At 43.0% G+C, this 72,089-nt stretch overlaps 1 protein-coding gene, 1 long non-coding RNA gene and 1 other non-coding gene across 4 annotated transcripts; 2 read left to right on the top strand and 1 right to left on the bottom strand.

Moving 5' to 3' along the window:
* The first annotated feature begins 5,225 nt into the window (after positions 1-5,225).
* TRNAQ-UUG lies at positions 5,226-5,310 on the top strand. Its single transcript has one exon. It is a non-coding gene; the product is annotated as a tRNA-Gln (tRNA).
* Positions 5,311-22,336: 17,026 nt separating this feature from the next.
* On the bottom strand, positions 22,337-36,452 carry LOC123594770. Its single transcript, XR_006710871.1, has 3 exons — positions 36,443-36,452; positions 22,707-22,711; positions 22,337-22,436 (listed from the first exon to the last, which is right to left on the bottom strand). It is a non-coding gene; the product is annotated as an uncharacterized LOC123594770 (long non-coding RNA).
* LOC123594769 lies at positions 31,172-40,771 on the top strand. Of its 2 annotated transcripts, XR_006710870.1 has the most exons (5): positions 31,172-31,525; positions 31,610-31,670; positions 31,779-32,011; positions 32,396-32,632; positions 40,760-40,771. XR_006710870.1 is itself a non-coding variant. In XM_045471734.1 (4 exons), the coding sequence occupies exon 4, from the start codon at positions 32,454-32,456 to the stop codon at positions 34,032-34,034; it is 1,581 nt and encodes a 526-aa protein (XP_045327690.1). In that variant the 5' UTR covers positions 31,173-31,525; positions 31,610-31,670; positions 31,779-32,011; positions 32,396-32,453; the 3' UTR covers positions 34,035-34,209. The 2 variants fall into 2 exon arrangements, 1 of the variants encoding a protein (XP_045327690.1); XM_045471734.1 differs by lacking the exon at positions 40,760-40,771 and having other exon boundaries at positions 31,173-31,525; positions 32,396-34,209.
* Positions 40,772-72,089: the final 31,318 nt, after the last annotated feature.

Raw genomic sequence — 72,089 nt, forward strand, 5'->3', positions numbered from 1 at the left:
CTTAGGAGCCCAAGCTATAGTGCCAGGTGTCCCCAACCCATATTTCCAATCCTGTGGCCTTGAAACATTTGCTATTACTTCCTTTGTAGTCTCATTATGTCTATATTCATAGGGAATAGGAAAACTGGTAAGAAGCAAAGGAGAGTACTAGGTATCTCCAATGGAAACTAAATATTGTTTAGAGTTCTCTTTGAGTTATCTGATTTTGGTCTTTCATTTTCTTCGAGCTATTTAAAACCTCTGCACGTTGTAGATAACTGGTACCCATGAAAAACAATTCTTGTCTATAGACACGAAAATAAATTTTGTCTGAGGGAAGTTCAATTTACTTCCCTTTTCCTGCTTCCATGGAAAAAGCCAGTTTCTCATCTTTTTTTTTTAATGTTTATGTATTTATTTTGAGATACAGAGTATGTGCAAGGGGGGAACAGAGAGAGAGGGAGAGACAAAATCCTAAGCAGGGTCCTCGCCATCAGCACAGAGCCTGATGAGGGGCTCAAATTCATGAACCACGAGATCATGACCTGAGCCGAAATCAAGAGTCAGATGCTTAACTGACTGAGCCACCCAGGTGCCCCTCCCATCTCTTTTTAAATTCAACATTTCTTGGGGCGCCTGGGTGGCGCAGTCGGTTAAGCGTCCGACTTCAGCCAGGTCACGATCTCGCGGTCCGTGAGTTCGAGCCCCGCGTCGGGCTCTGGGCTGATGGCTCAGAGCCTGGAGCCTGTTTCCGATTCTGTGTCTCCCCCTCTCTCTGCCCCTCCCCCGTTCATGCTCTGTCTCTCTCTGTCCCAAAAATAAATAAACGTTGAAAAAAAAATAAAAAAAAAATAAATTCAACATTTCTTAAATCCATACAGATGCGTGCATGTTTGACCACTCCTTTGAACTAGTTGGAACATCTGACCAGTTTGTCTCATTCATTGATAATGAGTTAAGTAAAATCTTTAACACGTGTTCATCTTATATCTATATGAGAGTCACGATGAACAGGTGTAAACTCCCTGCACCAGAGGATCTGCTGGAAGTGGAGGAGTAAGTGGTAAGTTCATTCCACCTACTGGCTCTAGACCTTGGGCAACTTGTGTACCACTCTGTGCATTAGGTTATATGTATGTGCTGGAATAAGAATGTCTTCTCTGTCTCCCCTAAGGGCCTGCCACAAAGACAAAATGAGTCTACATATGGGAAAGAAGTAAAGAAACGAGAGTGTTAAATATAGAGTCTTCACCTTTTCCCCTTCTGTCAGAGTAAATGCTACCCACACTTTATGATTTAGCATGATTCTTTTTTTTAATGATTATTTATTTTTGAGAGAGAGAGAGAGAGAGGAGAGAGACAGAGCATAAGCGGGGGAGGAGCAGAGAGAGAGGGAGACACAGAATCCAAAACAGGCTCCAGGCTCCGAGCTGTCAACAGAGAGCTCAACTCGGGGATGAATCTCACGAGCTGTGAGATCATGACCTGAGCCGAAGTCAAACTCAACAAACTGAGCCACCGAGAAGCCCCAAGAATAGTGAATTTTAGTTTAACTGCTACTATGTGCTGGGCACTTACTGCAAACCCTGTACATATATTGACCCACTTGAGACTCACAACAACCCTATTAGATAGGTACTGTTATTATCCTTCATTTTACAAATGAGGAAATGAAGACAAAGGGATTAAGGGGTGCCTAGGTGGCTCAGTTGGTTGGGCGTCCAACTTTGACTCAGGTCATGCTCTCACGTTTCATGGGTTTGAGCCCCACGTCGGGCTCTGTGCTGACAGCTCAGAACCTGGAGCCTGCTTCAGATTGTCTCTCCTTCTCTCTCTGCCCCTCCCCCACTCGTGCTCTGTCTCTCTCAATAAATAAATAAATGTTTTTTTTAATGTTTTTAAAGAGAGAGATTAATTAAATAACTTGCCCACCACATTCACCCAGCTAGTGAGTAAAGACTGGCTCCAGAGTCTAGGCTATTCATCACTATACCAAGAAGGAGAAAGGTGAAATACAAAAGAGCTTTCTCAGGCAGTGAGTTTTGCATTATTTTTATCTATTTATTATTTTTTCATTATTAGCCTTTTTGATTGTCAGAACAAGGACTTACAACAAGAAGGCAGAAATAAGGAGTAAAGGAGGATGTTAGCAAAGAAGAAAGGACAGTAGTGATCATTGTCAGAACAGCTTGAGAGTATGTGACCTTGGATGGGCAAGTCATTTGACTTCTTAGTAAGATTACTGTAGGTACAACGTGAGATAATTTATATCAAGTGCGTAGAGCAGTGCCCAGCACATTGTAAACCCTCAATAAGCGGTGTTGTTATTAGTTTCTAATTAATATTATCTATTACTATTAGCAACCACAGCAGATAGAGACAGCTTATCTTATTAGTGTCAGGTCTGGGATTTTCGGCTACTTGCAGGCTAACAAATCAGCTTTTGGATGCTGGCAGGCTCGTGCATGCTGGCAGAAGACATGAGACTATAGATTCGGGGATAAAGAGCTTTTACTCGCAGCACAGCTAGCAACGTGAGCCTCTGCATGTTTGCATTGGTCCCCTTTGCCTCATCTCTCAGGGTTGTGTGCTGAAAACACAACCCTGAGAAATGGCCCAGGTAGTGAGCGGTGAGGGCTGTGCGGTATTGGCCTATCCAGCGAGAGCATGCAGGATCGCTCGGGGACTATGGCAGCTTGCTTCTTCTTCTTTTTTTCTTTAATATAATTTATTGTCAAGTTGGGTCACATACACTGTGTACAGTGTGCTCTTGGTTTTGGGGGTAGATTCCCGTGATTCATCACTTCCATACAACACCCAGTGCGCATCCCAACAGGTGCCTCCTCAATGCCCATCACCCATTTCCCCTCTCCCCCACCCCCCACATCCACTCTCAGTTTGTTCTCTGTATTTAAGAGTCTCTTATGGTTTGCCCCCCTCCCTTTCTGTTTGTAACTATTTTTCGCCTTCCCCTCCCCCATGGTCTTCTGTTAAGTTTCTCAAGTTCCACATAGGAGTGAAAACATATGGTAGTTGTCTTTCTCTGGCTGACTTATTTCATTCAGCATAATCCCCTCCAGTTCCATCCACATTGCTGCAAATGGCAGGATTTCCTTCTTTCTCATATGGCAGGTTGCTTCTCGCAATAATCATCTCCATCATTTGCTTCCTTATCATCATTTGTTTGTTGCCAAAAATGTTTTCTTAGTTTATAAAATAATTTCTCCAACAAGGCATTACTCTTAGTTTGGTAACACTTCTAACAATATCCTTTCATTTGTGAAGACTTTCACAGAGATTCTTGCCCACTGAGCTTTGTTGATGAATACATAATTAAATGCTGAAATACTTGGGGCTACTTTTTGTCAAGGTTAAAACACACATTGCCAACCAGCTATATAGTGCATCTTTTTGCTTCCTTGTCATCGTTAATTCCTATTATGAATCAGGGTGAAGGAAGATAACTCTTGTATTTATTCCCCTGGTTACATCTGCACGCATTCCATCTTATACCTTCTTATTCTGAACCCTGAATTGGGTCTTTTTTGACGGAATACACAATGACTCAAATAAAAAGGAGTCTGTTCTTCTCTTAGCACTTCCAATTTCCTTTCCATGACTGCAGACTTAGGCTCTTACCACTCTTGTTTCCTAGTTTACTTCATGTGAGTCGTTTACTTTCCTTCCTTCCCCTGCATTAAGCCATTTCAGAAGGCAGCTATGCTCACCACTATATCACCAACACCCGCTTAAGGTATTCTGAAAAAGCACTGATTTTTGCCTCTGGAACCCGCATGTTATCTTCCAGCATAACATCTCAGTCTGGAAACACCGCTTTCTCCACGTGGATATGAACAAAGTATCCCTTTATAGGCAAGATGTGGCTTTCTCCAAAATGAGCTTTGGAAAGTGATGATCAATGTATATTTCACTGAGCTACCTGGAACAGCCAATCTGCATTTCAGTAGATACCAAACATGCCTATAATATCCACGAGAAATACTTTTCTAAATCAGAATTTAAGAAGTGCTGGTAGGGACAGAGCACTCCGATGTTGTGCCGGAAAAGTAACATAAACTAGATGGCTGAAAACAATGGGAAATTATTCTCTCATACTCCAAAGCCCGTAGGAGAGGATTCTTCTGGTCTTTTCCAGTTTTGGATAGCCTCAGGGATTCCTTGGCTTGCAGGTTCATAACTGTAATCTCTGCGTACACAGAGGAGTTCCCCCCCGTGTTTCTTTCTTCTCTTTTTATAAAGGCATCACTCGTGTTGAATTAAAGGTCCACTATATTTCAGTATGACCTCGGATTAACCAATTACATCTTCAATGATCTTATTTTTATATAAGGCCACATTCTCTGTTCCTGGTAGTTAGGATTTCAGCCTCAAAAAGTTGAGGCAAACAATACAAACCGTAACACTGACTAATCTAATTCTGTTATTTTATAGATAATAAAACTGAGGCATAAGAAAGCTGTGAGGTACCCATGGCCACTGCTCTTCAAATTCCATGTCTTTCTGGATTGGGGACCCTTCTTAAATCTTCTCCTTTAAGAACTGCAAGGTCACAGTGTACCTGGCTGGCTCACTCGTTAGAGCACTTGACTCTTGATCTTGGGGTTGTGAGTTCAAGCCCCACACTGGACATAGAGCTTACTTAAAAACAACAACAAAAACAACAACTGTGGGGTCCCTCACACTTTGCTTAACATCTTGGACTTCTAACCCATTCTCTGCATTGAACTTTAATATCTGATTCCTCACCTTCTGGAATCCCATTCTGTTGAATGACCCTTGCCCTGATGCCACCCATGTACCAAAGTGTAGGCCATGGGAAGCAGTCTTCATGTTTCTGAATACCCCAGGGTGAATCCACAATAAGCATTGGAGGGCGTGTGTGATTTTGCTTTGGAAAAATGAGTCAAAATGAACCTCTTGAAGAACATGTAGGCCAGTAGAAAATGAACATAGGTGGTATTCATGTGTGAGAGAGTTTACTATTAGAAATCTTCTTGGAATGGTAGACAAATCATAACCATTTAATTTAAGATAATACAAGACGAAACTAACGCATCTGACAAAGGTCTGTTTATGACCGAGTGAAACCTTTGTACCATTCTCATCTCAAAGCCTTTTCCTGGCTGTAGGGATTTGCTCATGTTCCTCTGGGACTGTAATATGCGCAAGTCATTCAGAGCTTCTGTCACTGGATTAAAGGCTCAGAAGTCAAACCCTATAGGGGTGCCTGGGTGGCTCAGTTGGTTAAGCATCTGACTTTGGCTCAGGTCGTGATCTCACGGCTCGTGGGTTTGAGCCCCACATCGGGCTCTGTGCTGACAGCTCAGAGCCTGGAACCTGCTTCGGATTCTGTGTCTCCCTCTCTTTGCCCCTCCTTGCTTGCACTCTGTCTTGCTCTCAAAAATAAATAAATATTTTTTTAAAAATAAATGAAAATAAATAAATGAAAAGAAGTCAAACCCTATAGACAGGCAAACTTTCCCTCAATTTGCTTGGGATTCTCTTCTTTCCTTAATATGAAAGGCACTTCTGTATTAATTCAGGGATATTTATCTTCTCATTTTATTTCAACAGTAAAACACCTATAAAAGGCTATCTTAGTTTATACTGATGCCTGAATGGAGTTAACGGTATCATTTTATATCATTGAAATGTATTTAACACCTTAAAACCTCTCTTGTTGCCTTTATATTCTGAAAATATGAAGGGCATGAAGAGAGGAGGAAAGACCTAGGGTTGATAATTAGCTGAGTTGTAACAATTTAGAGAAAAAAATCATGGTGCTTTCAAGATTCAAGGGAACATTTAAAAAAAGTGGACTTCCACATCATTTGTTTTTGCTTCTAAAGCTCATCAAATTTCAAAACCGGCCATTTTCAAATGGGGCAAATGGGAGGGTTACTTGGGTCATTCCTGACTGTTGGAGTAGAATTGGTAGAGTTGATCCCTGGCTCTACCATAACTCTATCATTTGGGGTTAAAAAGAAAAACAGGGTGTAGCTTTCCTTTAATATCCAGATTGAGGGGTGCCTGGGTGGCTCAGTTGGTTATGCATCTGACTCTTGATTTCTGCTCAGATCATGATCTCAGGGTCGTGGGACTGAGCCCTGCATCAGGCTCCATGCTGTCGGCACTTGGGATTCTCTCTCTCTGCTCTTCCCCCACTGGTGCTCACTCACGCTCTCAAAATAAATCAATTAAAAAATAAAATAAATCCAGATTGAGCCTGTTATATAAGCAGAGGCCAACCCCATCCAAAAGTAGATACATTACTCAGGACGCTTCAGTGGCTCAGTCAGTTAAGCATCCAACTCTTGGTTTTAGCTCAGGTCATGATCTCACGATTTGTGGGTTTGAGCCCCGCATCAGGCTCAGCACTGACAGTGGGGAGCCCACCTGGGATTCTCTCTCTCTTCCTCTGTCTGAGCTTCCTCCCAAGCTCTCTTTCTCTCAAAATAAATAAATAAACTTAAAAAAATAAAAGGTTCTTTTAAAACAGTAGATATGTTACTAATGGTGGTTGCCAGGGGCTGGAGGGAGGCAGGAAAAAGGGAGTTGCTATTTAATGACTCTATAGTTGCAGTTTTGCAAGATGAAAAAGTTGTGGACATCCATTGTATAATGATGTGAATATACTTACCACTATTTTAAAAAAAATTTTTAATGTTTATTTATTTTTGAGAGAGAGAGAGAGAGAGAGAGAGAGCGTGAGCAAGGGAGGAGAAGAGAGAGAGGGAGAGACAGGATCTGAAGCAGGTTCCAGGTTCTGAGCTGTCAGCACAGAGCCCGATGTGGGGCTTGAACTCACGGACAGCGAGATCATGACCTGAGCCAAAGTCAGATGCTCAACCAACTGAGCCACCCAGGTGCCCCATATACTTAGCACTATTAAAGCATACACTTAAAAACAGTTAAGTCAGTAAATTTTGTCATGGGTTCTTTTACCACATTTAAAAATACAAACAATTAATTTAACACATACATAGGCTAATGTGATTGAATGGGGAGCCCCAGGGTCTCAGACACCAGAAGCCCCTCCATAATGGCCTATTTTCTTACTTAACAATCCCCCTACCCAACTAGAGTGCCTCTTTCAGGTAAAACTATTTTCTAGATAAGATCACCATGTAAAGTGCATACAGATTTTCAGGGGGCAAAGGGATGGTCAGATAACTATTAACATGAATTCGCTTATGAAAAATATATAAGTGAGAAATTAGGACAGAACACTAGATAATATTTGTGGGAGAGGAGGGATCTAGAAAAATTGGAAACATGAGATAACCAAAGAGTACAGACACAGGAAGGGTAAATGAAGTGGGAGTCCCTGAAATAGGAGGCAAGGTCATCAGTACGAATGCTGAAAGAACAGAGGAGCACCCTCACCGTGCAATTTGCTTACTGTACAACCAAAGCCTTGTTGGCCCTGTACTGAGACTACGAACATGGAAGCTGACAATATCAAAGACCAGGACAAATTTCTTGGACTGGAAAACATAAGCCAATTCTAGGTGTTCAAGAAAGCTAGACACACAAATAGGTCATATCTGGTGAAGATCCCAAGAGTAGATGGTTATGGCAAAATTGAATGTCTAAAGCCAGGTCAAGATACCATAGGTCTGCAGAGCCAGATGGTGGCCAAAATGAGATACTCAGAGAAGAGTGAAGGTTTAGGAAAGTATACAGTTAGAATAGAGAGCAGTTCTGGAACACCACTGGCCAGAATGGACTTGGAACTCAGGCAAAGATATGCTACAAGTGATAGAAACCAAATTAAAAGTTTGGGTGTCAAATACTAGAACCGAGGCAAGAAGTCCTGGAAACAGATACAAGGGATGAATGAGGGCTTGATGTGGATCAAGTTTGTCTGAGATGTGTAAATTAATATCATTCCTATTAAGGCAAGAACGATGCAACAAGGCCCTACAGGTGAGAGTTGCTGTTTGGGTCTCCATCGTTTTTGGCAGGAAGATTCTAGCCCTTTGGTGCAGAAAGAGCTTGGAAAGGAAGCTGATTCTGAAAGCATAGGCTTTTAATGATTTACCTTTCACCCATGCTTAGACCAAGATGCTGTTCACTTGGTGCTCTTTGTAAACAAGCAGCCCTCCATTTTTGCTGTCCTTCGTCCATTCATTAAGCATTTCCCACCGGTGTCTGGATATTCCAAGACAAGAGCCTATACGCAATCTTACGTCTATCTTGGGCATTCCATGAGAAATGGTCTTTTTTTTTTTTTAATTTGAGAGAGAGAGAGTATGAGAAATGTTCTTACAACACTGCATTAATAAACTGATTATTGTTGTATATAGCTTTTCTATTCAGTGTAGAGTCCTGTCAAAAATGTGCAAGGGGAACCTGGGTGGCTCAGTCAGTAAGTGTCCAGCTCTTGGTTTTGGTTTGAGTCATGATCTCATTTTGTGGGATCAAACCCTGCATTAGGCTCTGCGCTGATGGTGCAGAGCCTGCTTGGGATTCTCGCTCTCCCTCTTTCTCTGCCTCTCTACTGCTCAGCGCATGCGCTCTCTCTCTCTCTCTCAAAAATAAATAAATACACATTTAAAAAATGTGCAAGAGTGATTTAACAACAATTATTACTTCCAAGTAGTATTTATTTAAGTTTAAATTTTATTTATTTTTTAATGTTAATTTATCTTTGAGAGAGAGAGAGTACGTGTGAGTGTGGGAGGGGCAGGGAGAGAGGGACACAGAGGATCCAAAGCAGGCTCTGTGCTGACAACAGACAGCCTGACTCAGGGCTCGAACCCACAAACTGTGAGATCATGACCTGAGCTGAAGTCGGAGGCTTAACTGACTGAGCCACCCAGGTGCCCCTTCATTTTGTATTGAGCTTTAAAGATAGTAGGAGGCAGGGGGGCGCCTGGGTGGCTCAGTCAGTTAAGCGTCTGACTTCAGCTCAAGTCATAATCTCACAGTTCATGAGTTTGAGCCCCACGTTGGGCCCTGTGCTGAGAGCTCAGAGCCTGAAGCTGCTTCGGATTCTGTGTCTCCCTCTCCCTCTGCCCTTCCTCACCACTTGCACTCTCTCTCTCTCTCTCTCTCTGTCTCTCTCTCTCTCAAAAATAAATAAACAGTAAAAAAATTTTTTTTAAAAGATAGGAGGCAAGTGAGATGACCTGCCTGACTGGCTTACTTAGACTCCAACTGCAAACACAGCCCCCTCGTGTGATATGAAAAGCCCGAGAGCACAGCCAGGCACTCTTGGCATCCTGGAAGGTGCCACGAACCAAAGGCAGGGCAGTGTGTATAGCTACAGAGGCAACATTCTAGTTAGTTCAATATAGTATGAGCACTTAAGTCTGGAACCAAACTAAAGGCAAAACAAAACAAAATAAATGCAAACAATAAACTAAGAAGGAAAGGATAGCTGAGTAAACTGAGTCAAACATGAAAAGAAATCCTCAAGACAGAGTGAGTGCAGAGGCCTCCCAAACGCAGCACAAGTTTGAGTGGGTTGGTATATAAGGTTTACATAACGTGGCTCGAGTAGAAGGAAACGTCTAACTTCCTTGAACTCAGATTCTGATAACTAAACTCTTGCCTTCTTTTAATTTTTTTAAAATTTGCATTTATTTATTTATTTATTTATTTATTTAAGAGAGTGAGCACAATTTGGGGGGCAGAGGCGAGGGAGAAGGAGAGAGAGAATCTTAAGCAGGCTCCACACTCAGCACAGAGCCTGATGTGGGGCTTGATCCCACAACCCTGGGATCATGACCTGAGCCAAAATCAAGAGGTGATCACTCGTCCGATTGAGACACCCAAGTGCCCCATCACACTGTTTCTTTTAACTTGGGCTTCATCTTGTTCCCTTATTTCTGCATACCTGATTTAGTCATCTCAGAATCCTAACACCTCTAGACCTGTGCTCCTGTCATCTCTGTCTCTGTGTTATCTCTGGTTGAACTTCAATCTCCTCTGTTTCCTGATACTCATATTCATTCCAGTGTTTTGATTATCGCCAAATGCTTCTATCAGTGAGCTCTTCGAGGCTACCTGGGGACACACCTACCATCCCTCCAAGTGAGATCCCTCTGATGCCAATGACCTGTTTACTTAGTGCCTGTTGTTAGACTTGGCCAGTGTTTTACACTGGTCCAGATGTCCCCTCGTTGCATGATAAGTGCTTATTGAATTTAACTTCCTGGACACTTCCCAGATTACCTGCCCTGCTCCAGTGGGTCTGACTCTCCCTCATAAGGTTCTGAGGTTGCCAGGTTCTGGTTTTGACAGTCTTCCATTTGAGCTTGTTGACTGGTACAAAATACCAGATATAGGGCTATCTTTTTTTTCCAGTTAAATAAATTGTATCATTATGTTACAGCAGAACTTTTATACATACCAACAGTGAAATCTAATACAAGGTAGAAATTCTTATGGTTGCACATTATACATTATGTTCTTTCAAAATTAGGGCCTCCGAGGCTTATTCACTGTGTTTAGTATTCTTGCAGACACCATTTGGCTACCCTATCTAGGTTATTCTTTCTCCAACCACAACTTATGACAGAATATAAAGGAGGTATATTACTCAGATTGCACTTAAAAAATAAGTTTAATGATAGGAACACCATTAACATCAACAAAGATGTATTGAACATCTGCTTTTAATGATTTGAGCACACCTTTAAAGTAACTGCAATGATGGCTTATATCTCTACTTCCTAAAGGGCAGGGAAAAAAACTCTAGCTGTAGCTTCATTAGATGGCTTTCTTTAGAGATATAGATACATGATGATGATGATGATGATGATGATGATAGATGATAGATAGATGATAGATAGATACATAGATAGATAGATAGATATCAAAATAAGCACAGACTGAGGTACTGGCCTGGCTCAGTCAATCAAGCATGTGACTCTTGCTCTTGAGGTTGTGAGTTCAAGCCTTGTGTTGGGTGTATAAATTACTCAAAATAAAATCTTTCAAAAAATAAACAGAGGGGCACCTGGATGGCTCAGTCAGTTACGTGTCCTATTCTTGGTTTCAGCTCAGGTCATGATCTCACAGTTCGTGAATTCGAGCCCCCCATTGGGTTCTGCACTGGCAGTGAGGAGCCTTCGAGCCTTCTTGGGATTCTCTCTCTCTCTCTCTCTCTCTCTGTCTCTCTCTCCCTGCCCTTCCCCTCCTTACTTGCTAGCTCCCTCTCTCTCTCAAAATAAATAAATACCCTAAAAAAATAAATAAAGGAGCCAACATTTTTTTAAAAACGCATAGACGTGGCAACCAAAATAAAATAGGAGACTTCTGTTTCTTGGAAGATGGAATAGACATACTTCTCCCAATTTCGCCTGCTCAATACAAATAAACACCCTAGATATTACATATCAGGCAAACATCAAAATACAATGAAAGGTCCAGAGAAGAAAAGACACCAGCTAGGGTCTTCAGGCCCCAAGGGATGACACAATGGTGATATTCCTGGATATTTCTTTCGCTTCATATATTCCAGCCTTGGAGCTAAAGAAGTTGACAACCCATAAACAGCAACCAGTACAGAAACAAATGTCCAAGCAGTTAACTCTGCTCTCTTTAGCCAAAAGACCAGGCAAGGGGCAGCCTGGAAAGTCAGAAAACTTGTAGACAATACCACTCTATTCCAGCCCAACACCATGGGAAAAAAACGTGACCCTCGTCCCCAGTCATGCCAACAGAGGTTGACTAGTAGACCTAGACTTACCAGGCTGTAATGAGGCCTCAACATCGCAAACTAGGTGGTGTCAGAGAAGGCCAAGTAAGAAGTCCAGACTTTCATCATAGCTGGCCAGCGATGGTCCCTCCTCCAATCCCCATTATGTCAGTGGAGACTAGTGTGGGGACCCACAGCTTCCACCCTTATGTGGCAGTAACAAGGCGCTCCCAGCTTAGGTGTAAACAGAAGTCAAATGGAGAACCTGGACATCTACTGCCACCTGAAAGTAATGAAGGAGCCATACCACTTGCTCCTCTACACAGGTCAGAGAAAGCCGGCAAAAACAGAAGGTTTAATGAAAGTGTTACAGGCACCTGGCTGGCTCAGTTGGTGGAGCATGCGGCTCTTGATCTCAGGGTTGTGAGTTTGAGCCCCACGTTGGGTGTAGAGATTGCTTAAATAAATAAAGTTTAAAAAAATATTTAACGAAGTATAGCATCTCATAAAATAATATGAAAATGCCCAGACATTGACTGAAAATCACTCATCATATCAAGTACCAGGATGGGGCATCTGGGTGGCTCAGTTGGTTGAGTGTCCGTTGCTTGATTTCAGCTCAGGTCTTGATCTCAGGGTCGTGAGTTCAAGTCCTGCATTGGGCTTTGCGCTGGGCATGAAGCCTACTTAAAACAAAACAAAACAAAACAAAACACAGCCAGGATGATCTCAAACTAAATGAGAAAAGACGATCAATAATTGCAACACTGAGATTAAAAAGATGTTAGAGAGGTGCCTGGATGGCTCAGTTGGTTAAGAGTCTGAATTCGGCTCAGGTCATGATCTCACAGATTGTGAGTTCAAGCCCCTTGTCGGTCTCTGTGCTGACAGCTCAGAGACTGGAGCTTGTTTCTGATTCTGTGTCTCCCCCTCTCTCTGCCCCTCCCCCCACTCTCATTCTGTCTCTCTCTCAAAATAAAAATAACCATTAACAATTTTTTAAAAAGATATTAGAAATACCTGACAAAGATTTGAGAGCACCTATGACATACAGCTTCAGCAAGCAATTACAAACATATTTGAAACAAATGAAGAAAGAGAAAATCTCAGAAAAAAATGAGACATAAAGAATTAAATAAACAAACAGAAATTTTAGAACTTAACATATAATAATCAAGATTAAGGGGCACCTGGGTGGCTCAGTTGGTTGAGTGTCTGACTCTTGACTTTTCATCTCAGGTCATGATATTGTGGTTTGTGAGATCGAGCCCTATGTCAGGCTTCACACTGACAGCACGGAGCCTGTGTGGAATTCTCTCTACTCCTCTCCCTCTGCCTCTTCTCTGCTTGTGCTGTCTCTCTCTCTCTTTCTCAAAAATAAATAAATAAACTTAAAAAAAAAACTTCAGTGGATGGGTTCAACAGCAGAATGGCAAGGACAGAGAAAAGAATCCATGAACTGGAAGATAGAACAACAGAAATTATCCAATCTGGACAACAGACAGAAAATAGACTGAGAAGAAAAAGAAGAGGTGTTCAAATACCTGTATACCTATAACATCCATGTCATCAGAGCCACAGAAAGAAAAAAAAGTGGGAAAAACTGAAAAAGTACTCCAAAAAACCTGAAAGTGTCCCAAATTTGGCCAGAGACACAAACCTACAAATCAGATTCAAGAATCATACTCAGACTCCAAACAAAACAAACTGAAATGAAGCCCACACAAAGACACATAATTGTTAAATTGATGAAAAACAAAAAGAAAGGAAACATCTTGAAAGCAGCTGAAGAGAAACAAAACCTTGCCTTTGGGGAAAAAAAACAATTTGAATAACAGCTTATTTCTCATCAGAAACCATGGGGGCCAGAAGGAAGTAGCACGATGTTTTACATGTTTTGAAAAAAAGAATTGTCAACCCAGAATCCTATATCCAGCAAAAAAATCTTTGGGGAATGAAGGAGAATCAAGACATTCTCTCATGTGGGAAATCTAAGAGAATTTGTTGCTAGCAGACCTGCCCTACAGAATGGCTAATGGGGGGCACCTGGCTGGCTCAGTCGGTGGAACATGCGACTCTTGATCTTGGGGTTGTAAACTCAAGCCCCACATTGCGTGTAGAGATGGCTTAAACGATAAAACCTTTTTTTAGAGACAGAGAGAGAAAGAGAAAGAGGGCATGGGGGAGGGCCAGAGGGAGAAGGAGAGAGAAGAATCTCAAGCAGGCTCCATGCCCAGAGCAGAGCCCACATGGGGCTTGGTCTCACAACCAAGAGATCATGACCTGAGCCAAAATCAAGAGTTGACCCTTAACCAACTGAGCCACCCAGGTGCCCCAAAATTAAAATCTTAAAAAAAAAAAAAGAATGAGTAATGGATGTTCTCTAAACAGAAATGTAATGATAGAAAGGAATTTTGGAATATCAGAAAGGAAGAACACAGTACACACAAATAATATGGCTAAATACAATAGGCTTTATTTCTCCTCTTGAGTTTTCTGAATTATACTTAATAGTTAAAACAAATTATCACATTGTCTGTTGTAATTCTAAATGTATATAGAGGAAGTCTTTAAGACAATTATAAATGGGGGAAGATAAAGAGACATAAAAGGAGTAAAGTTTCTATGCTACCCTCAGACTGGTAAAGTAACAACCCTAGTAGCCCGTGATACGTTATGTATATGTAATGTAAGACTTAGGATGCCTGCTAAAATGTATATACAAAGATATACACCACAAAACACTACAGATAATCAACATGGAATTCTAATAAATGTCCAAGTAACCCACAAGAAGACAGGAAAAGAAAACAGAAAGTTGAAAAACAAAGAAGAAAAACAAAAAACAAACAAAATAAAATGGCATATTTAAGTCCTAATGCATCAACAATTAAATGTAGAGTCTGAATACACCAATTAAGACATAGATTATCAGAATGAGTGAAAAATATGGAAATATGCTACCTAAAAGAAACATAACTCAAATATTATGATATGGGCAGATTGAAAGTAAAAGGATGGAAAAAATATAGTATGCAAACATTAATCAACAGAAAGTAAGGATTACTATATTAATATCAGATGAAGTAGACTTTATTTTTTATTTAAAGATTTTATTTTATTTTTAAGTTTATTTATTTTGAGACACAGAAAGAGAGAGAGAGAGAGATTTGGGGAGGGGGAGAGAAAGAAAGAAAGAGAGAGAGAGAATCCCAAGCAGGCTCTGCACTGCCAGCACAGAGCCCAATGTGGGGCTCAAATTCACAAACCATGAGATCATGACCTGAGCCAGTCAGACACTTTACGGACCGTGCCACTCAGGTGCCCCTTAAAGATTTCATTTTTAAGTAATCTCTATACCCAATGTGGGGCTCAAACTTACAACCCCAAGACCAAGAGTTGCATGCTTTACTGACTGAACTAGCCAGGTACCCCAGGTAAAGTAGACTTTGGAGCAAAAAAAAATGATCAGAGATATAGAGGGATGTTATATAATGATAATAGGGTCAGACACCAAGAATAACAATCGTAAATGTTCATGCACTAAAGATACCTCCAGAATATGTGAAGGAAAAACTGAAAGAACTTAAAGGAGAAATAAACAAAGGCATAATTATAGTTTGAGACTTCCACACTCGTACCTCAACAATTGATAGAACAACTAGCCAGAAAATCAGCAAGCATATAGAAGAATTCAACACCATTAACCATCAGGATCGAGTTGACATTTATAGAACACTGCACACAACAACAGCAGAATACACATTCTTTTTCAAGCACCCACAGAACACATAACAAGATATATATATATATATATATATATATATATACACACACACACACACACACACACAAACATATCCTGAGCCATAAAACAAGCATCAACAAATCTAAAACTACAGCATATGAAATACAGTTAATAATATTGTAATAACTTTGTATGGTGACAGATGGTAACTACATTTGTGGTGGTAAGCATTTTGTAATATATAGAATTGTCAAATCACTACGTGGTACACCCGAAACTAATATGATGTTGTATGTCAACTATACTTTTAAAAAATTGAAATCGTACAGAAAGTGTTCTCTAATCACAGTGAAACAAAATAGAAATCAATAATGGAAAATTTTCAAGCACTTGGAAACAAAACACACATCTAAACAATTTATTGGTCAAAGAGGAAGTCTCAAAGGAAATTTTAAAATACATGAAACTGAATGAAAATGAAAATACAATATATCAAAATCTATAGAATATAGGCTAAGCAGTCCTGAGACAGTTATTTATAGCACTAAATGCTCACATTTTAAAAGAAGCAAAGTCTCAAATCAATAATCTGAGCTCCCACCTTAAGAATCTAGAAAAAGAAATCAAGCGCCTGAGTGGCTCAGTCGGTTAAGCATCCAACTTCAGCTTGGGTCACGATCTCACAGTTAATGAGTTCAAGCCCCGAGTCAGGCTCTGTGCTTACACCTCAGGGCCTGGAGCCTGCTTCCAGTTCTGTGTCTCCTTCCCTTGCTCTGCCCCTCCCCTGCTCATGCTCATGCTCTGTCTCTCTCTCAAGAATAAATAAACATTAAAAATTTTTAAAAAAAGAATCTAGAAAAATAAAAGCAACATAAACACTAAGCAACAAGAAAGAAGGAAACTATAAAGGTAAGAGCAAAAGTCAGTGGGATTAAAAACAGGAAAACAATCAAGAAAATCAATGAAACAAAGACCTGGTTCTTCGAAAAGATCAATGAAATTGACAAACTTCTAGGAAGACTGACAAAGCAAAACGAGAAAATACAAAAATGACCAATATCAGGAATGAAACAGGATATCACCACACACCTTGCAGACATCAAGGGATAATAAGGGAATACAACAAACAAGTCTACACACATAAATTTGGCAACTTAGATGAAATGACCAATCCTTCAAAAAACATGTACTCCTAGATATTAGAAACGAAGAAATCCAGCTGCTAATATATGTAGATGGAATGAACGTCTATGTAGAAAACGCCAAGGAATCTACAAAAAAAAATTCTAGAAGTGATAAATGAGTTCAGCAAAGTCACAGTATACAAGATGAACATCCAAAATTCAGTTGTATTTCTATATACTAGCAATGAACACATGGACAACAAAATTAAAAGTACAATACCAATTATAATTGCTCACAAAGAAAAGAAAATTTAAGTGTGAATCTGACAAAATACATACAGGACACATATGCCAAAAACTATACATTGCTGATAAAGGAAATTTTTTTTAATCTAAATAAATGGAGAGACATACTGTATTCCTAGGTTGGAAGTTTCAAAATTGTAATGATACCACTTCTCCCCAAATTGATATACAGGTTTAATGAAATGCTTATCAAAATCCCAGGGAGATTGGTTTTTAGATACAGACAAGATTAATCGAAAACTTAACCTAAAATTTATGTGGAAAATCAAAGGAACTAGAATAGGTAAAACAATTTTGAAAGCCAAGAATAAAATGGGAAGAATCAGTCTATTAAAATTTTAAGATTTATTGTTGTATTAGTGTCCCACTGCTACTGGAACAAATTACCATACTTTAGTGGTTTTAAACAACGCAAATATATCATTATAATTATTATTAAAAGATTTTATTTTTTATTTTTTAAAAAGGCATTAAGCTTTATTTTATTTTTAACCTAATTTTAATTAATAATTAATTAACTAATTATTTTTTAGAGAGAGAGGGTGTTGTGCGAGTAGGGGAGAGGTGCAGAGGGGGAGAGAGAGAGAGAGAGAGAGAGAATCTCAAGCAGGCTCCACACTGAGCATGGAGCCCAACTCAGGGCTCAACCCCATGATTCCAGGAACATGACCTGAGCCAAAATCAAGAGTCAGATGCCCAACTGACTGAGCCACCCAGGCACCCCAAAAGATTTTATTTTTAAGTAATTACTACACCCATCGTGGGGCTTGAACTTACAATCCCGAGATCAAGAGTTGCACACTTCACCAACTGAGCCAGCCAGGCACCCCATGAATTTATTATTTTATAGTTCTCAAAGTCAGAAGTAATAAATCAACTCATGGGGTTAAAGTCAAGGCGTCAGCAAGGCTGTGTTCCTTTAGGGGGCTCTTCGGAAAGAATCCATTGTCTGGCCTTTTCAGCTTCCAGAGGCCACCTATATTCATTGGCTTGTGACTTCTTCCTCCCAATAGCATTTACTCTCATCTCTGTCTCTATCATCAAATCTCCTCACTCTGTGACTCTCCTGCCTCCTTTGTAATTATGTTGGGCCTACCTGGATAATCCAGGATAATCTCCCCATCTCAATATCCTTATTTTTTAAATTTTTTAATGTTTACTTATTCATTTGTGAGAGACAGACAGACACACACACACACACACACACACACACACAGAATAAGCGGAGGAGAGACAGAGAGAGAGAGGGAGACACAGAATCCGAAGCAAGCTCCATGCTCTGAGCTGTCAGCACAGAGCCCCCACACGGGGTGCAAACTCACAGACTATGGGATCATGACCTGAACTGAAGTTGGATGCTTAACTGACTGGAGTCATCCAGGTGCCCCTCAAGATCCTTAATTTAATCACACCTACAAAGTCCTTTTACCATGCAAGGTAACATAGTACAGGTTAGGATATGGACATCTGTGAAGGGCCATTATTTAGCCTCCAGACTACAGTAATAAAGACTATATGGCATTTGCAGAAGGATAGGTACATACATCAATGGAACAGAACAGAGGAACCAAAAATATGCCCAATTGATTTTTGACAATGGTGCAAAAGCAATTCAATGGAGGAAAGATGGCCTTTTCAATAAGTGGTGCTAGAGTGGCGCCTGGGTGGTTCAGTCGATTAAGTATCCGACTCTTGATTTCCCCTTAGGTCATGATCTCACAGTTTGTGAGATCGAGCCCCGTGCCGGGCTCTGCACTGACAACACAGAGCCTGCTTAGGATTTTCTGTCTCCCTCTCTCTCTCTGTCCCTCCTCTGCTCATTCCTTCTCTCTCTCAAAATAAATAAACTCTTGGGGCACCTGGGTGGCTCAGTTGGTTAGGCGTCTGACTTCAGCTCAGGTCATGATCTCAAGGTTCATGAGTTTGAGCCCCACGTCGGATTCTGTGCTGACAGCTTGGAGCCTGGAGCCTGCCTTGAATTCTGTGTCTCCCTCTCTCTCTCTATCCCTCCCCTGCTCATGCTCTGTCTCTCTCTGTCTTTCAAAAATAAATAAGCATTTAAAACAATTTAAAATAAATAAATGCATAAATACATAAACTTAAAATAAAAATAAATGATGCTGGAGCAACTGGACATCCAAAAACAGAAAAAGAAAAATGAACCTTAACTAAGTCTCACACCTTATACAAAAGTTAACTCAAAAAGGATTGCAAAGAAAAATGCGGGGGGGGGGGAGGGGGAAGGATCACAGACTTAAATTTAGAATATAAACTTAGGGAAAAAATAGGAAAACACCTTTGCGGTCTAGGGCTAGGCAAAGAGTTCTTGGACTTGACACCAAAAGCATGATCCATAGAAAGAAACATTGTTAAATTGGGCATCATGAAAACAAAACTTTTGCTTTGCACAAGGCCCTGTGAAGAGGATGAAAAAGTAGTTACAGGTAGGAGAAAATATACACAAAGCACCTATCTGACAAGGACCTAGTATCTAGGATATATAAAGAACTCTCAACACTGAACCCTAAGAAACTAACAATTCCATTCAAAAATGGGCAAAAGTCATGGACACGTCACCAAAGAGGATATACAGATGATAGACCAGCACATGAAAAGATGTTTAACATCATTAGCCATTAAAGAAATGCAAATTAAAATCAGAACACAATACCACTACGCCCCTATCAGAATAGTTAAAATAAGAAAAATAATGCCAACATCAAATGCTGGTGAGGAAGTAGAAACACTGGATCACTCATACGTTGCTGGTGGGAATGTCAAGTGGCAAAACCACTCTGGAAAACAGTTTGGCACTTTTTTTTTTTAATAAAACCAAATATGTAACTACCACGTGACCTAGTGGTTGCACTCTTGAGCATTTATTCCAGATAAACAAAGACTTATGTTCATACAAAAATGTGTCGATGAATGTTTAGGGCAGCTTATAATAAATAAGCCAGAACTAGAAACAACACATTTGCCCTTCAACTGGGGAATTTTTAAACAGTTTGTGGTACATGCACATCATCGAACTCTACTCGGAAATAACAAGGAACAATCAACACATACGAAAACCCAGGGGAATCTCTAGAAGACTTACACTGAATGACGAGAGCTAATCCCAAAGGTTATATACTGTATGATTTCACTTCTATAACATTCTTTTTTTAATGTTTATTTATTTTTGAAAGAGAGAGACAGAGACAGAGTGTGTGTGGGGGGGGGGGGGAGGGGCAGAGAGACAGAGGGAGAGAAAGAATCTGAAACAGGCTCCAGGCTCTGAGCTATCAGCACAGAACCAGAAGCAGAATTCGAACCCATGAACCATGAGATCATGACCTGAGCTGAAGTCAGACCCTTAATTGACTGAGCCACCCAGGCGCCCCTCTATAACATTCTTGAAATGATCAAAACTGTAGAACAGGAGAACAGATTAGTGGTTGCCAGAAGAGTAGGTTAGATGCAAGAAGGAAGTGAGTATAGCTATTAAATGGCAACATGAGGCTAACAGAAATGTTCTGATGTTTAAGGTATCAATGTTAATATCTTTGCTGTGATAGTGTGTTACAGTTTTGCAAGATGTTACCATTGGGGGGAATTGGGTAAAGGGTGCAAGAGATCTTTCTGTATTATTTCTTACAACTACATGTAAATCTAAAATTAGTGAGCCACCTGGGTGGCTCAGTTGGCTGAGGGTCTGACTCTTGATTTCAGCTCAGGTCATGATCCCAGGGTCATGCGATCAAGCCCCATGTTTGGTTCTATGCTGAGTGTGGAGCCTGCTTAAGATTCTCTCTCTCTCTCTCTCTCTCTCTCTCTCTCTCTCTCTCTCTCTCTCCCCCCCTCTCACGCCTCTCTCCCTTGCTCGTTACTCTCTCTCTAAAATAAAAAATAAACAAATAAAAATAAATGATAAGAGATTAGGTAAGCAATTAGAACCCAGGGGTAAAATAGGAATCCCTGAGTCTGTACTGATATAAACAAACAAATGTAAAAAAAAAAAAAATAGTACTCCATTGAAAGCACACATTCCCTTCCAGCATGGCCAGCGTTACTATGTCCTTGGGGAAGTTGAGCAATGTTTCTTCACCTCAGTTTTCTCTGCTGTAAAACGGGCTTTCTCTTTTCTCATATCTTAGACTGAAAAGAATGAATAAAGTGATCTCTAACTCAGTGAAATAAATAAATAAATAAATACTCAAAGATGTAAAATGAAAAGTGGAAATCTCTTTCCCTTGCTCATCCTCCAGTCACTGTTCTCAGGGACAAACCCTCTCAATACTTTTAACTGGGCTCTTCTAATATTTTCCTACACATTTCTATACGTAATCCATAAGCTTATACTGCTATTTCTTTACCAGGTATTTGTATTATCTAGTGTTTCTTTTTTTTTAATTATTTATTTATGTAAACAATCTCTACCTGCAATATGAGGCAAAACTCACAACCCCAAGATCAAGAGTTGCATGCTCTTCAGGGTGCCGGGGTGACACAATCAATTAAGCATCTGCTCTTGGTTTCGGCTCAGGTCATGATCTCACAGATTCGTGAGATCAAGCCCCAAGTGGGGCTCTGCCCTGGCAGGGAAGAGCCTCCTTGGGATTCTGCTCTCCTTCTCTCTTTGCCCCTCCCTCCCTCACTCTCTGTCTCTCTCTTTCTCTGTCAAAAATAAAAATAAACATTAAAAAATTAAAAAAAATAAGATGGAAAGGTTGAAAAACTCATCTCATGAATCTGTTACAGTCCTGACACTGAAACCAAGAAAAATTATAGACCAAACACCTGAATATGTCAAAAATACAAAATAGAATTTTGGCAAGTCTATTTCAGCAGAGTTAGTAACAAAAAATCATGAGCAAGTAGGGTTCATTCCAAGAATGTAAGGATATTTTAACATTAAAAAAGTCTGGCAGCTTAATCACCACATGAACAGTTAAAGGAGAAATATGTAATTATTTCAGTAGATACAGAAAAAAATATTTAATAAAATACAATGTCTATTCATAATTTTTTTAAAAAACACCTTTTTTAGCAAACTAGAAACGACCTTTCATTTAACTTGACACAGGATATCAATGGAAAACTGAAAGAAAATATCATACTTAATGGTGAAACTTTAGAGGTCTTCTCTTTAAAATAAAAAACAGGGGGCGCCTGGCTGGTTCCGTCCGTAGAGCACACGACCCTTGATCTTGGGGTTGTAAGTTCAAGCCCCATGTTGGGTGTAGAGATGACTTAAAAATAAAATCTTTTATTTTTTAATTTTTTTTTTAATTTTATTTTTTTAAATAAAGGCGGACTGCCACGTGCAGCGCCTCATTTGGATGTGTCTGGAGTCTTGGAAGCTTGACTACCCTACGTTCTCCTACAAACGAACTTTGAGAGCTTGTTTGGAGGTTCTAGCAGGGGAGCGCAGCTACTCCTATACCCTTGACCAAAGAACGGTCCTCCTCTATCGGGGAAGGTCGTCCTCTTCGACTGAGCACGCAGCTTCGGGAGGGACGCACATGGAGCGGTGAGGGAGGAAGGGGACACCCGCCTAGCCAGCCAGGTCAGCCAAATCAACCCTGGCGATCAATGGGGTGACAAATGTCGCAGCCAGATCGCCCTCACATCCAAAAATAAAATCTTTTTTTTAAAAAAAAGTAAAAATAAGACAAGGATACCCACTAGGATTGCTTCTATTCCGCATGGTGTTGAAAGTTCAGATGACTACAATTAAGACAAGCAGGGGTGTCTGGCTGGCTCAGTGAGTGGAACATGTGGCTCTTGACCTCAGGGTTGGTTGTAAGTTCAAGCCACCCCTTAGGTGTAGCAAGTACTTAAAAACAAAATGTTTTAGAGGCACCTGGGTGGCTCAGTTGGTTGAGTATCCAACTTCGGCTCACGTCATGATCTGACAATTCGTGAGTTTGAGCCCCACATTGGGCTCACTTGCTATCACCCTGTCAGCGCAGAGCCCACTTCAGATCCTCTGTTCCCCTCTCTCTGCCCCTCCAGCTTTTGCTCTCTCTCAAAAACAAATAATAAAACATAAAAAAAAAATTTAATAAAATATTTTTAAAAAGACAAAAAAAGTACATGAATTAGAAGGGTTGATACCCTCTTATTAGGAGATATATAACTGGCCACATAGACAATCTAAGACATCTAGAGACAAACAAAAGAGAGATTGGATATAAGCTCAACATACCAAAATTAGAAATGAAACAATGATAAATTAGAAATTATAAGAAGAAAAGATATGTAGGATCTTTATGGAGAAAATGACAAAACAAGTAAAGTAAATAAAGGAAGACCTAAAAAATGGAAAAGTATACCTGTGTCTATGGAAGAAAAGGCTTAGTATTATAAAGATGTCAATTTCCCCCAAAATGAGTCAACAAATTCAGTGCAGTTATAATAATAATCCCAATGTGGGATGATAAAAGAGGCAGAAATAATCATAACTTGTACAATATACACGACAAATTTTATTTTTATTCCAGTAAACAGTGTTATATTAGTTCCAAGTGGACAATATAGTGATTCAACAATTCTGTCCATTACCCAGTGCTCATCATGATAAGTGTACTCTTAATCCCCTTCATCTGTTTCACCCATCCTCCCACCCACCTCCCTTCTGGGAACCATCAGGTTGCAAAACAAACTTTAGATGGATTAAAGAACTACGTATGAAAAGCAAAACTTTGAGGGGCTCCGAGGGGCGCCCGGGGTGGCTCAGTCAGTTAAGTGTCTGACTCTTGTTTTTGGCTCAGGTCATGATCTCACGGCTTTGGCTTTGTGAGTTCAAGCCTGCTTGTGATCCTCTCTCTTCCTCTCTCTCTGTCCCTCTTCCACTTTTTCTGTCTCTGTCTCTCTCAAAATAAATAAATAAAAACTTAAAAAAAGAAACTTTGAAACTTTTAGTAGAATGTAAAGGAAGGTACATTTATGATCTCAAGGTAAGGAAGGCCTTCTTAAACCAAACACAAAAATCCCAAACCAAAAAGAAATTTCTGATACATTTTAATTAATTATATTTTAAAACCAATATACAACAAAATGCATCGGAATACAAAAAGACAATTCACAAACTGGAAGGAGATAACTGTAATGCATATAACTAAGAAAGGGTTAGTAGCCAGAATATATAATAAGCATAAAAGAAATAAGTGAGAAAGAAAAACAACTCCAATCGGTGGGGGGGGGGGGGGGAGTGAGGGGGGCGGTGGGGGGGCTGTGGAGGAAAGACACAAAAACAGGTGATTCACACAACTGGAAAGCTAAGTAGGCAATAAGCATGTGAAAAGATGCTCATCTTCATTAGTCACCAAGGAAATGCAAGGTAAAGCAACAAGATACCATTTAACACCTATCAAATGGGCTGAAACTTTTAAAAACTCACAATGCCAAGTGTCAGTGGAGATATGGGGAAACGGAACTTCATATTTTGCTGATGGCAGTGAAACTTTGTAAAACTACTTTGAAGCAGAGTTTAGTGATATCTAGTAAAGTTGAAAATGTGCATCAACGAAGAGCTTGCAATTCTACTTCCTCATCTGTCATGCCATGTGGGAGAGATGGTCTCAAAGTGATATACCATGAAAATGGGTCAGATATAAGTATATAAGTATATTTGTATCCCAGCTTCTCAAGCTTCCATGTGCACACAAACCACCCATGGGTCTTGTTAAAATGTGAGTTCTGATTCAGCAGGGCTGAGGTGGGGCCCATAATTCTGCATTTCTAAGAAGCTCCTGGGTGGGGTGGGGGAGCCCAAGCTGCTGATAGGAAACTTTATTTTGAGTAACAGAGAGATAAAGCCTAGGTTTCCCGAAAAGGCCAGGCAGGTAATATGGGTGTGAAGCTGATTTGGTGGGGACTACAGTGAATTTCAGAGCGCGTACCCTGAATAAAGAGGGCAGCTGCTATCCAGCTCAGGCTGCGCGATGCAGATTCAGAGGTTCCAATTTCTCAAGAAAGCCTGGAAATCAGGTTTTACATGAGATCTTCCAATTTTGTAATATTAACCAGTGTTTAGAGGGGAATGGAAAAACACTCTGTGAGCTCTACACAGCGCATCTTTGGGCAAAATATGACCTTCTGGCCTTCAGTGTGCAATCTCTGATCTAGAGTTAAGGTGGTACCCAACAGGAAACCTGACATCAACCGGTTAGGAGGTCGCCCCTGGTATGGGGGCCTGGGATGGGGAGGGGAAGAGCAGGAGATTGGCTTCTCATCATGACATCTTGTGTATCGTTTGGTCTGTTATCACATGGGCATAGCTTTGATTTTTTTTAATTTTTTTTTTTTTTTTACCTAGAAACAGGATTAAATTTCTAGTTGTTCCATATTTGCTTTGCCCATTTGAACTACAATTAAGTTCAAGCTTAATCAGGAACATATCATTTAATTATGGTGTTGCTCTTAGAAGAATCCATTGACCTACTTTCCAATGATCCTTCTATGATGTGAGTTCTAGGAATACAACATGGTGAGAACTAAAGATGACCTGATGTGAGGGCATAAAATTAATTCAATTGCATCAACAGCCTTCTCAAGGGTCTTATAATTAGCCAGTATTTCAGGAAACATAAAGAATCTAGGATCCCAGGTCTGGGTGGTCGCAGAGATTAGGTTGTGTTGTCCAATATTCTACCAGTACCACTTGGACCTGGTTTTTCTTTAGCTATATTGTTCTATGTTCCTGACTTCTCCTTTCATATCACGTAAGGTGTAGAACACAGGTCCAGGTCTTAAAAATTTTTTTTTAATGTTTGTTTATTTTTGAGGAGGGGAGGGGCAGAGAGAGAAGGAGACAGAGGATCTGAAGTGGGCTATATGCTGACAGCAGAGAGCACGATGTGGGGCTCGAACTCACAAACTGTGAGATCATGACCTGATCCAAAGTCAGATGCTTAACCAACTGAGCCACCCAGGTTCCCCAAGGTCTTAAAATATTTTTGATTAACAATAACAACGCTAGTAGTAGAAATAATAACAAATATGGTGCCTAACACTTTTTGTACACTTACACTATGCCAGGCATTATTCCCAATACTTGAGGTTTATCATCTCATTTGATCCTAGGAAAACCAATTGATAGCTCCCTATAAGTGACTAGTTACTTACAAAGGGAAGATAGCAATGTCACAGTGGAGAAACCTGACAGACATCACCTTAATCATGGGATCAAAAGTAATAATATTGGAAAAATCTGGCATAATGTGCCTGCTGAGATAATGTGCTGAGGACATAACATAATTTCAATAGTATCTTTACCCCAAATACACACTCTTTATTTAATGAGGATGGAACAACAGACATTTTTGGAAATAACTAACCAGCATTTTTCAAATATGTCCATGTCATAAAACACAAATTAAGACTACAAACTATTATAGATCAGAAATTAACAAAACATGACAACTAAATTCGATGTATAATCTTGTTTTGGGTTCTGAACTGGGAAAAATAGCTACAAAGGACAATAATCATAAAAATGATAAATTCGAATATGTACTATAGATTATAGTATTGTATCAATTTTAAATTTCTTGATCTAAATAAATGTACTACAATTATATAAGAGAATGTCCTTATTCTTAGAAAATATACACTGAAGTATTTAGGGATAAAAGGGCATGATATCTCCAATCTTGCTCCCAAATGGTTCAGGAAAAAAATACACACACACGCGCGCATGTGCGCGCACACACACACACAGGCAGAATGATAAAATAAATGAAGTAAATTGGGTAAAATATAAGCAATTGTAAGCTTGAATCAATATCAAAACAAAATTTACCAAAAATCAGATAGATACTACTATTACCCTATACTATAGATGAAGAAAATCAGGATCAGAAAGCTGAATCTGGATTCAAACCCAGAGTTGCTGATTCCAAAGTCCATGCTCTTAACTATCAGGGTATATGGGGGCTCTTGGGGGGCTCAGTCGGTTGGGCGTCCTACTTTAGCTCAGGTCATGATCTCATGGTTCATGGGTTGGAGCCCCGTGTCCCTTTGGAAATGCTATCTAAGGTCAGTTTGTTAGTCACGTACTTAAGATTTCACCTTGATTTTTCACCTATATTCCTCATATCTCAATGTTACTCTCAGAATGACTACTTTGAAGGGAATGCATGAAGTATGTCATATGTTTTCAAAGTTGTCACATGACTTTATAGATATCTTTATTGGATCTTTTCCAGCCTTTTAAATACATCAAGAACAGTAGTTGCTTTAAAAGCTGATGTGGTTTGCAAATATCTTCTCCCATTCTGTAGGCTGCCTTTTGGTTTTGTTGCTTGTTTCCTTCACTGTGCAGAAGCTTTTTATCTTTATTTTCTAATGTTTATTTTTGAGAGAGAGAAAAAGAAGAGGAACGGGGGGGGGGCGGGAACAGAGGATCCCCAGCAGGCTCCGTGCTCACAGCAGAGAGACCGATTCTGGGCTCGAACTCAGGAACAGTGAGATCACGACCTGAGCTGAAGTCCGACGCTTAACTGACTGAGCCACCCAGGCTCCCCGGAAGCTTTTTATCTTGATGAATTCCCAATAGTTCATGATGAGCACTGGGTGTTGTATGTAAGTGATGAATCACTGAATTCTACTCATGAAACCAGTATTACCCTGTATGCTAACCAACTAAAACTTTTTTAAAAGGCTGATGTGGAGTGACAAGATAATGTGATGCGGAAAGAATAGTTTTTTTGATTGATGGTTCTGGGACAATGGAGTATCCACATGCAAAAAAATGAAATTTGACCTGTTACCTCATACATATACAACAATCCACTCAAAATGGATCAAAGACCTAAATGTAAGAGCTAAGACTATAAAACTCTTAGAAGAAAACAGGGAAAAAAATCTTCTTGGCCTTGGATTAGTCAATTAGTCCTTAGAACAGCCAACGTACAAACAGAAGTTAGACAACGGGGACTTCATCAAAGCTAAAAAATATTTATGCTTCAAAAGACAATGTAAAAAAAGGGAAAGCACAACCCACAGAATGGAAGAAAAATATTTTCAAGCCACATATCTAATAAATGACTTAGATCCAGAATACAAAACAAGCACTTACAACTCAATAACAAAAAGACAAATAACTCAATTTAACAATTGGCAAAGGGCTTGAGTAGACATTTCTCTTAAGAAATTATGGAAATGGCCCATAAACACATGAAAAGAGGCTTAACACCATTAGGCGTCAGGGAAATGCAAATCAAATCCACAGTGAGATACCACTTTACACCCACAAAGATGGCATTAATCAGAAAGACAGTACCAATTATGGGGAGAGCTATGGAGAAGGTGGAATCCTTGTGCACTGCTGGTGGGAATGTAAAATGATGGCTCCCCTGTAGAAAACTGTCTGGCAGTTAATCAAATGGCTAAGCATGAAATTACTACATAATCGAGTGATTCCACTCCTAAGTATATACCCAAGAGAACTGGAAACATAAGCCCGCCCCAAAACCTGCACATGAATGTTTGTAGCATCATTATTCATAAGAGTCAAGAGGTGAAATAACCCAAATATCTGTCCACTGATGAATGGATAAGCAAAATCTGATATCTCCATATCATGTATTAATTGGCCACAAAAGAGAGTGGAGTACTGATGGATGCTACAACATGGATGAACCTTAGAAACAGTATGCTGTGTGAAGGAAGCCATATATAAAGGGCCACACATGATATGATTGCATGTGATTATACGATTCCATTTATAGGAAATGTCCAGGATAGGCAAGTCTATAAAAACAGGGAAGAGATTAGTGGTTGCCAGAGGTGGAGGGGAGAGGACACGTTAAAGAATGATTGCTAGCAGACATGGGATTTTTGGGGGGGTGATGAAAATGTTCTGGTGTTAGATTTCAGTGATCAAATGCACAACTCTGTCAATATAGAAAAAAACCACTTGACAGGGTGGATTTTATGGTATGTGAATTATATCTCAATATAGCTCTCTTTTTTTTTTAAGTAGGCTCCAGGCCCAGCATGGAGCCCAACACGGGGCCTGAACTCAAGACTCTGAGATCAAGACCTGGACTGAGGTCAAGAGTCAGACGCCCAACTGATTGAGCCACCCAAGTGCCCCTAATAAAGCTATTTTTTTTTTTTTTGAGAAAGAGAGGGTGCAAGTGAGTAAGCTCAGAGAGAGAGAAAGAGAGGGGCAGAGACAGAGAGGGAAAGAGAGAGAAATGGGGCTCACCTGAAGCAGGGCCTTTGCTCACCCAAAGCAGGGCTTGAACTCACAAACCACACGAGATTATGACCTGAGCTGAAGTCAGATGCTTAACCAAATGAGCCATCTAGGTCCCCCAATAAAGCTATTTTTTAAAAAAAGGCAACATCTAAGCTTCAACTCAGAAATTGCTTTAGGCTTTTTACACTTCCCCATGCCTCACTACTCACCTTCCCTGTCCTCTCAGCCATGTCTGATTATGTATTTGCATTGTAACTTTCCAGCTTCCCCATTGACTTTGAAGAGCCCCAGGATTTGGACATTCCACCCACAATTGTTTCAGCGATGGACACATAACCCATGTCAGCACAATTAGTACCAACGAGACCCAACTTAGGGACTCCCAATGCTCTACCAGGGAGGGGATGCCGCTGTTGGATTAGGCATTGTGAGACAGAAGGTATCAGGGGTTTCCGGTAAGGTTCTGAAAATGGAAACCAACCCCCAAGGAAGTATCTCTAATGGCTCCCGATAAAATAATTGACACTCTGTGTTAAGCCATGCATGCAGTTGGCTCTACCTCTAACATTTAAGCTTATAGTGAATTGCAAATGACCTCTTTTGCGTAAGCCTGTGTGGGTCTTTTCATTTACTTATTTTTGGTCACTTGCAATGAAAGAATCCTAAATGATATCAAAGGAGGGATAGGTTCCAGCCTATCAAAGGAGGGACACCAGACATTTCCATGACCCATGTAATGTGGACTCTCATGAAATACACAAACAAAACGGGCATCCAACAGTTGTCCCTCTTTATCTGAAAAGCTGGAAAGAAAGTGGTACCATGCACCAGGATGGTACGGGAATCAGGAGTTACTATCCAAAAGCCAGAGAGGTTTATTGCCAACAAAGGGGGCAAAGAACGTGAAGGTCTAAATAACCTGGAGAAAGGATAAATAATTAGGTTGGTTTTGGATAAACTAGCAGAATCCCCACACGAGAAACTGCATTCGCTCTCTACGAGAGCCAGCCAAAAGAACACCTATAAATATGTGAGTAGAGGCTTGAAAACAAGCAGAAACTCAAATGAAGGTCGTCACCTCAGAGAACCCAGAATGAAATGTGACTGTAACTAAGGAACATGACGTCCAAGTATATAATCTGCTGCACTCAGCCCCTGCTTGGCACATAGCAGTGTCGTTAAATGTGTGTTGAGTTAGAGTGATTCTGTATGAACACAAGGGTCCACACACCAGGGGGACATCTAAGGAGTCTCCAATAGGCAGTCATCATCCACATGAAGTCCAGGGGACAGGACGTCTCACATAGATAGAAACATAATTAGGAACACGCATATGGATATGGTTAGAGACAATAGGGAATGAGACCGACATCCACCACTGGACTACAGACCTACTCACAGTGCGGGGACCTGACCTTGGACTCTTCTGCGTTGAACAAGGTAAATTTCACCTACTGTGGCCTCTTGGAAGCCAGCCAGCTGGCTTTCATCTAGCGATAACCTCTGCATTTGTCATGAGCTAAGCTAGCCTTAGCACCGCAGCTATGTTAACCTATGTACCAAGTGGTGAAAAAGCTAACCATTACATCAGGGAAGATGTTTAAAAGGCAGAAACCGTGCTAGCTAGTCAGTGCATGCGATTTTCTGCTCTGTGATTCCTCTTCCTACAGTCTTACATTGGGAGCCATTGAAAGACGATTAGGTGAGACTATCGCCCATGCAGAAAGAGTTCTAGGCCCCTTGTGGCCCCCAAGAGTAGGTCCAGAGGGCCCTTCCCCCACCTCCACTGGGCACACCGCATTCACAGAGACACTGCTGCATCTCCTGTTCTAGATAAAAAACACGTCCCAGATAAAAACAAAACAAAAACAAGCTTTCCATTTGTAAACCTACTTGGTCAATGTCAGGGCTTGCTTTGCTGTTTTGTGTGGTTACACTTTCTTATCAAAGGAAAACACAGGGGCTCCATTGAGCTCTGTGTGTTCGTCATAACTACAGAAAGGGAGTTTGATCCCTCCTTCATTTATTTTATTATTATTTTTTTTGATAAAAAAGCCAACAAAAAAAGTTTGCTCGGAGAGAAAGGATATTATGTAAATAATTAGCCCATTCCAAGATTCAGTTGCACATATATATGGTGCAGTAGAGAGCTGAAGGAAAGGAGGAGAATTTGCAAGACGACGGGACAGTTTATGAATCTGAGAAACAGGCATTGTCTCTGGAGTCCTGCTTATCTAGAATTTGTGAAGAATAGGTTGGAATGAGGCCTTCAGCCCAGATCCGGATGGTCACCGTACGAAGAATCAGAAACCAGTAAAGGAGGCCTAAATGCTAATGCCATGCTGAACTGAACAGAATCTCTTCATCCATTTATGAAGAGGCTGTGTTACCAAGTTGTGCAGATGCTCAGGGTCTCTGGCACGTGCACCAATTCTTCTACATGGGACCAAAAAGAGAAAGCTTGAGAAGAAACTCTGACAAAGTGTTTCTAGGATAGTCAGGTAAGAGTCTGCTCAGACAGACCCCTCTGGGGGAACCTGGGCAGGCTGACTTTGTTGATGCTTTTTTCTCCTCTGATTTTATAGGCTCAGCCACTGCTTTCTCACCTATGGTTTGGTCTCCCAAGACTGTCTGAGGCATCAAAAGGTAACCATGCTGAAGTCTATACCTGACCATTAACCCATGTCTCTGTACCTCTTTCTTGAGTGCAAATGGGAATGTTCCTGCAAATATCTTCCGTTGTTGTTTCTCCAGTGTTGTCCTCTGCTTTCAAAGAAGACAGTGCTGATGTTGAAGGCTGGTGAAGACCAAAAGTTGTGTCATCCATCAGCATTTTGAGGGCATCCAGAGTTGCTGGTAGATATACCACACGAGCAGTCATAGATCTGGCCCTGCATTGATGAGCCAGCCGCCGATGAGAACAGCTGTCTGACACCTTCAACTAGTCCACAGCCTCCCCAACCTGCTGTGTTCCGAAATCGTTTCAGGTATCCCTGGGGCCTAGTGTTGCTTTCAGCCCTCAGAAATGATGCTTGATACCCTTCTTCAAGAAGGGGCTTGTTGAGGGACGCCTGGGTGGCTCAGTCAGTTAAACGCCCTACTCTTGATTTGGCTCAGCTCATGATCTCACGGTTCGTGCGTTCGACCTCTGCATCGGGCTCTGTGCTGACAGCGCAGAGCCCGCTTGGGATTCTCTCTCTCTCCCTCTCTGTCCTTCCCTTTTACTTGATCTCTGTCTCTCAAAAATAAATAAGTAAACATTAAAAAAAAAAAAAGAAGAAGAAGAAAAAGAAGAAGAAGAAGGGGCTTTTTGCTAGCCTTGACTAAACTCACATTTGCCTCTTGGGTTACTTCTGCTCTCTCTGCTCCAGGATAACGCTTTACCTGACCCGGTAACAGAAGCACAGAAAAATCAGAGGGGGCAGAAACATGGAAAAAGACATTCTAACTCACATGGAGCCTCCGATGACCCAGGCATGCGACACGGACCCGGCCACGGTGGCAGCACCTCCAAGAGCCCCACCTGGGCTTCAGACTGTGCTTGAAGGTGCTGTGTCCGCCGCAAGTAGTGGGGTACGTGTGGGACAGGAAAGCATGGAGCCAGGAGAGTACGATGAGGTGGAAAAAATGTCTGTTCTTAGTTTGGGGCCGAGCGCTGAGGCTGATGCCCCACATGAGGGTGAGGTTCCGGGTCACACTGCGTTGCAGGGGACCAGCAGCCAGAGCAACACGGGGAAGAAAACCAGCCGGAAAAGGAGGAATAGAAAGGAAAACAAGGTTGTATGTCTCCCCTGGCCTTTGACGCTACAGACCCGGGCGTCTTCTGCAGCCCCAGTTCTGGGCCAGACTTGTGTCACAGGGGCTCTGCCGATTGCTGATACTGGAGTCGGCGCGGTGTATGAAAACAGGGAGGAAGGGGAGTGGGATGACAAGGAGAAGGTACCCGTTGCCACCTGGCCTGAGAAGGCACATGCTGGCACCCCACTGCCAACAGAAAGTACATCTCAGGCCTCTCTTGAGGAGGCGTCAGTGGCAGCCAACGAGGAGATAAAAGGAGACCAGACAGGCAGCCATAAAGGGAGAAATAAAAAGAACAAAAAGGTCATGGCCAGTCCTTGGCCTCTGACAGTACAGGCTTGGGTGTCGTTCACAGGCCCAGGCCAGGTGCAGATGGCTACAGCAGGGGCATCGTCATTTGCTAGGGACGGTGTCAACGCGGGGCCTAAAAGCAAGGGTCAGAAGGGTGAGGCGAATAAAACGTCAGCCGGCACTCCGTACCAGAGTGCACAGGACGGTGCCCCCTGCTCGGCTGAGGGTCTGGGGCAGGCCTCGTGGGAGGGGGTGTCCCCCTCTGCTGACAGCCCAGAAAATGAGGACAAGAGAACTGCCTATAAAAGAAGGAATAGAAAGGAGAGAAGCGTCTCGGCTGGTCCTTGGCCTCTGACAGTACAAGCCTGGGCATCATTTGCAACAGCAGACCAGGTGCAGACTCGCCCCCAGGGCGAGTCTTCTGTTGCAAGTATGGGGGTGAATGTGGGGCCAAGGAACTGGCCCCAAACAGAGTATAGTGAGGAGGGAGCACAGGCCGCTCTTCCTTGGCCTGAGAGGGTCCAGGCTGGTGCCCTCTTCCCGGCAACAGCCCCAGGACAGGCTTTACTGCAGGGGCGTCCTTCCCAAGACCTACATTCCAGGGTGACACAAATGTGTTGGAGACCCCAAGGGAGAGAGGGGGAACTGGTTCCGAGCAATCCAGAGCAAGTTCGGGAATCCTGTCAGGGGTGTAGAAGAACCGAGAGACACCTGAGGGACCAGGACTTCTGGGAATGCACAGTGATGAATTTTGCTAGGCAGGTGGATTGTTGCTATTGTGGGCAGCTCTGCTCACAACAGCGGATGGAGGCTTTGACCCTGACCAAAGCCCACACCCACATCAGCACTTCAGTGATGGGACCAGAGAGGGAGAGGGCTACATCTCAGGCAGTCTGGATGGAGAAATGGGGAGGTTTTTGAGACGCAGAGGAGAAAAGAAAGAGACCTAAAGAGTATTTTGGGTCCTGGAAGTGCCACCGTCTATATCTTTTGGGAAGGAGGTGTTTAAATGCCACTCTGAATAGGGGGTGCCTGGGTGGCTCAGTCTGTTAAACGTCCAACTCTTGATTTTGGTTCAAGTCCTGATCCCTCCGTTCATGGGATCGAGCCCCGCTTCAGGCTTTGCTTGCGATTCTCTCTCTCTCTGCCCCTCTGCTCACTCCCACTCTCTCTCTCTGTCTCTCATAAATGAATGAATGAATGAATGAATGAATATTTAAATGCTACTTTGAGGAAAGGGAGGCTCAGTACCCAACTGGCAAATTTCCCTGTTACATGGTAACATCACCAAGTACTCTCTGCAAGGGTGATTTTTCTCCAAAAATAAGTTTTGGGTTTGTGGAGAATTGGCGCATACAGGTAACACTTAAGAAAAGCAAAAATGCTTTTTTCTCTATGTTGTTTCCCCTAACATTTTCAGCATTGTTGAGAAAGGTGAGTTACCTATAGCTAATAAGCTGTATTAGAGTTTTAGAGTGCCAACCAGTGATAGAATGTGTATTGGATCCTGAGCATACCTCTCTTGACTGGAAAGTGTTATTGTGTATATTGCATATTAGATTGTAAACTGACTTGATGATCGCATTTTGCTCTAAGACTGGCCAATTTACACTTGCTCAGAGCACAGGCTCTAGAGCCACAATGCCTGCGATCTAAGCCCAGCTTGGGACTCACTCTTCTCTTCTGGGCCCCAGTCTATCACCTGGGGGTAATAATAGCACCTGCCTCATATATTGTGTGATTAAATGAGTTAATACATATGAAGCATGTAGACTAGTACGTGGCATATAATAAGCCCTCAGACACTAACACCTATCATTGCTTTTAACTTTCAACAGTAAATGTCATGGAAGGGTCTAGCACTGTGGTACTGTGTGCGTTAAAAGTTATGCAAATGGCAGTGCCTACGTGAGGCAGGAGACGATGCCTCTGTTTACAATTATGGCAACAAAGATTCTTCAAGCCAAGGGGAAAGACGCTACTCAAGGGGGAAAAGCAGGCAATAAAATGGTAGCTATCGTTCTGAGGTGCACGATCTCAACCGTGTCAGGACAAGGTAGCACAATAAAGGCTGGGGGAGAATACGCTCCTGTGCTAATATCCCTTACTGCTGGATGGGGGGATCGTGCCCGGCTGATGCGTTTCTGCTTCCTAGTTCTCTTGTGTAACGTCCAAATGTCTGCGTCACCGTGGCATCAGCAGATAATCAGCATTCATCAAGGAGGGTGACAAGGACAAGGACGAGGAGCCCTCCCGCCGGTGGACTTGTTGGAAGGAGTCGCCCAACGTGGAGGGTGCTCAGGGGACGGGACCCTCCCCAGGGAGGACTCCCCAGCCTGCAGCTGCGGAAAGAGAGGTCCAGGCACCTTCGGCTGGCGCTGGACAGGACGCACACAGCTCTGCCCACCGGCGAGGAAGGGAGGGACTTCCCTTGCCTGATTTTGCTCTGACTCAGTGGTTGCTCCCACCTGCCACCTGTGTTGAAATCTTCCCTGGAAGCTTGGCTGGACAAGGAGGCTGGGCATATGCTGAGATTAAAAAGTAAATTTTTGTATTGGCCTTTCGTATGGCGTGGCTTTGGGGGCGATTTAGTTAAAATGATGTCCTGATGCGTGCCCTGGCAACACTGAAGGGGTAGATATTCGTGGGGGGCTCTGAGGGGATCCACGTGCCCCCTTTTATGTGTCCTGGATGCTCTAGCAGGGCCTTTGGGCATTTTTGGAGAAGCGTCTTTGTGAAGGGGCAGGAGGGACTTTACTGATATCCACTCATCCTCCTGCCCCGAGGGGTCCAGCTCCACCCTGATCTCGCTTGAAGAGGACAATTGTACCCCCTAGTTGGCTACATGCCTTGCTGTTAAACCCAGGGGCTTAACCAGAACAGGGACTGGGTATATATATGAGTCAGGGCCACATAGCCTCACTACCCCTCTCTCTAACCTCAGGGAGGGGCTCTCTGATATGAATCAAGGTTAGAATATGGGAGATGAAAGAACAGGAACAAAGGAGTCTGTGATTTCTTTCTGCCAGGTGAGTCCTCTCCTCTGCTTCTTCCACATTACTAAAGCCAGGACAGGGGAGCTAAGCAGGGCAAGGGGACGGGCAGGGGAAAGGGAGTAAGAAGTTGGTTGCCCCGTTCTTGGGCTGGCCCAAGTTTAAAGCTAGAAGAGAGGGTAAAGGGGGTCTGAGTTACCTTCACTGTCCAGCTCAGCTTACCAGGGTAAGAGAGTCAAAATGGATGTGAGGCGGAAACACCTATAACTGTGAATAAAGATTGCATTTGCCTGACATATTTCCTGTGTCACGTTAGTCTTGACAAACTTCAAGTACAAGAGCACACAACTGACAAGAGTCTTGGTATGGTGTTGCGGAGGGAACCCAGGCATCTGAGAAGCACAGCTGGTCTTGTGGCTGTCCTTTATGCTACCATGACCGTGGCTGGCACCTGACAAAAAGTGGCAGCCGGGAGAAAAAGGGGTGGCCCAACCAGACCCCAGAGAACTGTTCTGTTACAAAGGCAGGGCAATGGAATCGCTCACCATGGGATAAGCCTTTTTTTTTTTAATGTTCATTTATTTTTGAGAGGAGGGAGGGGCAGAGGGAGAGAGGGAGACACAGAGTGTGAGGCAGGTTCCAGACTCTGAACAGTCAGCACTGAGCCTGATGCGGGGCTCGAACCCCCGCATGAGCTGTGATATCATGACCTGAGCCCAAGTCTGACGCTCAACTGACTGAGTCACCCAGGCGCCCTGTGGGCTAAGCCTTTTAAGCTGAGCTTTCTAGGCACAGCAACTTATTTCTGCCTGTTTCCAAACCAGATACTTCTGCCTGCCTTTCTTCCCTAAGAGGACTTTGCATTTCCAGCCCTGTCTCCCACGGCTGCCTCCCGGGGGCCCCAACAGGAGCCATCCACTTCAACCAATCTGCTCCTGTTAGTGCCGCCCAAATACTCTATGAACATCCCAACCTGCAGGTTTTTCTCAAATCGCCCCCTACACCTGGCCTGCCTTTCTCTCCCGGGACAGCATTCGCATCCCATTCCCGACCGCAAAGCCCCACCAGGCCTCCTCTCAGCCCAGTGATGCATTTTCGTGGCTTCATCCGGGGCTTTATTTTTTCACCTGAACCAAAGCTGATAACTCTGTTGCTTCAGGGACTCAGTGAAGTTTTGTTGTCAAAAGTATTCCTGCAGGACATATATTGTTCTAAAACTCAGGCAGCCACTTGGGGGTCACTTCCTGTATACATGAAGTGGGCTGGGTTCCCAAGGGACTATGCTTTAATCTCACAGCTAGGTAACGAAATTGCTGGATATCATTCATTTCCCTTAAAATAAACGGGTTCCCAGGGGGTGGAGGTGGGGGAGCCCTGTAAAACACAATGCCTCTTTCATAGGATTTGCCTTAGCTAACAGTCCTGAAGTTCTCACAGTTTATACAGTCCTTAGCTCCCAAGACGTTCATAGTGCTCCTTGATATCAAAACATGCTGTCCTGGGACCCGGCCTGGCTGGCTCAGTTGGTGGAGCATGTGATTCTTGACCTCGGGATCGTGAGATTGAGCCCCACGTTGGGTGGAGAGATTAGTTAAATAAAATAAAGTGAAATAAAATATTTTTTTTAAAAACACGCTGTCCTTAATATGTGACCATGACATCATTGAACCGTTAGCAGTAGGGTGGCCTTTGAAGTTGTTTTGTCACCACGGATGAGGCTACCCTCAATCTTGAAGTCTCTTATTCCTTATGACCAAGGGCAGCCATTTTCCAGCCAGGGTCTGGCCTCGGAAGGGAGCCTAGCTAACTGACGCGCTAAGTCCCCTACCCTGTCCGTGAGCTCTAACCACCTCAGCTGAAGAACAGCCCTGAGAGACGGAAGAACCCAGAAGAACAGAAGAGTTCTGAAGAACTCAGAGTCCCAGAAGACTGAAGAACCTCGGTTTCACCCGTGAAACAAAACTAACAATAGTACCTGTCTCTCAAGATCGTTGTGAGGATTAAAAAGAGAGAATACATGTCAAGTGCGTGGAGTAATGCCTGGCATGTATTGAAGTATTCATCTTGGCTACGACGATTGCTCATCTCCAGGGAAGAAACCCAGAGCGTAAGTATTCTGCCGTGCAGGATTTGGTTTGCCCTATCACCTGGTGCCAGGCACTTCCCCATCTGCATTTGGTTATCAGACTACACTCCTTGACAGTCAGGCAATGCCCACCCCCCACCCCAGCTATCCTGACATTACCCAAGGGCTTTTGGGGGATCAGACCCTGCCATGGGTGCTGCAAAGAGACATCAGAGAAATATTGTCTCTTCCTTCAGTGAGCTCAACAGCTACCTCGGGAAATGGGCCCAAAGGAAGGCACAGTGAGCACAGCCCAAACCCACTGGGCCTATGCACAGGCAGGCCCAGTCCCAGAACGTGTTTTTAACCCAAAGATAAGAAAGCCACAATAAAATGCCAGGGAGTTATCTTAGCTATTTCTGGTTTTTCAAAAAATGAGGGGTTTGGTTTGTTAACCACATCTGTTATTTACCCAAAATTATGCTGGATACTATGAGAATACCCCTACGCTTATTTATCCGCCTACCTACCTACCTACTTATTTCTCATTTCAGCAGGGGGCTGGGCCCTTGAAGAGGTTCCTATCTAGCAAAAGTCTTCAAACAATTTTTAAAAAGTTATTTATTTATTTATTTATTTATTTATTTATTTATTTTGAGAGAGAGAGAACATGCATGCACTGTCACACACACGAGAGTGGGAGGGGGCAGAGAGAGAGGGAAGGAGACAGAGAGAGAGAAAGAGAGAGAGAGAGAGAGAATCCAAGCAGGTGCTATGCTGTCACCCGAGACGGGGCTCAAACCCACAAACTGTGAGATCATGACCTGAGCCGAAATCAAGAGTCAGACGCTCAACCGACTGAGCCACTCAGGTAGCTTCAAACAATTTTTTTAAATGTAACCAAAGGATAAAACATCGTATGACTCCACTTATATGAGACACCTAGAACGGTTAATTTTATAGAAACAGAAAGTAAAATCATGGCTACCAGACACTGGGAAAGGGGGCATGGAGAGTTATTGTTTAATGGATACAGAATTTAAATTTGGGATAATGTAAAAGTTCTGGAACTACACAGTGGCAACAGTTGTACAACAACATGAATGTACTTACTGCTACAGAACTCTACACCTAAAAATGGCTAATATGGTACATTTAATGACAGGGAATGCAAGGCTACAAAGACAAACAAAAAAAGCCTTACACGCTAATTTCCACAACTGTGCTGAAATTCATTTCTGGCCATAAGGAATTCGGAAGAAGGAAAGCTCAAGGAAGGGTAGAGCAGCTCCAGAAAGTGTTACAGAAGAGCCAAGATATGAGCCAGACTTAGATGAAAGGGTACAATTTGGAAAAGCAATGAAGAGAGAATTGCTGGAGCAGAGGTACCCAGAGACAGCAATGAGTCCTAACAGTGAGCACAGTAGCCCCACAGAGAAAGGCCTATGAGCTTAAGAGAGCAGTGGGGTGGGGGGGGGGGGTGCCTGGGTGGCTCAGTCAGTTAAGTGTCCGACTTCAGCTCAGGTCATGATCTCGCAGCTCATGGGTTTGAGCCCTGCACCGGGCTCCCTCCTGTCAGTGCAGAGTGCACCTCTCTCCTCCCCTCCCTCCCTCTCTCTCCTCCCCAACCTCTCTGTCTCTCAAAAAAAAAAAAAAAAAAAAAAAAAACTTAAAAAATGTAAAAAAAGAGAGAGCAGTAGGAACCATGGCTGCTTGAGTAGGGTGGGGGCCTGACCACAGAAGAACTTGAACAGCAGGCAGACATTTCAGTTGGAAGCCTTGGGCACTAGAGATTCATTATAGTATTATACAACTTCATTTTGTACTTCCGAAATCTGAGCAATGTTTGCAGTCTAGTTACTTATAATAAGCCTGGTTTCAGAAATATACTATAATTATGTAAGATGTCACCATTGAGGGGAATCTGGAGGATGTGTACAAGGGACCTCCCGGCCCTATTTCTCAAACGTCTTGGGAGTCTGTAATTATTTCAAAACCAAAGCTTAGAAAATGAATACTTCAAAGATCTATCTGTCATGTGTGTGCATGACAGAGACAGGATGAAAGGAGACCAAATGGAGACAGGATGAGAAGTTGTTCTGAGCATGTATCTCTTCACCTAAACATGGTTCACTCAGAAAAGAGGTTGGCCCTGGGTAAACGAAACTCTCATTCGTGTGGTTCAGTCAAGGAGAAAAACCTGAATTTATTGCACCTGAGAGCCAAATGCTATGTTTTGCTGGATGAAGATGTTTGGTCTTGTAAGTTTGGAGTTAAGAGTGATTTTGGGGGTTCCTGGGTGGCTCGGTTGGTTAAGCGTCCGACTTCAGCTCAGGTCATGATCTCGTGGTTTGTGAGTTCGAGCCCAGCATTGGTCTCTATGCTGACAGCTCAGGGCCTGGAGCCTGCTTCAGATTCTGTGTGTGTGTCTCTCTCTGTCCCTCCCCTGCTCGCTGTCTCTCTTAAAAACAAATAAACATTTTTAAAAAAGTGATTTTCTAGTCAGTCATCTAGAAGTGAGTCAGGCTGTGACATGGTGAACAGCAATCTGTTTATAAAAAGGCTATGGGGGTCCCCAGCTGGCTTAGTCGGTAGAGCGTGTGACTCTTGATCTCAGGGTTGTAAGTTAGGACCTCACACTGGGTGTAGAGATTACTTAAAAAAAAAAGACTATGAATGATTCAGATGTTGGACCACCAAACTGGAACTTGTTCTCTAGGAAAACACAATGGAAATACCTCTAAACACCTGTAGCCCACAGAGAAGGTACTGGGCTTCATGTATTCTTCTGCGGCAAGTGAGTGGGCATCTGGCTGTACAACATGCCCGTTGAGTGACAGTGACTCCAAAGACCATCGGCCAAACATTATCTGCTTGCCCAACCAAGCCCGCTTGATATCTAAAATCTACAAAAGAAAAAGCTGGTCAGCATTTGAAGAGGAAGCAGAAATGACTACCTCAAGATATGTCACTTTAGCATGAGGACTGTTTTGAGCTAAAGGCAATCAAAACCCTGTGGATTCAGGAAAAGCTCTTTACCTCCTGCCCAATTGCCTATATTTTTCTTGGAAAGGAGACTTGTAGCCAGGGGTGAGCAATTACCAGAGATACCTTTTTTACCTAAGAATCTTATGTGCATGCCAGGTGTGAGAAGTAAGGGAGATGATACATTTTCAGAAATACCAAATAAAAGCTGTGCTGTCTAGTTAACAGTAGGTTTACAACCTATTGGAAATATATATGAACCCTCCCCCCATAATGGAGTCCCAAACCCTTGGACACTTCACTTCTTGGTTCTTCTTCCCCTCTTCGTTTCGCGGGCTTATTCTCCCGGGATTTGCAAGCAGCATGTGCCGAAGAAGAAAGGAGGGACCGAAAGTTTCTGCATCACTTCAGGGAATGTACATTTGTTCCAATCAGACTACTTTTTGCCTTACATGGGTATAGGTGACTTCCGGGTAAGGCTGTAACCTCTGTGGTACTCAGCCAATGAGGAATCAGGAGAGGGACTTCATGCTAGGAAATAAATTGCCTGCTGTAACTGCCACGAGTGTGCCTGTCCATCAGACACCTGCTCTTGCAAGAACGTTGATTAAAGCCTCACTTCACTGTGCTCCAAGTCTCCATGTCCCTCCTTTGATTGGGTCAGTGGACTTATTTCTCCCACCAGGGCAAACTCTGTTTTGAAACATCCCCTCTTGCCTTCCTGTGAGTGGCCTTCCTCCCCTTGGTATCCCCAGACTTCTACCCCTTTCCTCAGCTCAGGATGTTATAGGGCTCCCATACACACACAATTAAATTTGGTTTTCTCCAGTTAATCCATCTTAAGTCAATTTCATTATTAGACCAGTCAAACAACCTAGAGGGGAAGGAGGGGACATTTCTCTGCCCCTCCGCATTTCTTTTCAGAAAGCGGATGTTGGTTGGGTGGGCAGGAGGTGAAGAGACAGGAGCTGGAGGGCATCCTTCTAGATCCTCTCTATTGATAGGTGGCTAGCCCATCCTCCCAGCTGACTGGGACCTTGGAGGAGCCACTGGGAGTAAATCCCACCAGCTGGCTTCAGCTGGCCACCTGGATGCACAGCGAAAGTGGAGTGGGAAGGTGACCAGAAGGAACTAGTAGCTCTTTTCCCCATTTCATCCTCCATTTGCCCTTTTCTGCAGTCTATGCCCTGTATCCCATTCGGTGTGTTGCTTCAGCATTTCTTTCTTGGGGACGGGGCTCCTACTGCCACTTGAATTTGTTTTCCATCTTGCACAGCAGCTGGCTTCCTTAAATCTTCTGAGGTAACTCAATTATCTTGACTGTTTCAGTTTGGGCTACAGAATTCAACCAGTCAGTCATGAATACACAGAGGATTTATCACTTAATAGCTGAACCGCTTGGGTCATTAAGGAGTAGGACAGAAACAGCGCAGGGATTGTTAACCTTGCAGAAAATGTAACATGGAAATGGGAGACAGCCGTTTGCTTCCTGTTGTAGTTTTTAAGGCTCCCTTCTGTGAAAGGACAGCTTGTGTTTTGCCTTTGTGGCCTTGGGGGTCGGAAGCGCAGTTTGGGGCTTCCACATGGCAGGGTGAAGGGAAAACAGACGGGACAGTTTGGGACTTCTGGGAGCAAGCTGTGTACTTTGGGCTTTGCATATGCCTTCAGACTGCTTCCTGCAAGGCCTGCTCTGGAGGTATTTGCATGATTTCCTGGGCAGGTATTTACATTGACCCGGGTAGGTAGCTCAGTTCTGATCCTTCCCTCTGCTCCTGTGTGGCTCCAGGGAGAGGACGGAATGAGTTTGCCAAAGGGACTCAAAAGCTGAATGTCTTCCTTCATCATGCCCAAAACTCCATTGTTGGGACACCTGGGTGGCTCAGTCGGTTAAGTGCCTGACTCTTGGTTTCAGCTCAGGTCATGATCTCATGGTTCATGGGTTCGAGCCCTGCATTGGGCTCTGTGCTGGCAGTGCAGAGCTTGCTTGGGATTCTCTGTCTCCCTCTCTCTCTGCCTCTTCCCTACTCACACTGTCTCTGTGTCTCTCAAAATAAATAAATGAACTTCAAAAAAACCTCCAGGGGTGCCTGGGTGGCTCAGTCGGTTAAGCGTCTGACTTAGGCTCAGGTCATGATCTTGCGGTTTGCGGGTTCAAGCCCCGCGTCAGGCTCTGTGCTGACCGCTCAGAGCCTGGGGCCTGCTTTGGATTCTGTGTATCCTTCTATCTCTGCCCCTCCCCTGCTTGTGCTCTGTCTCTAACAAAAACAAATAAATGTAAATTTAGAAAAATTTAAAAAAATCTCCATTATACCCATTCCAGTGGTGACTGATGAGGATCCTTGACCTTGACCTCTAATCAGTGTTCCTGCAGAGCAGAACATTTACCCCAAAGCCAGACTGTACACCAGGCTTCCTCAAAAGCCCTCCTCATTCTGAAACTGTACTGGGGTTGGGGTGAGAAAGAGGGATGTTCAAAGTAGGGGAACTCCTTGAGAACCTCCTAGCAGTTGACTATGTGATTTGCCTGGCTTCCGGCCTATGTTCTTCTCCTGTGAACACACCAGGCTACTACACCAGCCCTGTGCTGAACCAGGGGCATGTGAACTCCACTGGGGAAGAAGAGGAGTGGGCATCAGAAAAGTCCCTCCTGCCCCTTCACAAAGACGCTTCTCCAAAAATGCCCAAAGGCCCTGCTAGAGCATCCAGGACACATAAAAGGGGGCACGTGGACCCCCTCAGAGCCCCCCACGAATATCTACCCCTTCAGTGTTGCCAGGGCACGCATCAGGACATCATTTTAACTAAATAGCCCCCAAAGCCACGCCATATGAAAGGCCAATACAAAAATTTACTTTTTAATCTCAGCATATGCCCAGCCTCCTTGTCCAGCCAAGCTTCCAGGGAAGATTTCAACACAGGTGGCAGGTGGGAGCAACCACTGAGTCAGAGCAAAATCAGGCAAGGGAAGTCCCTCCCTTCCTCGCCGGTGGGCAGAGCTGTGTGCGTCCTGTCCAGCGCCAGCCGAAGGTGCCTGGACCTCTCTTTCCGCAGCTGCAGGCTGGGGAGTCCTCCCTGGGGAGGGTCCCGTCCCCTGAGCACCCTCCACGTTGGGCGACTCCTTCCAACAAGTCCACCGGCGGGAGGGCTCCTCGTCCTTGTCCTTGTCACCCTCCTTGATGAATGCTGATTATCTGCTGATGCCACGGTGACGCAGACATTTGGACGTTACACAAGAGAACTAGGAAGCAGAAACGCATCAGCCGGGCACGATCCCCCCATCCAGCAGTAAGGGATATTAGCACAGGAGCGTATTCTCCCCCAGCCTTTATTGTGCTACCTTGTCCTGACACGGTTGAGATCGTGCACCTCAGAACGATAGCTACCATTTTATTGCCTGCTTTTCCCCCTTGAGTAGCGTCTTTCCCCTTGGCTTGAAGAATCTCTGTTACCATAATTGTAAACGGAGGCATCGTCTCCTGCCTCATGTAGGCACTGCCATTTGTAGAACTTTTGGAAGCATACATCTTAAACCCTTTATCTTTCAGCACTAAATTTCATCCAAGTGTCTGGTGCTGTGTAATTATGTGTCCTAGTAACGCCATAGGTCTTTTTTGGATGCAGAAGCTGACCTCCATCCATGTACTGAAGTTGGGAAAATGTGATCCTGAAAAGTTTCCTGTCAAATGCATGTTTAATGTTGGGGCATCTTGGGGCAGCTGGTGGCTCAGTCGGTTAAGCATCCAACTTGGGCTCAGGTCATGGCCTCATGGTTTGTGAGTTCAAGCCCCACGTCAGGCTCTGTGCTGACAGCTCAGAGCCTGGAGCCTGCTTCAGATTCTGTGTCTCCCTCTCTCTCTCTGCACCACCCCTGCTCTCACTCTTCCTCTCTCTCAAAAATAAATAAACATTAAAAAAAGAAACAAAACAGATGTATATATGGGAAGATGGGGGGGAAGAAGAGAGAGAAACAAACCACAAAAGACTCTTAATGATAGAGAACAAACTGAGGGTAGATGGACAGATGGACAGAGGTGGGTGGGGGATGGGCTAGATGGGTGATTGGTACTAAGGAGGGCACTTGTTATGATGAGCACTGGGAGTTGTATGTAAGTGATGAATCCCTGAATTTTACTCCTAAAACCAATATTACACTGTATGTTAACTAAAATTTAAATAAAACACAAAATTAAATAAAGTTGGAACATCTTTTGCTGTGTGGCTTCCAAGTCACATGTGACAATGCCCACTGTAATCCAGTCCATGATGTCCAACTTACCCAGGTTTGCCAAGGACTTTCTGTTCTTAGCACCAAAAGTCCTGACTCCCCGGAACCAGCTCAGTCCTGAGCAGATCTTAACTTTGGAAAGACTGTCTCTATTTTATCACAATAAAAGTCCTGCAACTCCAGAAGCCCATCAGTCCCAGGCTAACAGAAATGGTTGGTCGTTCTCCTTAAGATTCCATAACAAATTGGCTTATGTCATTCACTTTACCAGATGGAATTTGCATTTTAATAAATACATCTTCTAAATCATAAAGCCTTCACAATCCAGAGGAATGATGGCTAATGATGGAATCACAGGGACTGGGACGAGCTGGTTGGAAGTCTAACCCCCCCTCAACCCCACCCCCACTATGCCTTTCAATTCTTATTCAATTGACTGCCTATTCTGCCAGCTCTTTCCTGCAGGCAACCTGCAGTGCTATATTACAATTGTTGGGAGTCCTCACCCCCTAGGTTGTGGCTCTCAAACAGGAACTTGCATCTGAGTCACCTGGAGGGCTTGTTTAGAAACAGGTCTTTTTTTGGGGGGGGATGTTTGTTTACTTACTTTTGAGAGATGGAGAGTGAGGGGGCTGGGAGGGGCAGAGATAGAGGGGACACAGAACCTGAAGCAGGCTCCAGCCTGGCGGCACAGAGCCCAACGCGGGGCTCAAACCTGTGAACCATGATATCATAGCCTGAGTCAAAGGCAGACGCTCAACTGACTGAGCCACCCAGGCGCCCCTGCGTTTCTAGGGAGTTCCCAGGTGATGCTCTTGTTGGTGTTCCCTTCCCGTACTGAAAACCATGGTGTAGTGGTGAGGAGAGGATCCTTGCTTTTATACTAATTGGTTTCACAGCCTCAGCTAGTTAGTTAACCTACTCATGCCTGTTTCCTCATTAATAAAAGTGAACCTCTCTCATCACATTGTTGTGAGATAATGGAACAGTGCTTGGCCTGTAAGAGCTACCTAAGTGTTTTTTATTATTACCCCAAGCTCATAAGAACTTATCTGCTATTTTTTTAATTTTTTAAAGTTTTATTTATTTTTGACCCAGAGTGAGACAGAGGACAAGCAGGGAGGGGTAGAGAGGACAGAGACACAGAATCCAAAGAAGGCTCCAGGCTTTGAGCTGTCAGCACAGAGCCCAACGTGGGGCTGGAACCCACGGACTGTGAGATCATGATGACCTGAGCCAAAGTCAGCCGCTTAACTGACTGAGTCACCCAGGCTGCCCCAGATCTGCTGTGTTTTTTAAAGTTCATTAATGTTTTGAGAGAAACAGCACAAGCAGGGGAGGGGCAGAGAGACAGAATCCCAAGCGGGCTCCACACTGTCAGCAAAGAGCCTGGTCTGGGGCTCAAACTCACGAAGCTTGAGAACATGACCTGAGCCAACATCAAGAGTCAGACGCTTAACAGACTGAACAGTCCAGGCGCCCCTGATCTATTTTTCTTCTTTAGACTTCAAGCCAGCTGCAGATACTTGGTACTCCTACAAACATTCCTACCGTGCCTGGCCACTCGGCTAGGTTTGCAACTGCCCTGGTTCCCTCAGATGCTGACTGGCCTCCTGGGGAAGATTGGCTGAGTTAACATTCAGTATTCTCTCCATCCCACCCTGCAGGCTCTTAGAGAGCTTCCAGAATGTTTTCCGGAAGAATGCCCAGGAGTGTAGCCACAAAGCAGCCCGAAGTATTTGAATAACACATGGCCCTATAAACTCCACGGACAAAGCCTTAGTTTTTGGGCAAGAAAGACCACTTAGTTGAAATAGACATATGTGGACTTCCTTGTTTAAGGAGAGATGAGTTTATAGCAGGATGCAAACATTCAGTGTGTGTGTGTGTGTGTGTGTATTCCCATTCTCCATTAGATGGGATCATTTGGCCCATTATCAGCAAAAGGCAACTTTCCCCAGGATGAAAGGAACGTCTTTTACATCTGAGAAGTAGAGTTGGGTGGTTGAGTTTTGTGAACACTGAGCCCCTTCCCTCACCTCCAAGGAAGATAAACCTGTTTTCTCTTGCCGCTGATTCAGGCTCTAGTTGAAACAAGCCATTGAGGCTCTTCCTGGTGGGCCCTGAAGGGCTACTGCTCTCTTACTGCTGGTGTCAGTAACAGAGATGCGGGTCGGCTGGAAATAGTGGCAAGACATAGAGTACATGGCTGGTTTTAAGGGGGCAGGCACCACTCAGAGGCTACAGATATTTACCAACCAGAATTTGCACCTGTGTTGCTGGATCTTAAGAGTTAAAAAAAAAAAGGTGGGGGGGGCACCTGGGTAAGTCAGCCGGTTAAGCATCCAACTTCAGCTCAGGTCATGATCTCACGGTTTGTGAGTTCGAGCCCTGCGTCCAGCTCTGTGCTGACAGCTCAGAGCCTGGAGCCTGCTTCGGATTCTTTGTCTCCCTCTCTCTCTCTGTCCCTCCTCTGCTCACACTGTCTCTCTCAAAAATAAAAGAACCATCAAAAAAAATTTTTCAGAAGGAACCCAAATTCCAACTTTTAACAGAATATCTCCTGACTTTTACATGTTGTCAGCCAACTGTAATCTTAAAAAAAATTACCGTGTAACCCATCCCCCCACCCATCTCCCCTCCAGCAACCCTCAGTTTGTTCTCTGTATTTAAGAGACTCTTATGGTTTACCTCCCTCTCTGTTTTTATCTTATTTTTCCTTACCTTCACCTATGTTCATTTGTTGAGTTTCTCAAATTCCACATATGAGTGAAATCATATGGTATCTGTCTTTCTCTGAATGGAGTATGTGTTAAATGGGTGATGAGCATTAAGGAGGGCACTTTTGTGGATGAGCACTGGGTGTCATATGTAAGAGATGAATCACTGGGTTCCACTCCTGAAGCCAAAACTACCCTGTATGTTAACTAACTTGAATTTAAATTTAAAAAAATTACCATGTGATCCAAACAAATATGTCCACAGCACGTATTTGCTGCCAGTGTATGACTTCTGGGTTATAATGAGAAAAGACACCAGGGTTTGTAGCATGGATGGCAAATGGGGTTAGCAGCAGGCAGGCAGGAGAGGCTGTGTGTTTGGGGAAAAGAAGGGATCAGGAGTCTAAGTATGGTCCTCCTGGTCAAGAGAGACAAAGTGAGCACATTCCAGAAGAGGCACCATTTGTACTCAAGAGATGTGTTGGATTTGAATCCTTGCCAGCTGGCCATCCTATCTTCAGTGGTTGGGAATAACAACAGCTAACATCCGCTGGACACAACACTGTACCAGGCATTGTCCTGAAAGCTTTACATGTATCGCTTAATTTAATCGTCACACCTATTCCTGGGAGGTCGGTTGTGTCGTTATCCCCACTTGACTTCATTTCACCTATATCCTAGTCTTGTCCCAGTTGACTTCATGGAGCAGGATCTTGGTTCTACCTGGAAAAACACCCCACAAACCAATGAAATGCTGTGGGCAGAATGCCCAGTTGGTAGCTACCATGGATTTCATGTACCAATAATACCCCAAGTCTAAGAAACCTAGGACCCCTAGCTGCGTGTCACAGAGGAGCTCCAGAACCTGTCCTCTAAGGCAATGAATTAAGCATGAGAGAATGCCAAGGTTGAGACAGTGGAAAGTAGCTAGACTATTATAGTTGTATCTCTTGATGTCTTATCAACCAGTCACAGAGCCCCGGAGGAGTTACCTACTGGACAGGTCAGCTTTGATGGGAGGGAAGGCATAGGCTCCCTCTGCCCTGGAAAGCAACTTTATACAGGACGTTGCAGGGAAGGATCTGGGGGTACTGGAAGGGAGCATGAAGATGCTAGGGACCCAGAGCAGAGTGCAAAACAAAAGCTAGAAGGAAGAAAGATAACGCTGGCCTGCTGCATGACTTTTCTGAAGGCCAGTTTCATATGGAGGCCATTCACTGGCTGGGAAAGAGCCACAGAAGGAAATGGTTTTAATGCTGGGCTAGGGCCCCTGGTCTCTCTGAACATCCCCCCCCCCATTTCTTTGGGTAACTACGGCCACAGAAGCAGGGAAGGGGATTGTGAATCTGGCCTAAGTTCATGGTTTATCATTACCTAAATATATATTTACCAAAGACTTACCAAACAGGGCTTTTTAAAGTTCTGAGTGATGTCCTGTCTGGTATTTTCTTAGGAAATGAAATTGTTGCTTCATCGAATGATGGGTTATTTATTGATGGAGAAAAGTAGCCAGCAGGACCATTTCCCGATATTGCTTAGTAACTTTTACACGCACTCTAAGTCATATTTATATAACAGCTTAGGACTAGTAGTTACTAAATAACAGGAAATTCTGAAAAGGTTTCAGTATATATAAGATATCAAAACTGTTTAGCTAGAGACAGTTTCATGTTCACTTAATAAAGTGAGAGCTAAAGTTGTTGGACTTTCCCCTCTGAGCTCCTGAATACAAATATTTTGGACTCACCACTTAGTTGGTCATTCAGTAACATAGTTGGTCATTCAGTAACTTTTATTGGGCACTCGCTGTTGCCATTGTTGCGTCTAATAGCAATAGCTACCACGTATCAAGCACTTACTATCTGCTAGACATTAGGCTAAGTAGATTATCTCATTTAACCCTGATAACCACCTTATTCAGTTAGTGTTTTCATCTCTATGTTTTACAGATGAGGAAACTAACACTTAGTTCTGTAAATTGCCCAGGACCAGCAGTCCTAAACTATAGTTGGTAACAACCACCACACCAAAAATGCCAATGATTGATTTTTGCTGATTACATGCTACATGCCAAACATAGCACTGTGTGTTACATATGCATCATCTCACTTAATTCTCAGAAGAATGACTCTGTGAGCTCAGTGCTATCATTATTATCAGCCCTATTTTACATATGAGGGAAATGAGGCTCCAAATGGTAATCTGCCCAGAGTCACACAGCTGGTAAGTGAAAGAACTATGATTTCTAGCAGGTTTCTCCAAACCATCAACAAAACTAAAAGGCAACCTACAGAATGGGAGAAGATATTTGCAAATGACATATCTGATAAAGGATTAGTATACAAAATATATAAAGAACTGATACAACTCAGGGCACCTGGGTGGCTCAGTTGGTTAAGTGTCTGACTTCAGTTCAGGTCAGGATCTCACAGTTTGTGGATTTGAGCCCCACATTGGGCTCTGTGCTGACAGCTCAGAGCCTGGAGCATGCTTCGGATTCTGTGTCTCCCTCTCTCTCTGCCCCTCCTCTGTTCTCTCTCTCTCTCTCTCTTTCTCTCTCTCTCAAAAATAAATAAACATTATGGGGTGCCGGGGTGGCTCAGTTGGTTGAGTATCCAACTTTGGCTGAGGTCATGATTTCACAGTTCATGAGTTCAAGCCCCACATCAGGCTTTGTGCTGACAGCATGGAGCCTGGAACCTGCTTCGAGTTCTGTGTCTCCTTCTGTCTCTACCCCTCCCCTGTCATGCTCTCTCCCTCTCTCAAAAACAAATAAACATTAAAAAAATTAATAAAAAATAAATAAAAATTAAATAATTTAAAAAAAGAACTGATACAACTCAATACCCCAAAATCAAATAAAACAATTAAAAAATGGGCAGAAGACATGAACAGACATGTCTCCAAAGAGGACATACAGATGGCCCACAGACACATGAAAAGATGCTCAACATCAATCATCATGAGGGAAATACAAGTCAAAACTACAATGAGATATCACCTCACATCTGTCAGAATGGTGAAAATCCAAAACAGGAGAAACAGGTGTTGGCAAGGATGTGAAGGAAAAGGAAACTTTGTGCACTGTTGGAAATGCAAACTGGGAAGCCAATGTGGAAAACAGTATGGAAGTTCCTTGAAAAGTCAAAAACAGATGACCCAGAAATCACACTACTGGATATTTAACCAAAAATACAAAAACAGAAATTCAAAGGGATACATGCACCCTGATGTTTATAGCAGCATTATGTATAGTAGCCAGATTATGGAAACAGCCCAAGTGTTCATCGATTGATGAATGGATAAAGATGTGGTATATATATGCAATGGAATATTACTCAGCCATTAAAAGGAATGAAATCTTACCATTTGCAATATCATGGATGGAGCTACAGAATATAATTTTAAGTGAAATAAGTCAGTCAGAAAAAGACAAACATCATGTGATTTCATTTGTATGCGGGATTTAAGAAACAAACCAAACAAGCAAAGAAAAAAAAAAAAGAGACAAACCATGAAACAGACTCTTAACTCTAGAGAACAAACTGATACCAGAGAGGAGGTGGGTGGGGAGATGGGTGAAATAGGTGATGAGGATTAAGGAGTGCCCTTTTTATGATGAGCACCAGGTGATGTATGGAATTGTTGAATCACTATATTGTACATCTGAAACTAATATAACACTGTATGTTAACTATACTGGAATTAAAGTAAAAAGCTTCATAAAAAATAAAGTAGGTCCATCTGACACCAGAAGCCAACTCAAAGGACACCTCCTCTGGGAAGTTTTCCATAAACTCCCTAAAATGTTTAAGATGTCCATGTACCATGTTTACATTGCACCTTGCTGGCTCTATCAGAACATATTATCAACATTGTTATTATGGCTCGTATTTTTTTAGGGTTTTGTGCAAACACTATGCATACATTATCCCTAGTTCTCACAACAGTGTGTGGAAAAGGCATCATTAGCCTTATTATCTGGTAAACAGGCTCAAAGAAGTTAAGTAACATGGTCAAGATCACACAGCTAGTGGAAATGGAACTGGGGTTCCAATCCAAGTCTATTGGTCTCCATTGAGTGAAAGCCCATACTTTTCCTGCCAAACAATGCTACCTTCCATCATTTTGTATTGAAATTATGTTTGCTTATCTATATGATCTAATTGGCCAAGTGTCAGCACGCTTTTTAGGGAGAGCCAGATAGCAAATATGTGAGGCTTTGCAGGCCATATAGTTTCTTCTGGTCGTATCACAAAAGCAGTCATAGACAATACATAAGCAAATACATAGACAAATGGGTGTGGCCATGTTCCAAAAAATCTTTATTTACACATACTGAAATTTGACTTCTGTATAATTCTCATGTGTCATCATACGTACATTCTTTTTTTTTAAATTGTCTTTTCAAGCATTTGAAAATATAAAGACCACTCTTTGCTCACAGGCCATAAAGAAACAGTCAGTAGGTTGGATTTGGCTCGTAGGCCCTTGCGATAGACCGGTAACTCCTGGAGGGTAGAGGTTAGTCCTCCTCATTGATTTCCTCAAGATTTCACCCAGTGCCCATAGTCAGGGCCCAGTAAATATTTGCTGAGAGGCAGACTTCAGCCAGAGGATAGATTCTAGAGCATAGACTTTGCTTTGTCACTTTCTAGCTGGGTGACATTAGGCAAATTGCTGTTAGGTTACTCTCAGTTTCCTCATCTAAAAATGGATACGGGGAAGCCTGGCTGGCTCAGTTGGTAGAGCGCAACTCTTGATCTCAGGGTCATGAGTTCAAGCCCCACATTAGGCATGGAGCCTACCAAACAAGCAAACAAATACAATGGCTATGATAGAGACAGGTTTCCACTTATGAAACATAAGGGAAGAAAAAGTGGAGCATAGAGAGTATAGTTAATGGTATTGTAACAGTGTCATATGGTGACAGATGGTAGCTACACTTGCGGTGAGCATAGCATAACATATGGAGAAGTTGGATCACTATGTTGTACACTTGAAACTAATGTAACACTGTGTGTCAACTCTAGCTCCATTTTCAAAAAAAAAACTTTGAAGTGTATTTACTTATTTTACGAGAGAGGCGGAGCCAAGCGTGTGGGAGAGGCAGAGAGAGGGAGACACAGAATCTGAAGCAGGCTCCAGGCTCCAAGCTGTCAGCACAGAGCCCCACGCGGGGCTCGAACCCACAAACCATGAGATCATGACCTGAACCAAAGTCAGACAATCAACCGACTGAGCCACCCGGGCACCCTCTGCTTGGAACATTCTTAACCGCACTTCAACAGGTGAATTCTTCCTCATCCTTCAGGTCTTTAGCTTAGATATCATCTTACCCAGGAACCTTCTTCTGATACATTAAATAAATATGAAGAGCTCCTTCTCTGAACCCTCATATCATCCTACACTTTGGTGTCAGAGACAGGCTAGTTTCTCATGAACCCCCCCCCCCCTTTTTTTTTTTTTACTGAGCAGAGGAAGGTCACATTTCTTGGCTTATCTTGTCATTACATTGGCTCCTGGTAGCTTTCAAGTGTGGCTATAAATCGTGCTGTGTGATAGTAGTCCATGAGCTGTCTTTGCTTATTTGCCTACAGAACACAGAAGATCCACTGGTAGGCTCTGAGGAGGTCTATAGAATGCTGAAGCCATAAAGCAGAAAGAGCCTGAATCTTGAGTCACCACTTGGAAGACAAATACCCAGGAGAGCTGCTTGACCTGCCTTGGCCTGTGACATGAATAAACTTTTATTGTGTTGAAACTTGTAGATGTGAGGATTATTTGTTATAGCATCTAGAATTAGTTACCTTGACTCTCTCTTATGTATCTCTCTTATGTCATAGTACCTAATAACCCTGATTGTGATTGCATCATTTCCTATTTACTTGGCTTTCCTAGTTGCTAAAACATAAGCTCCATCAGGGCAGGAATTTTTCTGGTTTCTTCTCTACTATCTAGAGTTCCTGGCACTTACTAATTACTCAACAGATATTTGGTGAATGAAAAAATGAATGAGCATTTTATTCCTTTTAAGACCCATGTTGAAAGAGTGGAAGGGGCCATACCATGCCATCAGACCCATGCCACTCAACACTGACTGAGGGACTAGCTGCCTTGGAAATTGCCAAACCACCAAGTGATGCATTCTGGATCACAACTCTGGAATTGACCTCACAGGGGTAATCCTATCAGCCCTTACCTCTCTGTTAACCCCAACCATTGTCAGTCTGGCCCTTCCACCCCCACCAAAACCTCTTGCCAAAGTCACTAAAAACCTCCATGTCATCAAAATCAGTAGTGTCCTGTTTGTCTTCATCCAACTTGATCTGCCATCAGTGTTGCACACAGTTTACTACTCTGTCCTCCAATACTCTTCTCTTGGCATTTGTGACACTATACATTAAAAAAATTCACCCATATCTTTGACTGCTCCCTTTCTGTCTGTTTCAAAGGCTCCTCTCCTATCCAATATCCAAATGTTGGAGTGCCCCGGCACTAGTTCCTAGGGCCTCTCCCTGTCCGCACTCTTTCCCTAGTTGATTTCCTCTATTACCATGGCATTAAATATTATCTATATGTTGATTTCTTTCATGTTTGTGTCCCCATCCCAAAACTCTTCTTCATGCCAGATTCACATGACCGACTACTTAGAGATCTACTTGGAGATCTAACAGGCATTAAACTTAAGCTATCTAAATATAAATAACTCTATCAGGAATGCCTGACTGGCTCAGTCGGTAAAGCATGCGACTTTTGATCTTGGGGTTGTGAGTTCAAGCCCCACTTTGGACATAGAACTTACTTGAAAAAAAACACAAGAATAGTAATGAAAATATGACTTGATCAGTGCGTTCTTCCCTACACCTGAATGTAACCATTCCTTCCACAGTCAAAATTTTCCACCCCGTTGAAAGGAACCACCATCTCCCAAATTATTGAAGCCACAAACCAGCAAATCATTCTTGATTCTGCTATCTCCCTCCCCTCCAATGTCTAATCAGTAAGTTCTACAGTTTCTAGATCCAAAATATATCATAGACCTGCCCACTCTTCATCAGTTTTGCTGCCAACACCCTAGTTCAAGCCACTGTCACTTCTTGTCCATGATACTGTAATGAACTCTCAATGGATCATCCAACTCTCATGCCTTCCTTCCTTCCTGTCTATTCTCCACACATTAGCCAGAATAATCTTATAAAAGAAGTTTCCTGGGGTGCCTGGCTGGCTTAGTCGGTAGAGCATGGAACTCTTGATCTCAGCGTTATGAGTTCAAGCCCCACAATGGGCATAAAGCTTACATTAAAAACAAACAGGGTTGGCTCAGTTGGTTAAGCATCCAACCCTCGGTTTCAACTCAGGTCACGATCTCACGGTTCATGGGTTCAAGCCTCGCAAGTGGGCTCTGCACCGGCAGTGAGGAGCCTGCTTGGGATTTTCTTTCTCTCCCTTTTTCTCTGCCCCTCCCGCATTCTCTCTCTCTCTCTCTCTCTCTCTCTCTCTCTCAAAATAAATAAATAAATAAATAAATAAATAAATACATTTTAAACAAACATGAAAGAACTTTCCTTTCACTTTCAATGAAGTCCATACTCTTTCATTGAGATTCAAGGCTCTATGTCATCCGGACGTTGCCTAGTTTTCCCACCCCCTCTCGGGCTACATTCCTTCAGTCCTACTAGTCATACTGTCTCCTTTCAGAGCTGTGAACAAGGCAAGCTCTTTCCTGCCTCAAGCCCCTAACACATGCTGGGCCTTCTGCCAGGAATGTGCTTCTTTTCCCCTACTCCTGGCGGCTCTTCACCAACCCAATTCCTTAATAAAAACCTCTCCACATGTAAGTCCGTCTTCCCTGCCCACAGTCTCCCTGACCCACTCCTCATTTTCTGCAACTGTTCTCCTGTGTTTCCTTCACACATTTATCACAGTTTGGAATTACCTATTTATTGCTTATTCACTTGTTGATTATCTGTCTCCCTCCATGGTACCTTTAAACTCTATAAGGACAGAGATAACATCTGTTTTATTCTCTCCGTGTATTACAGAGTCCCTAACATAGTCCTTGGCATGGAGTAGTTACTCAATAATAGGGGTTGAATGAAATTGTAAGCATTTCCACCTAGCTTGTGTGATTTGAAGAGTATGATGATAAGGTCACCCCCAATCTCATTCTAAAAACCTTTTACTCTCTCTCCATCTCATTCAGCTTATAACAGTGTGTGAAACCCCCATTTGAAACAACCCTTTGGGCCAACACACTAGTTGGCAAACTACAGCCCCCTGGCCAAATCTGCAGTTCCACCTGTGTTTGTTTGTCTAAACTGAGAATGGTTTTTCCATTTTTTTACATGATTGAACAAAATGGAATGAAGAATAATATTCCGTGACATGTAAAAATTATATGAAATTCAACCTCTTTATTTATTGGAACACACCAGTCAATTTGTCTATGAATTGTCTATTGCTAATGTCATGCCACAAGGGCCGAGTTGAATAGTTACAACAAACACTGTATGGCCCTCAAAGCCTATAATATTTACTATTTGGTCCTTTTGCAGAGAAAGCATACCACCCCTTGAACTAATGTATTGAAGGATCCTGTTAAAATGTACAAGTTGCCTGAGAAAAGTAGCAGAGTGAGCCACTACCCACCACCTCCAACTTGGATTTGATTGTTTAATCTGTTTCACTCACCCAGAAAGGAGCCTAAGAAAATGGGTTATAGGGACGCCTGGGTGGCTCAGTCGGTTAAGCATCTCACTCTTGATTTCGGCTCAGGTCATGATCTCCCAGTTCGTGAGTTTGAGTCCCACTTTGGGCTCCGTGCTGGTGGTGTGGAGCCTGCTTGGGATTTTCTCTGTCTCCCTCTCCCCTGTGCTCGTTCTCTCTGTCTCTCTCAAAAATAAATAAATGAACTTTACAAAAATTAAAAAAAATAAAATGGGTTATAAATATAAAGAGAAGTTTTATTAGGGGAAGAGAATAAGACAAGTCCAAAGCAAATAACCTTCACCCTCTTTGGGGCAAAAGCTACATTGAAGTTGTCCCAAAATATGAAGTTATGAGTGAGGGTCAGGAGAGGGGACAGTGGGACTTAGGGAGGAGGCTCATGAATGGATAATGAGAAAGGGGAGGTCGGCCCATGTGCAGTGGGAAAGAGGGAAAAGTGTGTCTTCTTGCCCACATCGCCTCATTGCTTGACAGTGAACTTGTCTGGAAGCCACAGAGAAGGCATCCCAGCAGAGGCTAAGGCTTGGCCATGGAGCAGGTCAGGCTTTCCCCTCATGGTTTCCACTGTGATGAACTTAGGAGATGCTTGGTAACCCTCAGGCTGTGACACAGTCCATCTGGGGAGGGAGAGCTGGGCGGAGCGTCATTCAGAGGATCAGGAAAACCTTGAGTGTCTGGAGGACAGGGGAAGGGCAAGGGCTGAATGCCTATAACACCTCATTCACTATTTTGCTCTTTGCTCCCCTTCATTCAAATCCTCCAGATTTATGTCTCTAATCACCAAGATGTGAAAAACCTCATTACTATGAAGTCTTCTGTGACTCCCCGTGAATTTCAGACTTGATGGTTGGGGTTGGGGCAGAGATTTTGTGCCCTGTCTTTCCTCCTTTCTTACACCGGGGGTATGTCATGGCCATGGGCCTCCAGGGATTTTCTCGGGAGAGTTAACTATCTGCTGCATTAGCTGAGTGTAGCTACCACCCAGGCAATTGCCCTGCATGCCCACACACTGACACATCTCCCTCTCCTCCCCTCCAGGCAAATTATTCCTGCTCTTCGGCATGAGTCACCACACAGTAAGAGTTACCACAGGCCAGATTTCTGCGTCAGCAACCCCAACATGCTGTTTTTCTTACAAAGGGTGGGGGAACAGGAGGGAGGGAAACAGAGAAGGTACAAGTGGGGAATGGAACAAAGTGCACAGACCACAGACCAAAGGGTGACTCTGGTCTTCTACTTCCTACTGGCTTGGAAGGGCCTTTGATGTGTTAGGCAGCTTTCCTTTGGCTACTCAGTTTCATTTCCCTTGTTCTTTATATTCTGTCTGTTCCCTTGTGATCGAGGAGCTTATTTTCTGATGTGGTGTTGGGGCTCCAAAGGGACCCCCAGGACCATCGCAAAGGGAATGTAGGGAAAGAGCTCCATGAACATTCTCACAGACCTAAATATGGGGCACCTAATCCTATAAAGCTAAAAGTACTGTTGGAACAGAGGAGCCTGGGTGGCCCAGTCGGTTAAGCGTCTGACTTCAGCTCAGGTCATGATCTCACAGTTCGTGGTTTCGAGCCCCACCTCAGGCTCTGTACTGACAGCTCAGAGCCTGGAGCCTGCTTCGGATTCTGTGTCTCCCTCTCCCTCTGCCCCTCCCTTGTTCATGCTCTGTCTCTCTCTTTCTCTCTCCAAAATAAACATTAAAAAAAAGTACTGGTGGAACAATAAACACGGAGGTGAAGTCTAAGCACAATGTGGAGAAGTCACGACAATGATCGGACAAGGCAGGCTGGAAGAGTCCTTAACCTTGGTAATAATAATAAAAGAAAATCTTGGATTGTGAGTAACTTGTTCTGTGAGAGTTCTGCAAGTCGAGTGAACATTTGTGATAATTTTTAAAGTGTTTATTTTTGACAGAGACAGAGACAGAGTGAGAGTTGGGGAGGGGCATAGAGAGAAGGGGACACAGAATCCGAAGCCAGCTCCAGGCTCTGAGCTGTCAGTACAGAGCCCTATGCAGGGCTTGAACTCACGAACCACGAGATCATGACCTGAGCCAAAGTCACACGCTTTACCGACTGAGCCACCCAGGCACCACATATTTCTGATAAATTTTAACTTGGTAAACAAGTGATGTCTTACAATATGAGTAGTATATGATGCCTAATGTCATGTGATCACAACTGAGCCGATGGCTCTTGAGATTTGCTTTGATATACGAGTGCTTTGGATTACAAGCATGTTTCTGGAATGAATTATGCTCACAAACCAAGGTTTTACTGTATTAGTAATTACTATTAAAACACTTTTAAGACAGACACACATACATACATACACATATAATGTGTTTAATATAATCCTCACAACAGCACAACTAAATGGGTACTGTAATTAATGCCATATCCCAGGTAAGAAAACCAAGAGCTGTCAGATAAAGCAATTGCCCCAACATCTCTGGGCTACTAAGACACAGAGCCAGAATTTGAGCTTAGAGGCCCAAGGCAGGAGTCCATGCCCTTAACCACTAACCTGCTACTCAGAGAATGTATGAAGTGCTCCAATATGAGTGAATGTGCTGTCCCTAGATCTGAGAGAGTCCTCTGATCAGTCCTTTCTTTTCAGGGCAGACATTCTGACATGTAGCTCTGGGGAGAGGGAAGGAAGGAGAGAAGGAAGTGGAGTATGAGATGCTCTGTGTTTCCACTTGTCCCTTGGCCTACCTCTTATGCCTAGGCACGCACTTCACTTTGGCTGGGATTGACACGGTCTCTTCCAGCAAAAGTCTTGGAGGCTGATAGTGAAGCTTTCAAAAGCTCTTGGAGTGAAAGTTTCAGGATGCCTGCGCTTCCTTGTGTCCATACCATGGATTTGTTGCTTCCTGCCACCCACCATTCTCTCTCATATAACAGGGTTTCATGGGCCACTAACACTCTTGGAGGGCAGTATCCCAAGTTTGAGCTTAGAAGGGGGGATTTTTGGTAAGAGACCGTGAAAGAGGAAGTGACTCACAAATGAAATTTTTCAGCTGGTGAGAACATTCTGTCTGATGTATCTGACCACTCATCTAGTAAGAAAGGAGTCTCTCATTCCCATGTTCAAGAACAAAAGCTTCCTGGGGTAACTATCCACTGCAACAGAGTTCACCATCGGAAACCTTCTGGGATTGGCTCTTTGACAAAATTGCAGCCATGTGCATGCAAAATCACATCGTAGATTTAAGCTGTAATGAAGCACCTTAGTTTCACCAGCACAGCCCAAGAGCTTTTTTAAATATTCAATGACAAGTCAGGTTCTGGAACCCAGCCAATCTACTTGCAAGGAAACAATAATCAGTGAACACAGCTTTTCCAGAATGGAAAATGGGTGACTGTCCCATATTCACACAGCTGCAATGTGATAGATTGAAGTGAGACAACCACAAGCTGAGTGGACAGAAGAATTCTATAAAGATGAGCCAAGTCATGACTTTAAAACACAGACTGCAGTTGGTGGAGAAAAGTGCAACAGATGGAACTGGGACCATCACTGCTTCTCTTTCTAAGAGCATGGAGACGACGAGGGGACAAAGAGCTTCAAGTGAAACTCTAGACCAAAGGACAAACTTTATATAGAGAGGGTGGATGATACTCATAGTCATGGGTGTAGATCTGTATCTATAACTAGATAAGGGTATACATAGCAGCTTGAGAGACAAAACTAGATTACCATAAAGAGTATTAATGATTAACACATGGAGTAATACAAGTAAATTGCTCACAATTAAGATGCTTCCTGACCGCCAACTGTAGACCTTGCTAACTTCAGCTTTGTCATAACAGAAAGAAATGTTAGAGACCAGCTATGACTTTCTTCTTTTCAAGAAAGACTTGTGATCATCTTTAAAGACAAGAAGAATGAGGGCATCTGGCTGGCTCAGTTGAAACAGCATGCAACTCTCCATCTAGAGTCATGACTTGGAGCCCCACGTTGGGTGTAGAGATTACTTAAATAAATAATACTTAAAAAATTATTTAATATTTATTTATATTTGGGAGAGAGAGAGAAAGAGAGAGAGAGAGAGAGAGAGAGAGAGAGAGACAGTGTGTAAGTGGGGGAAGGGCAGAGAGAGAGGGAGACACAGAATCCAAAGCAGGCTCCAGGCTCTAAGCTGTCAGCACAGAGCACGACGCGGGGCTCAGACTCACAAACCATGAGATCATGACCTGAGCCAAAGTCAGATGCTTAACTGAGCCACCCAGATGCCCCAGTAAATAAAACTTTAAAAAAAAATAAAGAGAAGAAGGAAATAAAAAGAAAAGAAAGGAACTGAGAATATGTAGCAAGGTTCTTTTAGAATGAATATTTGGAAAAAAAGGTAATATTTTTTTAATTTACTTCCACCTAAAATTTTCTGAAAAGAATGTTATGGGGTTCGGGCGCCTGGGTGGCGCAGTCGGTTAAGCGTCCGACTTCAGCCAGGTCACGATCTCGCGGTCCGTGAGTTCGAGCCCCGCGTCAGGCTCTGGGCTGATGGCTCGGAGCCTGGAGCCTGTTTCCGATTCTGTGTCTCCCTCTCTCTCTGCCCCTTCCCCGGTCATGCTCTGTCTCTCTCTGTCCCAAAAATAAATAAACGTTGAAAAAAAATTAAAAAAAAAAAAAAGAATGTTATGGGGTTGTTGAGATAACTGACCAGCTCCTCTACCTCTCCAGTCTTGGGTACCAGAGGTTCCAGAGGTTCTAAACCTGGGGCTTTAGAGGGCCTGTGAACCCTTTGATGTTCTATGTAGAAACCTGCATGTTTATGTGTGTATTTACAGATGTGTGCACATTTTTCCACAAATAGTGGTTGCCTCCCTTTTTATATTATCTGGATAATCTTTTTTTAAGTTTATTTATTTATTTTGAGAGACAGAGACAGAGACAGAGTACAAGCAGGGGAGGGGCAGAGAGAGAAGGAGACATAGAATCCCAAGCAGGCTCCAGGCTCTGAGCTGTCAGCACAGAGCCCAATGCGTGGCTTGAACTCACGAACCACGAGATCATGACCTGAGCCAAAGTCAGATGCTTAACCAACTGAGCCACCAGGGAACATCCCTCCTTTTTCTTTATTTTAGAGAGAAAAACAGTGAATGGGGGAGAGGCAGAGGGAGAGAGAGAGAGAGAGAAGAGAATCTTAAGTAGGTTCCATGTTCAACAAGGAGCTCTACTCAGGGCTTAATCCCAAAACCCTGAGATCATGACCTGAGCCAAAATCAAGAGTAGGATGTTCAACTGACTGAGCCACCTAGGCACCCTTAGCTGGATAATCTTGACATTGGTTGATGTTCTTGCCTTTAACCATATTTCCTGTCAGTGTAAATAGGATATATATTTCTGGCCAAAATAATGCCCATAGAAAAATAGATGTAGACTGAACAATTTCTAGAGCATGAGGCTGATATCTGGATCCTATGGCTCAGTAAGAACAATTTGTCCCACTACATGTTTCCATATCATATCTGACTGAGGGAAAAGATGAACCTAAAAATCACCTATTATGTGCCAGACAGTACCATTCATTTATTGATTCGACATATATTTATTGAGTGTCTACAGTGTTTACATGCATTAGTTTCTTTCCTAAGCCCTACATGATAAATATTATTTCCCATGTTTTATGGGTGAAGAACTGAAAGTTCAGCAAGATTAATTAATTGCTCAACGCCAAACAGAAAATGTTAGAGTGGAGATTTGAACCCTGGCCTTGTGGGACTCAAAGCATGAGTTGCTATCCTTAATCCCATTTTACAGATGGAAAAAATTGAGGCCTAGAGAGGAAAAATGGTTGACTAGATGTCACAAGTCACAGGGTTGGGGGAGGTACTCAGGCTTCTGTGTCCTGGGCCATCTGAGAAGCTGGCACCCACAACCTGTATCTGGAGCTCTGCCAAGCACTCTGGCACTGTTCAGGTTGCCTTCTCCAAAGCAACCATGCCCTTATGTTCTCGTTTCCAGCAGAATTGATGCTATTAGATTACAGGCTTCCCTGGGTGACATTATGAATGGCTTCTCTAACTTGCCAGCTGCCTTACTGAATCACCCAAAGCAGACTTTCCTAACAAGGCAAACTCAAAGGCGTCAGCTGTTGGCAACGCTATTGTTTGACCTACCCCAGGTTGTGATGGAGAAGTTTGGCTTTTGGCTAGCCATTCCCAATGTGTAATTGATCAGTCTGTCCCCTTTAGCTGCCCTGTGGAAAACTTAGACACTGATAGCTTTTTTTTTTTTTTTTTTTTTTTTTTTTTTTAGGGCTGCCTATAGACCAAGTCACTCCTCCTCACACCAGATCTGTTAAAGGGCATACACCTTGACCATTAAAGATCTGCTGGATATTATGAGGACCCAAGAGCGCACATGCAGAGGAAATAAGGGAGAATTCTTGAGACCCTTTCCTGAGAATGTGGGAGCTTTATACTGCTTCAGTATATTAGAGCAATTAGCCCCAACGTCCAGAGGATAATGGTGAAAGGCTTGCTATAGCAATCACATATTCTTAGGATCAGAGTCACATGCCCACACTCGCACCCATGCTTCCACTGTACCCATGGCAACAGTGGGGGCATTGACATTTGTCTCTTACATAGGATAGCAGTCTCAATTTGCCCAGTGCTACTGCTCTGCTTTGCAGTTCCCTGGAGCCTTCTGCCTCAGTTCTCCAAGCAAGATTCCAGGAAAATATAGAAAAGAACTCCTGCTTTTTCACTCTTTAAATGGAATGAAAATAGTGGGGGTTACTAAGACCTGCAGAGAGTTTGCCCAGGGCACTGTACCTCGAAAAGAATGACCTTAGGCTTCAAGAGAGTTTTAAATCACAAGGCAAATAAGCAAGAACATAGGAGTTAGACATTTCCTGGGCTGAGGCCATTACTAGCATACTTTGGAATGTTGACCGGTTATAATATTGTTACCATCAAGGTAAGAATACCCTGTTTACTATACCATATCCTCTTCTTCCTTTTAAAAAAAGTTTATTTATTTTTGAGAAAGGCAGAGACAGCATAAGTAGGGGAAGGGCATAGAGAGAGGGAGAGAGAGAATCCCACAGCACAGAGCCTGATGGGGCCTCAAACCCATGAAGTTGTGAGATCATGACCTGAGCTGAAACCAAGAGTTGGATGCTTAACTGACTGAGCCACCCAAGCACCCCTATATCATATTCTTTTTTTTTTAAGTTGATTTATTTATTTTTGAGAGACAGAACATGTGAGAGTGCATGCAAGTGGGGGAGGGGCAGAGAGAGATGGAGAGAGAGAATCCCAAGCAGGCTCCATGCTATAAGTGCAGAGCCCAATGAGGGGCTTGAGCTCATAAACCATGAGATCATGACCTGAGCCAAAGTCAAGAGTCAGATGCTTAACCAACTAAGCCACCCAGGCGCCCCTATACCATATCATTTTTTACTCTAAAATTTCTCAGAATCACCATGATATTTATGGAATCACTGGGCACTTCCTTGGAAGCCTGAACAATATAAGTATATCCCCTGCTAAATGACAACCTTGAAAAATCCAGGGTCATCTATTTCGAGAAACCTAGTCTACCAGAAAGTTGCACTCTGGATATGGTCATAGCTCTTGGTTTTCCAATGGTAACAAACTCCAATCCCTCTATCACAGTCCCCATGGTTATGATCATTGCAGTGCCCAGAGTAGCTGGTTGAAAAACCAATATGCACATCATTTGACCAGACTAAAACCAAGTGTTGGAACCACTTTACAGAAAAATTTCAGCCAAGTCTCTCATTTTTGAGAGGTGAATGCTAACCAGTCTTCTTACTTCTACTTCTCCAGAGCTGTGTTTGCTGCAGAGATGGGAGAGAGGGGAAGGAAAAGGGAGATTTAGATATGATATCTTGGATGCTCTGGAGATTTTTTCAGCATCTGTAAGTCTAGACTTAGTGGTAACTGATATTCCATTTCATCCTGGTGGCTATCTGAAGATTCCAATGGCTGGTAAATAGAATCAAATTTGATTGTCTAGACTCCATTCTTCAAGGCAACACCTACTCATTGTGTGTCATCTAGATACAAGACAACTTGTCCCCTGAACATAGGTCTGCAGATAGATTTTGTTCCCATTTTTTTGTAGTGTCTCTTATCCTACTTGCTCTTTCTCACAAACAGAGCAGAAGAGGTAAACAGGACGAATGCCACTATGCATAAGGAAAATAGGGAAAATCCATCTTAACGTTCTACTCACCTTGTGACTTAGAGAACATTTCTTGGAACTTACCCAGGACTCCTAGAAGAGGTGGTGCTGGGTCTGGTTCACAGAAGCCTTTTTAGCTGAATTGTACAGTAAGTGAAGCAAGTATTTTTGGTCCAAAAAACCAGGATTTTCCAAACCCAGATATATGAGTGTATTTTTGTCTATGGCTCTGGTAACGCCCATCAAACATAAGAATAGTGACTTTTTCCCTCAGATAATCTGATACCTAAACACTAAGTGTGTGTAGTAATTCTTAATTATGAATCCAACATTAATGTGTACTTGCCAAAGACTCTAGGGACATTTTGCCAGGAAATATGAACCTTAAAGTTGCAATTCACATGGTTTACTCAGTTGGCAGGCAGAAATTAGAGTTGAAAGCCAGGAGTTCAGGAATTCTGAGTAGAGCAGAGACTACAAGTGTCTTTCAAGTAGGAAAATCCCAGTGGGACAGGAAGGTACCCACCTTACCTCATCCTACTATTTTGCCAAGATAAGCACCTCTTTGAAAATCAAGGGAAAAGGTCAACTGACTTCTGGGTAAGGTTCCTTTAGAAGTTCATCCTTCGGCCACACTCTTTGCTTTCGCAAGTTCATTGAGCAATCCCATAATTCAGGAGAGGTGGCTGTTGGAGAGAAATCATGGGACCTCACTTGAGTGTGTATGTGTGGGAGTTCCACTTGGTGTGTCCAGACCAAGTTCCAGGAAGGAAAGATGCCTTTATTCAATGGAGTCGTATTAACATGTAAGCTTAGACTTCAGGTTCAGAGGAAAAATGAGTCATAAAGCAGTGTGGACTAGATGCCACTTAGCCGTTCCTGCACAGCTGCTTTTTGTCTCACTGGTTTGGTGTTTGTTTGTTTGTTTGTTTGGTGAGTCCTTGGTATAAGGACTGAGAAAGAGACGGAAAGAGATGTCCTTGGAGGGTGTGCTCCGTGTGTATATATGAAACCCCTCGTCTCCATCCTTACTTCCTCCACTCTCACTTACCTCCATTCTCACCTCTACGCCCAACCCAGAAAATCATTTAGGAGGTAAAACCATGAGTCACTTGAAAAGCAATCCTTTAGGGGATCCTTAATGCGGTCTGAGGCTCAGATCAGTTAGATCATTATTCTCAGAACCGTGGCTGACTTAGAGCACCTTGCTAGGTCTTCTGACTCCCAGTCTTTCACAGTTGCTCCGGAGCAGATAATACTCATGGCCCGAGGCACATTGGCGCAGGGCACAAAGGAAGTCCAGGGGTTGTTTCTGTTCCCAATCTGGGTCCAGGAACTTTGTTTCCTCTTTGTCCAAACCATCCAGCTTCTGTGCGAGGGTATTTCTTCAGTGGCATGCCGCCCCCAGTGAACCGTGTATCCACATACCCCTCTCCAGAAAGAAGTACGGTTATCCAAATTGAATGTGGCAAATCAACATGGAGAGGAGGCTCGGAGGCCCAAGAAAGTGAGGGCCTCTCATGGAGGGGTGTCTGGAGCAAGGGTAGGGAGGACTTAAAGGAGGTGGAGGGGGCCATATTTAAGCAGCCAACCTCAACCTAGCTACTAATTTTAACGTATTCGTGAGCACATTGGTCTTTTTAGACCTCCTGCTGGTGAAGCCTCCAGCTTCTTTGCCCTCTTCCCACTCCCATCCCACTAACCACCTGGTCTCTGCTCCAGAGTGGCAGGTCAGGGCAATCATCCCATTAGCCATACCCTCAGGATGGTTAGGGTCACTTCCCTTTTAGAAAGGCATACCTAAAGAAGGGGGGTTGGAGAAAGAGCTAGAGGAGACTGTAGAAGGAGATTAAGGGCACATGAGGGGGAAGGGCTGCCATATGGCAGAAAAGAGGCATGATTAAAAAGATTAGCTGCCTTTCAGTGAGAAAGGCTGGGCGGAGGGGGGACATGATTAGAAAGCTACAAAATCACAAAGACCCTCAAGGAGCAAACAATGAATTCCTAAAGCTAACAAAGGAAGGATCCCCTTCAAGTTTATGAGGTGGGATTAAGCCAAATCAAGAAAAGTCTGATTTTACACAGTGGGAAGGAAACTTAGGGAATCCATTACCATGAGAAATGGCAATAAAAATAATTTCCCTCCAAAAACATAAAAAGACTCACCATTAACAAACCCACAATGGACTATTAAAGGAAAGGGGGGACATCCAAGAGGCCATTCTCAAGCATCCCTCAACCCATCTGTTGAATCCCCTGTGAAAGATAAGACCCCTGAGCTCAAGAAGGGGCTGGCCCAGCCTTTTCCATTCTTAGGTTCTCATACAATATAGTAAAGGTCTGTTTGCAGTCCCAACACCTTTGGTTTCCAGATTCTGGAGGAGAATCAAACTACTGAAAAGTAAATCTTCCAGATGGCTTCTAAAGATTCTCCAAATCAAATTTCTATAATCTACCATACTATAAATAGCTTTGAACTTGGAGCCATAAACATTAATTACACAAACATCCTGGCCTAGGTCATAAAAGTGATTAATGTGAGCCCAAATGAAATCAGGCTCAAAGACCTAAGAATCCAAATAAAAGTGGAAACCTATGACATACTTCAATTTTGCCAAATAAAGTGGAGGGAAGGACTGGGGCAAATACCTGACTCTTGGGAAAACTCCACAGGTGAACGTGAGCAAGGCTGATTCCACAAGATGAGTGGCTCTTCTCAGGAAATTGTCTTGTCTACAGGTCATAGGGAGATGAGTAGCAAATGGAAAGACAAAAAAAGAGCGAGTTATTCTCACCTTGTCAGTCTCTCTTGTCTCTCTCTCTTTTTCTGTCACTCTGTCTTTGTCTCTGCCCCTGTCTGTCTCTCTCTCTCTCTTCTCTCTCTCTCTCTGTCTCTCGTGCACACACATACACACACACACACACACGATGCCTAGCATGTAGGAATGATGAGAGCTGATATTTAGTGAGGAACTAACTACTTCCAGGGAGCTAAATTCTACCCCATCACAGGTAACTCCACAAATATGTCTGCCAGTCAACCAGATGGCACTTAAACTTTAGAATGGCCACGCACAAAAGCAAGATGTTTATGATACCCTTTGAGGGTTGACTGCACTGTAACAGCTTTTAGATGTAACAGAAGCATTTGAATATTTTCCTTAAGGCTACTTTTTAGAGTGGCTAGCACATTTTTTAATCACTGGAAGTAGCTGCCAAAGGCGATATTAAAAATGGATGGATAGTTTTGGGTGATCTTAAGGAACTGGCAGGAGGCCTGTCGAAAGTGCAATTTTATTTTGCTCTTCAGATTTATTGCCAAAGGCAAGGCCATTACCTTTGCTGGGGGCAAAACCAGTTAGTTTCGGTGACTGAGGCCAAGCAAGCTGTTAGGAGCAATGCCTGGATATTGTGGCTGAGAAAACAGAATTTTTAGTAAGGATTCCAGGAAGCCAAGATGTTTCTGGGTAATGTATAAATCGCAGAAAAAAATTCTTCTCTTTTCAGACCAAATGTTACGTCTACCGTGATGTTACGAGACCAATGGGCCACGAGACCTTTGTTCTCATCAATCTGCTTTGAATTGTCCATTTAAAGACCTAATACTGTATCAGAAACACCCTTTCTGAAGCCCTCAAGGAATGAGTAGGGGAAGGGGCAGCTCTATCCTTGGATCAAAGCTATTAAGGAACCACCTCCTCGCGACCTTGGTACTTTCTCTCTCCAGGAGGGGGGTCCTTCTCTTCATGAATGCCCCCTGGGACTTCGTGAAGCCAGCTTTCTTCCCAGCACCTTGCATTACTGGGAGCTCTTTGTGCAACAGAAAACCCTTTTCCATTAGCTTTATGTCTGTTTCTGACATCAACTTTATCCTCATCAGTAATATGGATGCTTAAGTTTATTTATTTATTTATTTTAGTTTTTTAAATGTTTATTTATTTTTGAGAGAAAGAGAGAACACGTGCGAGCAGGGGAGGGGCAGAGAGAGAGGGAGACAAAGGATCCAAAGTGGGCTCTGCCCTGAGGGCAGAGAGCCCCACCACAGGACTTGACTTCACAACCCGGGAGATCATGACCTGAGCCGAAGTCAGATGCTCAACCCACTGAGCTACCACTGAGCTATCCAGGCGCCCCACTACGGATGCTTAAATTAAAAAAAAAAAAACAAACAAACAAACAAAAAAACACCATGTTCTATAGGTTAGTCGTGCACACACCAAAAAACATACAGGCACGCACACAAAATAGGCATGCACAAAAAAGCATAAGGAAGAAAATTCTAAGTAGCCATACGCTCACTACTCCAAGATCGCCACCATGCACCACACGGTGGTTTTATTTCTTCCAAAATTGCCAGCTCCGCCCTTTTCACACTTCTTTCCCCGTGGAGTGGGGGCAAGTATCCTCATGCCTTCCCAACCTGATCCATAATATTGTAGTAACTTCCAGCCGCCAGTTCTTAAGGCTGAGTTCCATTTGTTTTGTGACTTTACTCTCTTATTTGGTTCAAAGCTCTCATCCTCCTCACTTCCGTTCTGTGCCCTCTTTGTGGCGCTTGTCCTTCTGGTGTTGGAGTCAGAAAAAGGAAAGAGAGAAGACAGGTCACTGTCACGGAGGCCACCTCTTGCTATCTCTCCTCAGCCCTCTTTCGAGAAGGGACTTGAAGCCTTCAAGGAAATTTTGAATTTTGGGGGGGAGTGGCGGTAAGTCTAGGGTTGGTTTCATAGTGATGAGCGCCTAAAAAGGAAATCATTATTAACTCCAGGAGAAACAGGAGAATTGTGTGTATGTAAGGGGGGAAAGGGTCACAAGGGAGTGAAGTCACTATATTCCATAAAGGAAGTGAGTTGCGAATGCTTAAAATTGGAAAATCAAGAAATAGCAGTATAAGCCATAGGTCAGGAATTTAGAGTCAAACGCCAAAACAAACCCCAACATCAACCAAAAGAAATGAGAGTGGTTGCCTCTAGAGACACAAGGACTGAGAAGGGTGGATGTTGCTGTTATTTATTTTTTCCAATAAGGACTCCTGGTATTACCTGTTCAACAATGCACATGTGTGGCTTTAATAATAATAGTAACTGCTGAGAAGGGTTTTTGTGGGGGGGGGGGTAAGTAGGGGGTAAGTGAAGGGTAAGTAACTCAGGTAAAGCTCTTAGCAAACTTCTGGGAGAACATGTGTTACCGTCGAAACACCCAGTTATGACAGGTACTACAAATTTTTTTTCATTTCCTTCAAGTCATTTTTTTTTTAATTTTTAAGACAGTAGAAATGGGAAAAGTATTAAAATATGAAAAATGTCCTGGTTGCTAAAGGATGCTAAAACAGTTTGCTAAGCCATATTATCGGTGTCATTCATCAATTATATATATTATATAATCAGATGATTTTTCTAAGGCTTTTTTTTAATTTAAATCCAAGTGAGTTAACATATAGTGTAATACTGATCTCAGGAATAGAATTTAGTGATTCATCACTTACATATAACACCCAGTAGGTACTAAAAATTTTTTAACTTTAGCTACAGAAAGCTATAATCGGGAAGGTCAGTTGGCTGTATGTTGTGTTCAAAGTCATGAGAGTCTTGGTATTTTGGCCATTTTGGATTATTAAGAGCTCTACTATCACTTTCATTATTTTCCTTCCTCGTAAGTGCATTTTCTCCAGCACTGGGAGCCAAGAAAGGTATCTATGTTTCTTGCCCTTTTAAATTTGGTCCCAGAGGGGCGCCTGGGTGGCGCAGTCGGTTGGGCGTCCGACTTCAGCCAGGTCACGATCTCGCGGTCCGTGAGTTCGAGCCCCGCGTCGGGCTCTGGGCTGATGGCTCAGAGCCTGGAGCCTGTTTCCGATTCTGTGTCTCCCTCTCTCTCTGCCCCTCCCCCATTCATGCTCTGTCTCTCTCTGTCCCAAAAAAAATAAATAAACGTTGAAAAAAAAAATTTAAATTTGGTCCCAGAAGTAAAATGCACTACAGCAAAATAAATGATGTGGCTTGCTTTTGCAGAGCACAGGAGACCTTGATTCTTTAAAGTAGATGTCTCAGACTGGACAGTGTTTTCTCCAGCGTTGCAAAGGTGTTAATGCTTCTATCGCTGGGGCTGAAGACACTGGCACTCCCTAGTACCTGAGCCACCAAATCTCTGGACTCTCGGGCTAAGGGAATGGAATCTGAATGAACAGCTTAAGAGTACCCTGTAAGCTTCTCATCTGGAAGTGAGCTGGGAAACTTTTTCCTTGAGACACTTCCTTGGGAAATTTTAAGTCCTGTTTTATTTGTTTTTTTTTTTTTTTTAATTTTCCTCTCATTTAACTGCATATCTGAACCATGGTTTGAAGCAGTCTGATTTTTTTTAATGTTAATTAAAAAAATTGTAATGTTTATTTTAGAGAGAGGAAGGGAGAGAGAGAGAGATTGAGAGAGCATGAGCCTGAGCAGGGGAGGGGCAGGTAGGGAGAGAGAGGATCCAAAGCAGGCTCCACGCTGACAGCAGAGAGCTCCATGCGGGGCTCAGACTCATGAACCATGAGATCATGACCTGAGCCGAAGTCAGACGCTCAACATACTGAGCCACCGAGGTGCACCTCGAATGTTAATTTTAAAGTCTGATCTATATGATATGTGACCTCTATCTCAATAAATCTGTAACAGAAAAAAAAGACCCTACTTGGCATGTATTTACAGCTTCTACATCTGTCAAACGGGCATCGTAACATCTACCTCACAAAGCTGCTTCACGCATTAAGTGACATACTGTGTGGAAAGCAATTACTATAGTGCCTTGAACATAGTAAGTGCTCAAAAAAGTTTGATTGTCTTGTTAGAGTATGCACATTAAATGTTTGCCAGCTGACTCTTACATTTTTTCCTTTTATTTTTTTTTCATTTCATTTTATTTCATGTTTTAATTTACATCCAAACTAGTTAGCATATAGTGCAACAAGGATTTCCGGAGTAGATTCCTTAATGCCCCTTACCCATTTAGCCCACCCCCCCTCCCACAACCCCTCCAGCAACCCTCTGTTTGTTCTCCATATTTAAGAGTCTCTTATGTTTTTTCCCCCTCCCTGTTTTTATATTATTTTTGCTTCCTTTCCCTTAT

This window comes from Leopardus geoffroyi, chromosome X (genome assembly GCF_018350155.1).
Source record: "Leopardus geoffroyi isolate Oge1 chromosome X, O.geoffroyi_Oge1_pat1.0, whole genome shotgun sequence".
NCBI lineage: Eukaryota > Metazoa > Chordata > Mammalia > Carnivora > Felidae > Leopardus > Leopardus geoffroyi.

Excerpts from the sequence above, each read along its gene's own strand:
- LOC123594769 (XM_045471734.1), top strand. The coding sequence starts at position 32,454 with ATGGAAAAAGACATTCTAACTCACATGGAGCCTCCGATGACCCAGGCA.